The sequence below is a fragment of the Lonchura striata genome, chromosome 10 (assembly GCF_046129695.1).
Source record: "Lonchura striata isolate bLonStr1 chromosome 10, bLonStr1.mat, whole genome shotgun sequence".
Classification (NCBI taxonomy): Eukaryota; Metazoa; Chordata; class Aves; order Passeriformes; family Estrildidae; genus Lonchura; species Lonchura striata.
The window spans coordinates 8493774-8565862 of NC_134612.1; the positions used below are offsets into that span (position 1 = coordinate 8493774).

The 72089-nt window shown below is 39.3% G+C and overlaps 2 long non-coding RNA genes across 2 annotated transcripts in view; both read right to left on the bottom strand.

The window, feature by feature from the left end:
- Positions 1 to 2196: 2196 nt before the first annotated feature.
- Positions 2197 to 23533, bottom strand: LOC144246785 (uncharacterized). Its single transcript, XR_013340488.1, has 3 exons — positions 23487 to 23533; positions 17427 to 17562; positions 2197 to 2227 (listed from the first exon to the last, which is right to left on the bottom strand). It is a non-coding gene; the product is annotated as an uncharacterized LOC144246785 (long non-coding RNA).
- Positions 23534 to 60668: 37135 nt separating this feature from the next.
- LOC110483646 (uncharacterized) overlaps positions 60669 to 72089 on the bottom strand; it is a 13475-nt gene continuing 2054 nt past the window's right edge. Inside the window, exons 2-3 of the long non-coding RNA XR_002467611.2 lie at positions 71170 to 71302; positions 60669 to 60860 (exon numbers count right to left, since the gene is read on the bottom strand). This is a non-coding gene — a long non-coding RNA (uncharacterized LOC110483646). The remainder of the gene's footprint in view (positions 60861 to 71169; positions 71303 to 72089) is intronic.

A 72089-nucleotide genomic window follows, 5' to 3' on the forward strand; every position in this document is an offset into this window, starting at 1 on the left:
TGCCCTGCAAACTCACTAACCTGATCAAGAATCTCAGCCTTTCCTTCTGCTGAGAGAGGTTCTTGCTTTGACCCTACAAAATGCTCTGGGTGGATTCCTGTGCCCACACCAAATTTGCAACCAATGTTTGCCTCATCCTTTTGGATTTTTGGGATGTCCTGCTCCCCAAAGCTTCTGGACATTTTCAGAATGACAGCAGGGAGAACCTGACACACTTGTGTGGGATTAGAGAGGGGAGCACATCCATGTGCTGGATCTGCAGAGCCAGACACAAGCTCTGGGTGCCCGCTGCCTCTCAGTCCGTAAGCACAGGGCAGCTTTGGGTATCCAGCTCCTGAGAGAGGCACTGCTCAAAAATGGGAAAAGCTGTGTTCAAGGCCCTGTGCATTCTGAACACCAACTACCAGCCAGCAGAGCAACCAGCCTCCTTCACACTTGGCTTAGCATGCTGCTTGGGTGACTCAGAGAGAATGAAGAGAGCCTTCTTCACCCACAGAATGGCGTAGCTTGCTGATCAGGTCACTTTGTGTGGTCTGGAGTTCAAATCCCTCAGGCAGACGAGGAAATTGAATTCAGGTTTCCCACACACTGACAGGATATATTAATCACAGCATTATTATATTAAATGAGGGCATTAGCTCCTCCATGGCAGTTCTGCTTTGAAAGACAAGGTTTAGAAATCCAGCCCCAGAAGCTGGAATGGAAACTCCAACTGTCTCCTCCAGACATCCTCGTAGCATCTGAACATGAAGTCCTGATGAAGTATAACATTTAGCACACACATTTGTTCTTGTTAAATCATCAAATGCAAAGGTAGCTGCCTGCTTGCTTGTTTTGTTTCTTATTCCTCTCTTTCAAACATACACATGCATCCCTCAGGGAGCCTCTTTGGGAAGTTGCTCCTTCCAGAAGATGGACAGATAGTGTAGATATCACTACAGATAGTGATCAAGCACTTGGTCTTCAGGTTTCAACTCCTTCAGGCTTCTTTCCAACTCTATTCTAGATTATTTCATGCCAAAAATTCAAGGAGGTGAAAAAATTTCAAAACTTTTACAAAATCCCCAAATTTTCTTATTTAATTGCAAAATACAATTGATACATGGAGACAGTAGGCTGCCACTTGGAGACTATTTTTAAACACTTTTGTATGAGAAAAGTTCATCTATTAAAATAATGATAAGGAATTTTTATAGATCTTTTTACTGCAGAATGCAGACATATGAAACTACAAAGCACAGCCAAACAGATCCCCCCAGAAGTCATGTTTCATGTACTTTGTGGGAAATGGTGTACATGAAAAGCTTTTATTTCTGTTACTTTTGAGTCACAGACATGCTGTGACTGAAAGAGCAGGTACAAATACTATATTTGTTATATATACTCTTTGCTCCTGAGAAGAAAAATTAAAAAATAAAAACGTCTGCCTCCATGCACAAAACCAGAACACACCACATAAAACATCCCTCTGTTAAATGGAGATTCCTGGGAAAACAACCCCCATAAAAATAACGTATAAAAAATAACAGTGTTCCACTAATGTCTAATTAAAAAGGTTCTCCACCTCTTTGAAAGAAACACATTTTACTTGCCCTCATTAAGTGACCTAACCACTGTGCTTCACCCTTCCCTGCCTGCACGATGTAATCAACAGAATCCCTGAAAACAGCAAACAAGAGGCAAAGAATCTCCTTCCTCCCACTGAGCTTTAACTGCCTAATCAACATTAAGCATATACCTCAATTAATGATTCAAAAGACATCCTGTTGACCCTGTATCATCTAACTCTACAGTATGTACAGAAGTTCAGAACTGGATCTGCCTTGAAAGGCACTTCCACAGAATCTTCACTAACAATTTTCCTTGCTATTCACACTCACTCAAAGCAAACATTTACCTTACTATTTTTAACTTTGACCTGGATGCACTCTCTGCTGTTAGAATGAAACCTCTCACTCAGAACTACAAGCTGGCAATTCTGGCAATTACTCTTGCTTGCATTAATTACCTTTCCCAATTAATTCTATTTCTTTACCTTTTTCTCCACTGTTTGTGTCTCAGGATGTGGTTTGCTCGCACTGAAGCTGTAGAAGCCAGGTCAGAGAAACTGAGGGAGGCTGAAGCTGCATTAACACAGGAGCACCCAGAGCCCAGCTCACAGCTGCTCCTGTGCCCAGCTGTGGAGGATCCCATCACCAAAGCTGTGCCACAACACCTTGGAGAAAACCTGGAGTTGGTACAAAAGGGGAGAAGTGTGAGCAGGTCAAGGAATGCTTTTGCTGGAATACTCACTGGACAGTAGTGGGAGAAGAGACATGACAAAAACCAGTGTGAGACAGGACTGAAATCTCTTGATTTATGGCTGTTGAAGCTGTATAAAGGAATGGGAACTTCAGAAAATAAATAAATATTCTAAAGAATTCACAGCTTTACTTTACTAAAAAGAAAAAAGAAAAAGGGGAGTAAAAAGTAAAATTGAAATCTAAAATTGAGATGGAGATGCAATGAAGCCTTACTAGTCTGAAACTCAGTGCCCTGTGTCAAAAAAATGGAAATATGCAGAAAGAAATGAAGAAGACAATCCTAAAATGCTGCAAATTTTTTATTAAAATGCATAAAGAAATATTTTTCTATTATAGACTGCAAAAAAGTCCTATTTTGAAATTTCCAGAGTTTGGTATTTTACGCACTGGCTTGCCAATCTCAAGGCACACCTGAAAAAATAAAGTGGGAAAGAAGTAAAAACATTCATAAGGGGAGCATTTCCATGCAGAAAGAGTGAAAGGAGCCAGATCACAAAAAAACCTACTAAAGCAATCGAGATTTCCATTTGTGATGAAGCTTGTCATCCTTTAGGAAAAGAATCTGACAATGGCTAGGAATAACTTTCTCAGCTCACAATTCTGAGCAGTTTATGCCAACATTTCTTTTCTTGTAATCCTCAGGGTAATACATTTTTTTTCTCCTACAAGAGGTATCAGCTCTGGTCAAAATGTAGTAGGTGCAAAATTTGTACATTACAGCATTATTGATATGTTGCTGGTACTATCTCCTACATTTTAATTAGCTGCACAGCGAAGAGAAGGAGCTGCTGTTTTGCTTTGCCTGACTTCTGGAATGAAGAATTCCACAAAATGAGCAAGGATCTGGAGGGGTGGAGCTCAGGGTGCCCTGCATGTGCAGGGCCAGGACGTGAAATGCTTCTACATTTCAATGTGTCACTATTGTTTTGGCTCTCAAGTGCCCTCTGCTTTTTTCCAAAGCCACTGGAGAGCAAGCAGGAGTCAGGAGGCAAGGCACTTGCTGAGCAGGACTGCACAGTCCCATGCTTGGGCTGACAAGCTCACAGTGGATATCTTTAATTCAGTACATCTCTGGAAATTGCTGAAAAAAATGTCTGGGAAGCCTTGGTAATGAATATATCAACTTTTACCCTGCCCTGTAAAAACAGCTATAAGGAAATTATTTCTAAGCTACAGAGGGGGTACACAGGCTAAAAAGAAAACACAACACTTGCCAGAAAAATAAATGCCCTGCTCCATCAGAGAGATGAGAGAGAAAGATAAAGAGTTTTGTTTGTGCTACGCCATCGCATTGGGTCTGCAGGGCAGGGGTGGGGAACAGGGGAGCCACAGGGGTGACTTCTCTCAGGAGGTGCCAGAAGCTTCCCCTGTGTCCAAAAGAACACAAGGCAGACCCACTGCTGGCCAGGGCTGAGCTCCTCAGCAACAGTGGCAGCACCTCTGGGATAATGTGTTAAGGAAGGGGAAAACCTGCCCAGCTGCACCTGGGGAGAGGAGTGAGGGATGTGGGAGAGCTGAAGTCCTGCAGGATCCCAGGCCAGGGCAGAAGGAGGGGCAGGAGCTTGGCCAGGCAGAGGAGCTGGGATTGCCAGGCAGTGCAGCTGGGATTCCCTGGCAGTATATCTGGGATTCCCTTGCAGAAGAGCTGGGATTCCCTGGCAGAGGAGCTGGGATTCCCTGGCAGTATATCTGGGATTCCCTGCAGCCGTGGTGCAGCCCGTGGGGAGGCCCTGCAGCCTCCGCAGGTCCATGGGGAGCAGAGGTCCACCTGCAGCCTATGGACAGCCCCACACTGGAGCAGGAGGGGCACTAGCAGGCTGTGAGGCCATGAGGTGACCACTCTGGATCTGTTTTGCTGGCAGGACCTGTGACCCTGTGGGGGACCCACAGTGGAGCAGTCTGTTCCAAAGGACTGTATCCTATGGAAGGGACCTACATTGGAGCAGCTCATGAAGAGCTGCAGCCTCTAGAATGGACTTTTGTTGGAGAAGTTCTTGGAGAACTCTCCCCATAGGAGAGACCCCACACTGGAGCAGTAGAAGAGTGTGAGCAGTCCTCTTCCTGAGGAGGAAGCAGTGGAAGAAACAATGTGTGATAAACTGACCAAAACCTCCATTCCCATCCCCTGTGTCACTGCCAAGGAGGAGGCAATAAAAATGGGAAGTTAAGTTTGGAAGGAAGGAGGGTTGAGAGAAGGTGTTATAAGATTTGGGGTTTTTTCTATTATCCTACACTGCTCTGATTGGTAAAATTTTCCCCTGAGTCGAGTCTGTTTTGCCCATGTGATAAGTGGTGAGGGAACTCTCCCAGTCCTTATCTCAGTCCAGGAGAATTCTGTTGTGTTTTCTCTCTCCTGTCCAGCTCAGGAGGGAAGTTACAGAGCAGCTTGCTGGGTACCTGGTTCCCATCTGAGCTGAAGCAGATTAAAAACCCTTCCCCTCATTACCAGGGGCCAAATATCAACTCAGACACATACAGCTCCTATCTTCCATGTGATGCTGCTTGCTACCTAAGTGAAAACTGACTGAGGAAGTTCTTTCACTTAGGAAGAAAAGCTGAGGGAAACAAGTGAAAAAAATAGCAAACCACCTGTCATCTGATCTATTGTCACAGTTATAATCTTAATTTGCAAAATGCAGCATACAAAAGCTCCCTGATTCTGGTTAGTGCTTTCATCCAACAGCAGCAAAACAGAAGTGTCTGAACAGACTGTGGTCCCCACCTTGCTTATCCTTTGTCAGGTGCCAATTAAATCTTTGCAACTTTTGTGCTGCACTCTGCTGTTTCCAGAGTCTGATGGAACTGGCAATGGGTATTGTTGGGATAACTCAGAAACAGCAGGAGTTTTGTGCATTTCACTCTCTGGATTCTTGAATGTCTCTGCTTAAGTCCAGTTTTCAACTAGCCACAGCTGAGCTAGGAGCAAAAATAACCACATGATTTGAGTTTTGATTGAAACAGCTTTCTGATTTATGAGCCTCAGATAGAATCCTTGTGCAGATCCATGCAACAGAAATAGCTGCAGTGTCTGAGATGGGGAATTGCGTGTCCTGTCCACCAGCCGAGCGGGATGGGCTGCTCCATTGTACATATTTATGGAGCTCAGCTGAACCCTCGGGGTAAAAGTGAACAAAGAATAGACTGTTTTTCTCCTGAAGCATCTGGGTGTAAGTCTTATTTTGCCAGCAACCGTGGTGTTTATGGGCATGTTTTACTGGAAACCTGCTGCTTCTCACAACGTTTCCTGAGTGACTGTCTTAGTAAAACTGCATCTGGAAATGACAAGCACACAGCTGTAAATCTGAAAAGCAGTGTGCAGCCCTAATAGCTAGCAGCTACAGCACAGCTGTCCTGCTGAACATTGGAAAGATTTACAAAGACAAAGCAGAGCAATGAATACGTTTCTGTGATCACATTACACCTCTTCCTCTTCCAAGATTTTTTTTGTTGCACACATAGAAGGGACTCTCACTGCTCTTTGAGTGAATGCCTCAGGCAGGTAACTATTACTGCTTACCTGCCTAAGGCACCCAGAATTTCTGCCCTGTACCTATCTTCCAAAGCAATGGCTAATGTTGTATTATGTAATTTTTCATTTTCACCTGAGCTGGATTCATGACAAGAGCAAGGCCAGGAAAATGAGCCAACTTAAAAAAATTACATACTGCTACATCGGTGTGCTGCATTTTGAGCAATGCAGGGAGTGTTCATGCAGTGGCATCATCATCATAAAAGAGACATGCAAGAGGAAGACATGAAGGAGATTTGTGGTTTTCATTATCATGTGCCCTGAGCTGTGGAATCCCATAACCACTGTGGATCTCCTGAAGCTCTGAATGTGAGGAAGCAGTGGCAGGAGGTGCACAGAGGAAACGACCAACACACCTTGCAGAAATACTGGCTTGGCTGACAGGAGGGATTATTGCCCTACTGGACCAGTCTTTGCCAGGGAGGACTGGAGCCAAGGTGTTGGAGTATGGAACAACATGGCAAATTGCCCAGAATTGTAAAGAAATGTAGTTACTCTCTTCTGTATAAAAATCTAGGCAATAAAGTACTCATTAAAAAAAAACCCACCCTGATATTTGACTAATAATTATAAAATTAGTAAAAAATAAAAAAGGAGTTTTTTCTATTCCTAAAGCAAGAAGTTCTAATTTTCTAATTCAAAATATCTTTTCTTTCAAATGCAATGCCCAGAAGTATTGTTAAAAAGTAGAATACCTAAAAACACTGGAATCCTTAAACAAATCATCTCACTTGACCTGAAATTCCTGGAGAAATTCACACTTAAACGTATTAATATGTAGAGGTGTATTTGTGAAAAACCAGGTGTTACTGATTTTAAACTGGGTTGTTTACTTAAAACTAGTGTTAATTTTATACATACACACACACACACACACAAGTACTTACAAGTACTTACATCCATGCTTGGGTTTGGATTTGCAATGGCAGAAAAGGAATTATTCACTAAGTCTCTTTCTGAAGATGATGCCACTGGATATATACTTAAACCTGAGCACCTGAGAATAAGCCTTGAGTTTGCCAATTTTGCATCCGCTTATTAATTCATGCCTACTGCAGATTTTAGAGAAGGCTGAATACAAATTTCAGAAATTCATCAAGCCCCTCTTTCTGTGAGCCCAGATCTCTAGATTTTTGATAGTTTTACCTGAAGACCTGTCAATAGCTTCATTAAATCAAATAAGCCTCCAGCCAGGATTCATCTTTTATTTAGAAACAACTACATTGTTCCTTTATAGGTTATACATTGCCCTCCTATGTCCCTGTTCACTCCTGTATCTGATCTCAGTTTCTGGCATTTTTCCCATTTTACAGTACTGTGTTTTGCCTACTTAAGCCACCTCAGGGTATTCCATGGAAGGAATCCCATGGTAGAGCAGGCAGCTGAAGGTGCCCAGCTCAACATGCTTTGTTCCCTTTTAAAGTAATGTAGATGGGGATAAATGGGGCCCTTGAGAACCACAGCTCTGGGGAGAAGGAAGAGAAATGTCTCTCCTCCTTGACAGTTTATACATCTCCTATAATAGGAAATGGGTTTTCAAGCCCATAGAATCATACGAATCATACCTTTTCCTTTTTTTTTTTTTTTTTTTTTTTTTTACTTTCCCCCTCCCTCTTGTAACCTTGATTTTACCTTTAAAAATTAAAATATTAGCTATTTAGGATTTGGGAAGAGTCAGCAGCTACCCTAAAATACCCATCAGCATTAAATCTACTAAAAACCTTTCCTCTTAATGAGGCACAAAGCAGCTGGGTGGAGGTGTTGGTTTGTGTTTCTCTGCAGTGCCATTTCCTTGCTCTGCCCCCAGTTAAACAGCAAAGATAATGCTCCTCACTCAGCTTGTTTGAAGATTAAATTAGCTGCTATTAGTTCAGCTCTTTGAAGATGTACTCAAAGTGGTAAGTGCTAAGTGTTATTAAATGAATTTTAGTCATTAGATCCTGGAAAAGTTTTGTTTCTTTGGGTTAGAGTTTGAGTCATGGTGAATTCTGGTGCAGAGGAGCACCCCTTGGTCCCCTTGGTTCAGCACTGCCAGGTGCCACACAAGAATTTCTGTCCTTAAACACTGTCCCCTTAAAGGCATTTAAAGGACCAGGCTGCAAACTGACTTTAAAGAGTAATCCTGGTCTTCACAACTGAGAAAAGCTTTCATTTCCCAAGGGCTATCTCAGAAAATTTCTGTCTCCTTTTTAACAGAACTTTAAACAAGCAAATCACCTACGTGATTTATTAAGCTGAACTTCAATTTAATTTAAAATAAAAATAAAACTATCATCCCGTCTTTCAAATTTAAAGGAAAATGGGCAACTACAATTTCCATTTAATTACTCCAGACTGTAAAAGGTGTAACAAAGGTAAGATTTGGGTCCTTATTCAAGCCCTCTAGTGGTAGTTGTCCTGTTTGTAAACATGGGAAATCGACACATTACTAAACTAAAGATTTGGAATCTCTAACAGGAAATTAGAAGCGTGTGCCCTTAGAAGCACGGAGAAGAAAAAAAAGGAAATGTTAGTAGAAAGGTAAGTATTTCTATGCAGAAATAATTGTGATTTAAATGTGCGGAGTAGTAGAAATTCTAAATACCAAGACAAGTAAAGAGAAAAGGCAGAAAGTGCCACTCTAAGCAGATGACAAGGCCTGTCCTCCAGGGACTGACAGGTGGCATGGGCTGAAAATGCTTCTGCAAAGTCAAAGCTGACCCAGTTCTGCTACAGACAGCTCAGCGTGTCTAAAACTCCAGATCCGAGTGCTCGGGTGCTGAGGAGGAGCAGTCAGTGAATGTGCTGCACTGGCTGCACAGCTAAACAGCTCCTTCCATTCCTCTAGGCTACATTTCTGCCAATAGTCTCAGCCACTAGATTGCCATTGCAGTGTTTCTTAGATTTTCTTTCCTCTGCTAAGTTCTCTTTCAAAACCAATTTACAAATGGCCCAGTCCAAGGCAGCAGAGACAACACAGAAGCATTTCAGTGAAAATATTGCTGAAATTAGGGAAAAAAATAAAGGCTCACTATTAGGTAAAAAAACATGGCAATAAAATCAGTATAGGTAGTACTACTTCTATTGTAATGTGTATTATATGATGGCTGCCTTTTGCAGAGAGAATCTGTAAAAAAATAATGTTACATTTAAGCTTAAGCAAATTTTTATAAATGCAAGACAACATTAGTTTGTTTCTAGAAGCAATTTTGGGATTTTAACAATAAAACTGACCTGTGCAGAGCCTGTCAAATAACCAGCCTGCCTGTCTCAGCCCCCAGGTTAATGGACTATCTGTATATTCTGCACAGGACTGTACCTGAAGCTATTTTACTTGTTAAACGGCTAAAGAGTAGCTGATGTGCCTGGCAGAGCATTCAGTGTTTCTCAAGAATAACTCTCCAGAATTTTCTGGCAGATAAAAGCTTTACTCTGATGGTTCTGAGTGTTTCTTCAGCATCTCCTCTTAACCATCTAGAGGATTTTCTGCAGTGCTTACATGAATAGAGGTGCTTGTTAGAAGTACTCATTTCAAGGAAGTGTTTTGTGAGTGAAACAAGAATTATAATAGACAGTCAAGAGATCCTTTGGGGAAATGGGTTTGGTGGGAACAGACAGAACATGCTTGCTGAATAAAACATTTCTTCAAGGAATGTCACAACTAAGTATAACAAGAGATCTCTTCCAGAAAGGGATGGTCTTCACCCTGGATACTCTCCCATTATTTTCTCATGTTCCATGAGAGTTCCAAAGTGTCTGAATAATTTTTGGACTATCTCAGAAAAGCATTTAAGACATTTATTTTTATTCTAAGCATTTTATAAAGTAATTTTTAAAAACACAAAATAATAGAATGGCCCTGATTACTACAGTCCTGAAAATTAGAACAATAAAGTGTATGCTGGTTTGCTTGCAGTTACAGTATTACACAAATAAGACAAAAGAAATATGCATATAAGGCTCTCTGAAAACTATCCTTTGTGAGAAGGATGATCACTAGGTAATGTATAGGCCATGTCCAATAAAAATGTACAATAAACACACTGTGTAGCAAAGTTTAATTTCCTGGCTCTTGTGGAACTTAAATCTCAGCTTTAATAAGACTGTGCTGTTGCACAAAAGGCACCACAAAGCAGTGTGGCTACAGTGCAAGCTGAGTGCACAGACCTGTGTTCTTTTCATGGATCTACCATTGGCTTCCAAAATAATTTTGTACATGTCACTTCTACAACTCAATTTCCTCCTTGATAAAAATGGGACTAACAATGGTTTCTCACCTTTGACACTCCTGGATGAAAAGTGCTTAGTATTATTAATTCATGAATTTATCAACCTCAAGCAGAGTTGTGACCTTGAAAATGGAGAAGAGTTCCAGAGTCTGCAGGGGCTTCTGGGGAGGTCATTAGAGCTGTTTATCTCACCAGGCAAGCATGTGGCTGTTAAAGTGATGTTGCAGGGCTGAGGAGGAGAGGCAGTGTCACACATCAGATAATGGGCTGGTTTTCATGCCCAGACAGACGGAACTATGGAAACACAGTACTGAGCAAAGGTTGGAATAAGCCCATCACATCCAAGTGGAAGGGCTGCTCTCCTCCTGGGAGACAGAACAAAGTTTTGAAAAACTCTCCATGCTTCAGTCCTATATTTTATGGATTAGTTACAGCAATCAGTCACAACTATTGATTAGCGTGGCAGTACACAGGGACTCACAGTAAAACCTCCTTCTCAGTAGAGATCCCTTGGGAACATTTTTCTTTCTTAAGGTATTAAAATGATCAAGAAAACTGAGATTGTGTTTTGTAAATCTTTACCAAAGAATGGAAATCCAAGACAATTCATCATTTGAGTTCCAAAAATTTTCTCAAAGAACATTTTTCATATGGAAGTCAACCTTAGTCCATTGATATTTCATAGGTCTATATAAAAATAGCCCAATAGTTTGCCTTACCAAAATATTTAGTTCTTTATTAACTTGCCTTTTTGCCTTATTGCAAAGAGAATTGGAAAGCCCTGAGTGAGTTACAGCTAAGGGTTCTACAGGTTTCACTCTGCTCCACAATTTCCTTTGTGCTCTTTTAGCCTGTGTTAATTGTGCAGCCCTGCTGTCATTGGAGCATGTGTCCCCTGCTGGACTGAATCACCAGAGAGCTCTTCCAGTCCATCTGTGACAGCTCCAAGTGCACAGGAAACACTCTTTGTGCATATGCTGATTCAATGTGGCAGGGGATAAGTGGGCTGGCAGCAGTGGCTTTGTACATTTTAATAACTGACAAAAAAAAGAGATGGGAATGACATTCAGGAAGTGAAACAGAGAATGTAAATTTTCTCTTCACAACTGACCCAACATGCCTGTGCTCAAGTTGCATTTTAAAGGACTAGAAATTTAGCTGGGGCGATGAAAACTGCATCTCTTATAAAATACTTATATTACACCTCAAAGTAACTTGTATAACAGAGGATACACATTTTACCATATAAAATATACCAATGTGCTTCAAAAGATTTGTTTAGGGCTTTCTTGTTGCTGTTGTTTTGTCTTACTCTTAACAGGGATTAGTGACACAGTGTATCATATAATTATACAGTGTGTAAATATGGCATACTGAGATTAATGCATGACACATATCTTCATACAGTCTTAGATCCTATTCCTGAAACTGGAAAGAAATTTTTGATATAAAGAGAAAAAAATACAGAAAATAATTTATTTTCTTCTCTAAAATCTTTGAGCCTTTCATACAGATCAAGACTGATATTTCAGCAACTTTCCTCACAAAAGTCAACAAATGCATCACAATAATTATCTGGAACAGATACCATTGGGACTCCCAGTTAACATTCTGCTTCATAGGGAAAATCGTGACTCTATGGATTTTTCAATTACAATGAAATTATTACTTAGTGAATCCTAAAATACCCTTGTGCCCTGTGCTGCTGTTAAGTATGTATGTTCCATTTTGAGCTACTGACCAGCTCCACATGGAGGTGATCAAGCTTCTGTAGGAGCTAAGGGTTGCCTTAGCTATTTATTTTTGCTTAGTCTCCTTGACATGAAGGAGTTTAGGACACTTTGAACAGAAAAATAGGAAGTGTGAGACAACATTTTCTTTTGGGGAAGTAAAAAAAGTTGAAGAGAGATAAAATATTTTTTTCAACTTTTTCCAAATCACATATTTAGTTGCCTTAAAAAAAACCAACAAACTATCACTTTCCCAGCAAATGAAAGAAAAAAGAAAAGCATGGTTCTTCATAAACCATGTCAAAACTCTTCCTGATTTTTTAAAATTTGATTGGCAACGTTTGACCAGCTGTAAAGATAGTGTGTGTTCCATAATCTTCAGTCTTTCAGTCTGAACTCATTGTAAAAGACTCACTTTAATTTAAAACATTAACAAATCTCTTATCTATCTTGCCTATTTTGGAACATCAGTGCAAACATAACTTAATAACTAAGATAGCAATAAAACTTCTGCAAGGAGAAATTTATAGTACATTAATCTTTAGATTCTGTATTTAGACAAGAAATTATTAGATGATAATGGAGTAAATGCTTTGCTAAGTGAATACAAACTTAAATACTATATATATCAAATGTGGACATGCTGAATAATAAATCTGCATTACAGATTAATTAATTTACAGAAAGGACTTTCTTAAATGAAAGCTTCTGAAATAATAAGTCCAGAGAAGTGAGTAGGCCATCATTACAGGGCAGGAAGTAAATTCAATGTGAATCTATTAAATGAGAGACAGCAAAGTTGTCTATTGAAACAGTGAAAAAATAGCTACAGCCATCAAAGTTTCCTTCCCCCAGGCAGGAATCAACTTTTTATGTAGCATGGAGGTGCTGCCAAACTTATTAATTAAAATTGTCTTAATTGCGGTTGCCTGAACACAGAAGAGTGCAGATTCTGTAGAAATATTCCTTCCACAAGGAGAAGAGTGCATATAAATGTACATCCCAAGATGTTCACTCACTACCCACCACTTTAAAGTCAAACTCTGCGTCAGGTTAATTTGTCATGCATCCTTCATCTTTTTTTGTAAGAAAATCTATGCAACTCTACTACCAAATGTGGCTCTGCATGTGAAGTCCTAGCAAGCAGCTGAATGCAAACAGAGATCATCAGAAGTAAGAAGAAATTTAATCTTTGCCATATGGTTTGCTCTAAGGCAGTACCAGAGCTGAACCATGGCCATTTGTGTAACTGCAAATCAGCTGTGACCCTCAGAATCTTATGGATAGCTTGGGTAAGAAAGCCAAAAACATATATCTTGTGCTATCTCTTTAGTTATTTCTTTCCTTTCTTCTCAAAGCTCTTCTATGCTAATTGAACAGGAGGAAAAAAAAAAAGGTAATTCACCTTCTTCCATTTCAGTGATTTTCAGTTAAAATTAAATCTGGTTAACCTGCAGCAAATATCTGCTCTCTAGGACTGAAAGAGGGGAAAATAGGTTATTTTAAAATGAGAATTGATGGTGGCACATGTTTGAGATGCCATGGTGGATGGGGTTGCATGGCACGGTTTTGGTAGTGGGGGAGCTACAGGAGTGGTTTCTCTGAGAAGGTGCCAGAAGCTTCCCCTGTGTCCAGCAGAACCAATGGCAGTTTATAGGATAGAGCTTCCTTCCAACGTTTTAAAGGGCATATTAAAGAGATAGGCTCTAGCATTTCAATGGAATAAACATTGCTTCACTCATTGCCCAAACTCTCATTCAGAAAATTGAGCTGCGCCATTTATGTCAGCTCAGCTGCGCAACACCAGGTACAGGCTCCTGCTTTTGTCCAAGTTCATCTTCCTGACTAATGTCCCTCTATCACAACGAAGTGCTCACTTCCACTGATAAGGGTATTGCAGGAAGAAAAACAGCAGGGTGTTTGTTGGCAAATAATGTTTCCCAATTTGAGGAAACAGCTGAGGAAGACGATTGTCAGACGGGTTTAAGAAGCACAGAACAGACAGGAGTAACAAGAAAGGTGAGGAAACATGAACTCAACTCCACCCAAACCACAGGCCACCCACATTAATTTTCTGAAATTTACAGATGAAATAGGAGTTAACTCTTCCCAGCCTCTTTCTGTTTTCCTGCCTGCCCTAAAGCTGTGACCTATGGCTGCAGCTTCTGCAAAGGCTCATTAAATCCCAGCCAAACCCTCTGCATCTCTCTTACCCAAACCTTGAACTCTCCCAGGGCACGCCAGTTGAGCTGCAAGGAATGGCCATGCCCATACTTGGGCACATTGGGAATAGAAGTCCAAGGAATGAAAAGGTGATAGTAAAATAAAAGCATGAAGATGGAAAAGGGCAAAGAGGAAGAATGTTAGAAATTAAGAATAAAGATAGATAGTGGAAAAAAAACCCTCTCCCTCAGCCTGTCAAGAAAACTTGGGATATTTAACTTCAAAAAAAAATCTTAATAAGGATACAAAACTTCAGATGATGAGTTGAAAAGTGTTCTTATAATCTTGAATTAGTTTTTCAATAGAGAAGTGAAAACCTGAGAGAGCAGTGTTAATTAACATTCTAATGTCATGTGAATGCTAGTATACATATGAATTACTGCCACAACCCCTAGATCTAGAAGTGTGCTGTTATCTCTCTGATAGCACTCACATATTTCTTTCCTGATTTTTTTTGACAATGTTAAGAAAGTTATCATCCTATGTAATCACAAAAGAGAGCTGAACATGGTCAAGTCAACACAGAGCTATTCTGTAGGTAAATTCATAAATTATGTATGCCTACAGGACACAGGACAGACAGAACACCTTACTTATTTACAGTTTTCCTCTCAGTTACTTTTCTTTCTATTTTCTTTCTCCCTCTCAATCTACTTCCAACAGGTAAATCCTTTGGAAAAAAAAATTTCAGTGTTGCAATTTGTGTGTATTTGCACTTTTAGAACTGATTCCTGATATTCTGTGCTCATGTGGGAGGAAATGAGTGATGGGGATATTAAGTGCCAGGGATATTAGGGCTCTTCAAGGTATCCAAGTAATTCTGAAAAAGCACAACTGGTTGACAAGGACTTAGCACCCTTGTAGCTCATCTTACAGACTCTTTGAAATGATCCTCCATCCCTTTGAAGTCACAAGGTCTCCATTCATTTAAGCTGTGCAGGATCAATCCCATGAGGCTAAAGCACATGCCAAAAAACTGTCAGAAGCTAATAGCCAGGACATGTGACAGCAACACTTAATTCCCTGGCTGAATATGGGGGTTCACCTGGCATGAATAAGAATTATGACTTCAGAGAGGGCTTTTCTGAAAAAACCTCTGATCTGTATCAACTACAATCAGTGTGACTTTTAGTTCTAAGCAGCAGATTTCCAGGCACACTTGCTATCCCATGCAATGCCAATATCGTGTTCTATCCAAATTGCATTTCATAAATTAAGGTGGGGCTAATTTAGCAAACTGTCCATCGAAAGGCGTTTAAGATTAAGGAAAAATTTTCCATAAAGTGATTTTTCAGACATGCCTTCATAAAAAAAAAGTCAGCAAAAAATATTTTAAGGGGCCATGTTTGTGGAAAAAAAAAAAAAAAAGAACATTTTTAATGGCACATGGTGGCCAACAGCAACAGTGGCTGAGGCTGGGATACTGCTACAGAGCAGAGGCTGCTGCTCCTCTAACAACTCTTAGTCTATGATGAACACACATTTAAGTGAGGAATTTGAGACTATTATTAGCTTTCATCAGTTTCTCTGTGGCTTATTCATGGAATCTGGACAGATCCCAGAAGCATGGTTTCTCAGCCTTCATTAGGCTCTGCAAAATGAGCCTCCCCTACTTGGAAATACCTACTTGGCACCGATTCTCTCATGTCTCTCTTCTTTCAGTGGGTGTTTTGTTGCAATATTCAGGGTTCACATTGAGACAGATCCTTTTCCAGAGGAAGAGCTGAGCCACGCTCGCAGCCTCGCCTGTAACAGTGAAGGGAAGGCTGCACATGTCATTATTTGCTACAGCTGCACACATAACACAACTGAAAATGTCTGCCTAAACCAAGTTCACACTCCAACACCATGAAAAACTCCAGCAGCACTACCTTTGTCACTGCATGCCCTCTATTTCTTGGATACCCACTCTGCACCAGACTTGCTCTCGTGCAAACACACAGAGTCAGTGACCTGTGAAAATGGCCCTGATCTTTCAAACATGAGCTCTGCTCTGCCAGCCCCTAATCAAATAGAAAGATCATTTATGTAATGAACCATCCACAAAAGGCTTTTATTTAGAACACACAAACACATGTATCACTTTCTGCTCATAATACCCAACATACCAGCATAAAAGAAATTCACATGGATGAAGTGGCAAAAGAATAGTTTTAGAAGGTTAGTGCAATGCTAAAATCACTTGAATTAGCCAGAAGGAGCTAAGTTTGGGATGCCCTGTCTTCTGGCTGAAAAGCTTAGCTGTAGGTCAGCCAGAGATGGCTTGGGTTAACAATCCAGCATCCAAAAATAATTGTTTTGTCTGCTAGGAAAACAAGCCCGCTGAAGTCAGGAATGCTTTCTCTTTTGAAGAATGGGCAGCAGTAGTGCCAGATGACAATCCTCTTTTGGCTGGATGCTGGCTTCTTGCTTTCAAGTGTTTCATAGAGCTTTAAAGTAATTCTCAATTTTTCTAACTCTTAACATTTAATTTTCCCAAATTCTTCAACTTCAGGGGGATATTTGATATTTATACTCACTAAAAGTGCAAGGTATTTTCAATACCAAGAGTTCTATTTTACTCTTCATCCTTCTCTGACAATTTCTATCACCAATTCCACCATGATTACACCCTTTCCTTCAGTTAGACTCATTAAAGCAATATCTACTACTCATAGTAGTAGCTTTTTTGCCTAAAGTAATGACAGAAAAGTGAAAAAACAGATCAGTTAATTGATATTACTGACAGGAACTCTGATCTGTAAAGACTAATATATGAGGGTTTCGTGAGAGATTTTTTTCATGCAGCAATTTTTTTAATTCCCTCCAGATTTTAAATGAGTTGGTTACCAAAAATTTGAGCTTTCTAAGTGGCTTTTGGTGTATTTTTATGTGCATAAAGGACAGAAAAACAAAAACACTGATGTTAATCAGTGGGGATTCAGCTGGCATTGATTACAACCACAACCAAGGTTTAGAGTTCTGCCTCGTGGATGTCTTACAAAACAAGCAAAGCTTTCCAAATGTTTCATAGAAAATTTAAAAAAATAAAGCCATAACATGTCGTAAGTGTACATTTTTTTTGTTCTTTGAAAACCCAGTAATAATGTATTCAGTTAGCATCTTTAAAAACATACAATTAGGGTTTATTTTCAGTAGTATTCTGTTCAATATTGCAAAAATAAAAATGAATCATGAAAAGTGGACTTGAAGGACTATAAATATTACTGTTAATTCTGGGATATTCCACTTTTCTGGTGGCAAGGATTAAGAGTTTGCTATGTCTCAATGGAAAGTTTGATATTAAAGAGTTATCGTTAGGCAGCACCAAGAAAACCGCTTGTTCTCAACAGATTTTCCTTTCCATAAACCAGGGAGCCAGAACTTTTCCATAGAAGAAGGAAGAGGAAATAAATGGATTTCATATAAAACCACTGAACATTTTTGGTCAGACCTCAGTTGTTTTCAAAAGCTTCATGGGGTGGTAGTGGTTCTGTTTCAAATTAGGGCGACGTCCAGGAGGCACACAGGGATTGGGATGTGCCTTCCTCAGAACAAGAGACGCTGCTATCCCAGGCAGATTCACTTCACTGTGCAAATAGAAAGCACACACAAAAGTTTAACATGAATATAACCAAGGAATGCAAGTGTTGGTTTCGTCTGCACTGTTTTCCTAGACAATATCTAATTTACCTGTTTCAAAACCACTGACTGGAAAAGGTTGGCTTGTCCAGGCAGAGTTTCTTCTTTCCCTATGAAGCCTAGATTTTATACAACATATCTAAAATCAGCTACTTCCCAGTGTTTAAACTTGCTGCTATTCCCAGAAAAAATATATTGCTCATTATTCTGTGTTGCTGAATAGCTGGTTTACTGCTGAACTCATTCATCAATCTACCTTAGATTTTAATAGGAGGAACCTAGCTGTGCTGCTACCAAAATTCAGGGCACAACTCTCAATGATGGGCACTGCTGGTTACCAAGGAATACAGTGTGCTTATAGCAGATGCCTTCAGAATCATTAGGAGCTTTGTACACATACATTTATATAATGTATAGCATTAATTTATTGGCAGTGGTAGACATGAGCCTAAATATTGCCATTCCAAAGCCACAGTAATCAATAATAATGATAAATGAATTATTAGCATAGAACTTAATTCAGGAGGCATTGCTTGAGGAATTTTCACAAGGTGGCTGTGAATTATTCAAACACACACTCGTACATGGAAAACGTGTTTGTAGCATTGTTCAAATACCCAGAATTCAGGCTGTCTTTTGTTTTGGCCAAATCAATCCCATGGTTCCCTATGGAATGAGTGTGCTAAAGCCTTTCCGGTAAATCTTCCACAGGCAAACATAATCATGGAATCACAGAATCATTTAGGTTGGAAAATACTTTTAAGGTCATGAAGTCCAACCATTGACCCAACACTGCTAAGTCCATCACTAAATTATAACCCTAAGCACCATATCCATAGATGCTTTAAACACTTCCAGAGATGGTGACTCCAGCATTGCCCTGGAAAACCTGTTCCAAGGTTTGATAACCCTTCCTGTGAAGAAATGTTTCCAAATATCCAAACTAAATTTCCTCTGGTGCAACTTGAGGCCATTTCCTCTCGTCCTGTCTTGTTACCTGGGAGAAGAGACCAACCCCACCTGGCTACACCCTTCTTTTAGCTATTAATGGTAATGATTAGCTAAGAGAATTATTAGCTCCCCTCTGAGTTTTCTTCTCTCCAGGCTCAACACCCCAGCTCCTTCAGCTGCCCTTGTGCTCGAGAGCCTTCCCCAGCTCCACTCCCTTCTCTGGGCTCACTCCAGCCCCTCAGTGTTTTTCTTGCAATGAAATTCCAAAAAACTGAATAAAGTATTCAAGGTGCAGCTTCACCAGTGCTTATTACTGGATTTAATTCCCTTTTCCTCTGAATCTGGCTACAACTTTTAGAACTTTCCTCTTGCAGACTGGGTTTTTTCTTGGACAGACTTTATTTAAAGTTACTGTAGTCCAAAATTTTCTCTTACCTGACTGCATGACTCATGACAGGAGAAGGATGGAGGTACCCCAAAATTGGCATTCTTCCTTGTTTTCCCTCCTTTGTTTCCTCACCAGTTTTGTAATCCACAATGAAACCCCTATTGAGAACCTTTCTTGTGCAGTTCACAAGTCCACCTCTGAAGCTTGAAGCTCTGGCTCAAACAGCTAATTAGAGAACTTACCTTCTATAGTCTCCTCTACCCTGGAGCTTGCTAACCCTAAGCAGCTTTGCCCATTTTAATGCTTCCCCACATCCTGCATTCTAACTAAGTTGACATTTTGTCAGGCTGAGCAGATTCTTACCTTCCTTTCAGTTAAACTTGATAATTTGAACACATAGTCAAGGTACAATTACTCTGCAGGCAGGAACTGAAAGCTTTCCACAATTTACTTTGTCCAAAAATACCAGTATTTGAAAAACTTTTTGGAAGGGGTGAGATTTTCATATAATTTAAAAGAGAAGGGCAAGAAAATATTTAAGAAACCAACTATAAAATTCTTGTTCTGAACCCATTTTTGGCTCATATACCATCTCAATTTGTTAATATTACTCTTTCATCAAAGAGTAATCCAGCTCTAAAAAGGAATACAGCTCTAAAATTTGTCTGTGAGACTCCTTATTTCCATACACTTCCTTTTAGAGGCAGACTGTTTCAATAAGAATCATACAGCAGAGGAAAAAATACTAAAGATATCAGCACAATTTATTAGCCAAGTTTAGTTTTATCTATTGATTTTTAGTATGAAATAATTTTTCTTGGCTTTTTTTGAATTTTTAAAGATTAGCAACTCCCTTGCTTGCCTAAAATAGCCTCTAGAATCTCAGAAAATCTGAGATAAAAATTTAGAGTCCTTGATTTGCATAATTTCTGCAGAGGAATGTGAGGACTGAGACATTCACTAACCTTCATTTGCCAGACAAGGACAGAGCTATCAGACAATTGACTTCATCTCTGCAGATTCCTGACAAAGGATGTTAAAAGGTCACTCCAAAAGGTGTCCCTTCAGGCCATGTGGGCTTGAGTGCTCCTGTCCACAACTTATTTGCTATAGTCCACTGCCTTTAGGTCCATATGAAAAGAGCTTTGTGCAAAGCTCATATTAACACATCTCTGCATGACCTTCCTTTACTTTTTGCAAAGATTCTGGACAGACCTCATCTATGTGGCAAAGGTCAAATGGGAAACATCTTGAAAAGAGCTACTGAAGCAACAAGGGAATGTGAATCTTTTGCTCTTCTGCTCTCAGCCATTTAGCTACTGTACCTTATGAGTAAGCTAATGGTTCTTTGTTCCTTTGAGACTATTTATTAAAAAATAAGCCTTTGAAAGCCCTCTTTATTTTCAGTTTGTATCATATAATTAAGGGGAGGAGGTGGAAGCACACTTAAAATGTTTTCACTGGAGTCACCTTTGTGAGCTGAGGGGAAGGATCTGTATTTATAAGAGATAAAATACAGGTCTGTGAAACATAATCACAGAGAATGTATTGGCATTTGAAAATGAAAGCTGTACTGAAAAACTTCATCTTGAGGTACATTTTATTACAGAAATCTGACAGTTCAGAAGGCTTGATCACTTGTGAGGCTTTTCATACTACATTTCTAGTCTCGTTTAGCATCCAAGACAAATGGAAAGAGGCAAATCATTCCAAGTCTGCTCAGATTCACAGGTTTTAGTAGAATATTGCCTTATTTTTCATAGTTTGAGATCTTACTGATTTCCTTGATATGTCCTCATATCAATTCTTTTTCAGAGCAATCAGTTTTCCTGTTACGAGACCTGCTACAATTTTGCTCTCAATTTCAGAAGAAACTTCCTGAACCTCTTGGAGATAAGCAAGCAATAATATGTCGCACCCAAAGAAATCATAGGAAATGTGCTGTTATTAAAGATATCCAGAAAGGGTCAGCTATGAAGACAAGAATAAAAGCAGAATTTCCATCCCTGTCCTGCCTCAAATGTTGAAGAGAGGGATGTTAAACACTTCACTAAGCAGGAAAAATGCTGCCCCAGGCTGAGGGCACCTTGCAGTCCATGAGGGATGTGCCCATGGGCCACACAGAGGAGGCCATGGAACAGATTTTGGGTGACAGGCTCCGTCCTGCCCTGGCCAAGCACCACCAGCCTGGTTACCACTAGGGCTTAAACTGAAGTTTTAAATAGAACCTTGTTGTGCCAAGTAATGAATATGTTTAGAAACACCTGTATTAAAGGGACAGATTTCTTTTGAGATCACATTTCTGTACCTTTCAAACAAATTCATGGTGTCAGGTGAAGAGCAGTGTGCCATTTGAAAAACAGGGATAGGCCTTTTTGTAATTTGCATAATATACAGTGGTATTCGGGATTTCTATTTTGTAACTCACACTGAGAATATTTACTTGATATAATGTTAAATGTGAGCTCTGTGAAATATTGCAATTCCAGAATTGTGTCAAGAAAATGCATTCATCTCAAAAATCAAGCTGAAAACCCATGATCTGGCTTTTAAGAATCTGTCTGTGCCAATAACTCAAATTCTTTTTCCAGTATAAAAAGCGAGATGTGCCTATTTAACATGACCATAATGTTATCCAACAGAAGCCCACAGAAAACATGAAACATTTGTCTTACAGTCCCTAGGTGAGCACATTATCATTTTCTCCTTGTCACTCAACACTGAGCATGTTAGATAACAACCTATAACAGAATTTAATATAATGTTTTCTCCAGTCGATACTGGGATGAAGATTGAGATTTTTCTAATGGGATCTGAGTATCCAAGTCCCCTGGGCAGCATGGATCATCCCATCAGCCTTAAAATTCAGTCGAGCAAAAAAATAGTGTCAACATCGTCTTAATATTGGAAAACAGTTGTTGCCTGCACTGCCTTAAAATGAAAATCCACAGAGGGAAATATGTATTTAATAGAAGATTTTTGAGAGAAACATTCTTTCCTCAAAGAGTTTTTCTTAAAGAAATGTCTTCTCCATTTACAGAATAGCTCTTCAATATTTTGCATCTGCCTTCCTATTTCTATCATGCTAATAAAAATAAAATGGCAAAGAAACAGAACAAAAATAAGTCTGAAATCAAATACTTATTTTGACTTTTTTCTTTTATCTCATTTAATTGGGAAGAGGAAGGGAGACTTTCTTAGTGGCAGGTTGGAAAGGTGCTTTGCTGGCTGATTCTGTGCCTATCTCACAACATTTCTGGGCTCATGAAGCAGCACTGAACACCAAGGCAGATGAACCCTGACAGCTTCTCATGAGCCCCACCTTCTAAACCCAAAACAAGTACAAAAATAGCCCCACCAAGGGTTTTCTTAATGGGAAAAGGAATAGAGCTTTTCTGTTACAATTTACAGTGTGAGTCTGCCCGGGGCTGTAGCAGCAGTGCTCAGGGAGCAAATCCAATGTGCAATTAGTTACTAAAAGATTGGAGAGCCAGGCTTTGACTTCAGGCATCCGTGAGGAACCAAACATCCTCTTTGCCTCTTTGATCCTGTCCCTAAAAATAAGCAGGTGATGATAGTACAGTCCCACCTATTGTTGCCTTTCCTTACACAACAATCAGTCACTCTAACAGAATTCAATCTGATAAGCCAACTTTTATCCTCAACTTTTCTGGTTCAATTAACTTGTAATAACTAAAATTCTCAAGGCAGCTGAAAACCAGTCAGGAATGATCTTTCATGTACACTAACATCTGATTCCTGGGAAATGAACTGTAATTATTAAAAATAGCTTTCCAGTTGAATCCCTATACTGAAAGGAGGCAAATATACATTAAGAAGTTAATTTAAAAGGACCAGGGACATGGAACCATAAGTATAAATTGACTTATGTGAATTTAAATGTCCTTCTGCACATTATAGCTTGCTTTTACTGGTATGTGTGTAAAAACATCTTACTATCAATATTTTAATAATGCAAAAATGTAATCAAAGTTGTGCCACTTGAAAATTTGGAATTATTCATATCAGTTATTGAGAAAATAAGCATCACACAAAAATGTCTATGGATTTTTATTTACTTGTCACGCATGATATAGAAACAATAGTGTTTCCATTATATTATAATGAATAAATATATTCTATAATATATAACTCTCTACATATATGTATTTTTATTGACACCCTGCTTTCAGACTGGAAAAATACCAACACCTAGTTGTAAAAATGATGTCCTCAGTAAGACCTTACAGTATAAATAGACAATAAAAACAGGGAATGGAAAAGAAAAAAGAAAGTCATGTTATGAACACTTTATGATCTTAGGTACTGAGGGAGTAAAAGATTTTCCCCACCACACCATAAGAAGCTTCTGACAGAAATAAGAATCAAACCAGAACTCTTAAAATGCAATCTTGTGCTCTAACCACAGGGCCAAAAGAGTCTTTAAAATGTTAAAGGTTTAGTAGGAAATGATGCTATGAATTAACATGGAGAGTTGCTAATACAATAATTGAGTTTATTTTGCATATTTACCTTCTGAACTTCTGGGCATAGCAAAACTCTTCAGGGAGTGGGTGACTATGCCAACAAAAAGAGTATGCAAGTGTATTTCAGAGACATCTTTTAAATCACATGGTTTATTTATTTTCTTTTTCCTGCTGACCTTCCTGAAGGTAACATAGTGCTGACATGCTATTGTTGAATGGTTTTTCTATGAGAAAGAGAACAAAATAGGATCTGGATTAATGAAAAAATAATTTGCTTGAAGACTGTGCACCACAGGAAATAAGACTGCCATTTAGCAATTTGAAAGAGATTTGAATCTGGAGAAAAACAAGAATAAAAGAGAAGGGTTCTGGAAGGTAGGAGTACCCCACAACTGTCAGTTCTAGCACACTCTGGGCTAAAACACTAATAGACACCGTTGTGACTAACATTGCAAATTAAATGCAGCTGCTAACACATTTCCTGGCTAATCTTTGGGTATGTTACATTTGACCCACATTACTGAAATGGTATCCAAACTGAGTCGTGTCTTGTGGACACCTTACAGAAAAGTTCAAGCAAAAAGCATCACTAAAACCCTTGGTGAGTTGTACTGAAATAAGTCAATGGAATCAGCTCCTTCCCCCTCTTTGTCACATACAGACACACAACAGCTGGATAAAGGCCACTGCTGCAATGAGCTCCCTGTGGCTCCCTGTTGGACCATTCATCCTCTGGGCACAGGGGCTGGAGCCAGCCACACCTGGGCAAAGCCCCTGCCCAGCTTCCTCCTGACACATCAGCCCCTTTGCTCCTCAGGCTTCTCCTGGCTCTGGCTGCATACTCCTTGAATTCCCCTCTATGGACCCCAAAACCAGAACAAAATTTTATTAGAATTAAATGGAAAGAAAATATTATAGGAAGTATTACAAGCTGGGAGTAATCAAACTCCAAATAATATTTTTTTCCTGTTTGATTATTGTGCTGGTAGAGTGCATTACTGTGCCTTCTGAGTATGATGCTGAGAGTATGATAAAAGTCCCCAAAATTATACAATGGAAGTGCAGAAGAAGGAGGAATGGAAACCAGACGTTGAAAAAAGGTACAATTAAAAGTATAATTTGTGATACCATACAGTTATCCTCAAGCCTCACTTGCCTCACCAGGTCAGTGTAACGCGATTGTCAACTATAAAAATCACAATCATCTCGATTCCTCCAGGTCGTAGCTCTTTTCAGCCAAAATTACTTCTCTCACAGCATACCACATCAGGGATGGACTCCACCTACATGCACCACTACCATCCCCAGATATTTGATGTTCAGTTTAATTTACAGAATTCTTGGAACAGAATAACACTAAAAGCAAGCAGGTTTTAGTGTTTGTAGTACGTTTGTCTGTGTACAAAAAATGTAATCTTAAAGGGCCATATTTCCCCAGCCTTTTATGCAGGCCTGAAAGGGTTTCAACTCCTCTTTACTCCCACTTTTTCACAGAAGAATCACAGTCCTGTAAGTTACCCACAAATTGCTGCTTGTAGAGAGCATAAAGCATCATACTCCAAGAGTAAATTAATCTGAGTAACATCTTTAAGCCTATATGTTGGGAAATATTTTAGCAAGTTATTTTCAAGCATTCCTCAGCTTATTATTTTTAAGTTCCTCAGTAAAGCCTCCCATCTTACAAATGAGAGAGGTTTTCATTGGGGATAGGTTTAGTGCTATCCCCTGCTTTTGGTGCTTAACTGAAAGATTCATTTGTGGAATAATTTTGAGGAATTTAAGGAGAACTCAACACAGAAATAGATATGTTTCTGAGGAGTCCAGAAGTAGCATCTGTAAATCATTGTAGGACACAATTCTGCAATAGTGGCTGATGGCCACCAAGCCCTTACAATGAGCAAGAAAAGAAGGAAATCTGTTTTTCTCTTCAAGTTCAGCAGATAATTAAACCATCAGAGCTAAGAAAAGTGGTACCTATAATCGAAAAAAATGAATCTGTCTCAATCTTCTCTCATGTTCAAAAGTAGGTATAAAATACATATAGATACTTGCCAATTAACACATGTAACCTATCCTCATATGTCCTATGCATTTTCATAATTAACTAGAATTCCTAATACAAGCATACAATGCTAAAGAATGCATACAGCATACTTTAATCAAAGCCTGATGCAGGCTGATAATAGTCCTTAATTTTACAAGCAGTCTTAAGACATTTAGTAAAACCTCTTATTCTTTCCTCCAGCAGTAACCATAGCTTAATAGCAAAAATTATTAAATTTATTGTAGAACCATTCAGTAGATTTAGCACCTTAGCTTCTTTTCCATGTAAACTCACCCCAGAAGAAGAAAAAAATGTGATTTTACATTATTATTGCACCAGCCTTCTCCAACTTTCTCCTTGTCTTTCACAAAAGTAACAGATTTTGTCATTTTTCTGCCTATCTTCTTTTTCCAGATCAGGTCTAGTCCTAGCACAAAACTTTGTGATTTCCATTATAAAAGTTCACCTTTTATCCTTAATACTCATATTTTTTGCCTCACACAGTCTTTTGATGAATTACTGCACTTTAACTTCCTCACTTCTCTTTTTCTCCAGTCTCTTATGATTATACCTCTCTAAAGGCTTTTGAAATGTAAACAAGTTATAGAGCCAGAATGCCTTCTTTCCACTGCTGCATGGATTCCTTCCACCTACACTAACAAATAGTGCAGCATGATATTCCTTAGCTGAACTTGTGGTAGTACATCAAGTTTAAGAACATAATTTTGAAAAATCTCAGTTCATAAGCATGGCAGGTTTTGATTACATAGGAGACATGCACTAATCTGGGGTTAATTTCTGTATATGATAAAAATCTCATTAAAATATAGAAATTAAAACCTCCTAAATGGATGGAATTTCCACTTAGTGTCACTCATAGGGATGTAGATATCTGCATGTGTATGTAGAAGTATATCACATTTTGATCAGCCATGGCTCCTCCTGCAAAATGAGAATTTATTACAGGGAAATACATGCCCTCAGACTGACCATCAATCTTTAACTAATGTCATAAGTTACTGCTGCTTCTTTGGTAGAAGAAAGGAAAGTTGCTCTTGGCATTTGTTCTTAATTCTTGTTTTATGGAGGTCCAGTATCCAAAAATGCAAAGACTTTTCTTCTTCCTCCTTTGATTGTAGAGTAAACTCTATTACATCCGTATTTGCATCTTCTCCCCTATCCCATATAAAATGTTACAGCTCAAACACATCCCTGACAGAGATCTGGTCTCTCAGTCTTCTAAAGTGAATTATTAGTCAACTATTCTTTTGTAGAAGGTGGGGTTTTTTGTTATTTGACATCTGGCAGTCATTTAAAGCACTAGCAACTCCTCATTCAGAACACTACACATATCTGATTTGCTTTCAATATTTTCTTAGTCTAAATGCCACCCTATTGCTTTTCTTGGCAAAACCAAAATTTAAAAATTCTGTTGGGTGGAGCTAGATTTCCACTGCTAGATTTTCACTTTACTTCATACTCTAACAGATCCTTTAGAACTACCTAATGTGCAAAATCTGTTGTTTATACAGATCTGCAGCTGGCTTTGTCCCAGTTGCTCGAGAGTGATATCTAAACATAAAATAATCTCTGTATAAACTGTAGCTTTGTAAAATATGTAAGCGCTCTGTGTTTGTTCAGCCTAGGTCACTTGCTGAAAATGAAGGTTATTCCTGGGTGATAATCATCAGATGCTGGTTCAGAAGGGAATCCAAATTTTTCCAAAGTTTTGTTATGCTCAAGTCACAAGGACACGAGATGGGAACAGGTTGGGTAGAATTTTAAAGCAAGCCATCAACACATGTAAAAACTTACCCACAGTAACTGCACTTCCTTGAATTCTGTAACCTGAAGTCAAGTAAAGTAAACAACATTTAAAGACATACCTAATTATGAGATTGCACCCTCGGAGTCATTAGAGCTGCAATCAGGAACAATGCCTCTTTTCTGCTCACACAGAGCAGGGATCCTGCTCTAATGATCCTGCTCTGATGATTAACTCCTGAAGGGGAGCACAAGGGAAGGTCAGAGCAGTTTCAGGCAGTGAAGTACCTGTGACTCTTGAACAACACAGTTTATCACATGAAGGGTCCTGTCTTGCAAAAAGTAAGGTAAACTGTAGTTATTTTAGTTTTGGTACACGGTAATTTCACCTATCAGCTACAAAATCTCACTCTGACATTGTGTTTGAGGTTTGAGGAGTTAATCTTAGGACAGCAGATGCTTATTATTTACATCAAGGTTTAGAAAAGCATCTTTTTATATTAGAAGAGACTACCATGTGAAAGCTAAGCAAAACATTACCTGGAAAAAATTACATATATGGTCTAGTTTTAAGGCCTGATTTATAGGAAAACCAACTGGTAAGGTCATTTTTGGTAAAATTATTAGTTTAAGCTTTTCAATGCTTTTAATCAGATATAATTAAATATACCACCACTACTTCAGCTACATAGATTACCACTCATTACAGCTCACAGATCAAAAATAGCACATACAGCTTGGCAAAATTAATAATTTCTTTTCTAATCCCTTCCCATAATCTTCTGCAAACTCCAGTGACCAGAACCTTATGACCAAACCTCTTATGGAGGTGCCACTGTCTAAAATACAGGGGCCCATTTCCTTAGGACATCCAGCAGTGGTATAACTCCACATGCTGAGCTCTGATATGGAATTTGTCTTTTTTCCAAGTTGGACTGGGACCTTTTCCTCAAAGCCTTTCCCTCTGGAACCCCTCCTGCCACAGAGTGTGTCCTACACCAATTAAAATACTTGGGTGGCATCGAGTCATCAGCATAATCTTGTGGAAGTTTAGCATATTCGTTCATATAATAAACCCCCAAGATTCCTGGAAATTTCTCATTCTTTAAATATTTAAATAATCTTTCCTTTTGCCTAGTTGAATATTGGAAAATCAGAGCATAGACCTAAGTCTAATAAAGAACTTCCACTTTTGTGCCAATCTTCTCTTCCAAGTTCCACCACTTCAATCCTCTTAGTGTCCTTTCTGAACTCAAATTTTTGTACGCTAAATTATTACAAAAATATTCTGTGTAATCATTTGGAATACAGGTGATTTAACCAAAACCTTGGACCACATTGGCTCAGTGACCTGAAGGTTCAGATGTGTGTTCAGGCTTTGTTTCCCTGTGTGCCAGAGCTGGGAGCAGGACAGAGATGTGCTCTCCACAGCAGGCGTGGCACGGGTAATGTGCTGCTGAACCCCTGCAGTTCTCTTAGCCAGCCCTTCTCCTGTCTCTAGTAAGTTTTTTGGCAAGGCAGTGCATTGCTTGTCTTTCCACAGCAATCATAAATAGTATTTGTTGCCTTTACTATTGAAGCTAGTTTCCTACACTCCATTTTTTAACTTTCCACAAAACAATATCCACAGGGTGCAACGGCTTCATTCCAACAGTTCATCTGCATCTATATTTGCAAACCTTTGGGATAAGATATTGATCTCTCTTCCACGTTCTCAGTACCTGCTGGAGTGATTTGCTCTTGAGGAAGCTGACCCAAATTTTGCTTCTATTTCCTAGTTAGGTTCAGAGTCAAGGTTACTTGACTGACAATAACTATCATTTTTACCATGTCAAAAGTGCAACAATTTTGGGGGTTTTTCCTAGAAGGTACTCAAGTTTGCTTTTATAGGATTTGAAATTCTACAGCATTTCTCTAAGGATTCATTCAGGGGGTAGAAAAGGCTGAGGCAATCAATAAATTGTTTGAAAAGAAAAAAAGGAGGAGAAGACTATGTTTCCTTTAACCTAGGGAATCTGGGATCAGATAGTTTCTTAGTGAATAAAAGTCAATATTACAGTTGAGTTACCTCTTTGAGAATTTCTAGTATTCTCAGGTGGCTGTAGTTAATTCTGTGGGTTTAGTTCATCTCTTCAGCCAGCAGCTGGCACAATTTCGAACAACAGAAATACACAACTCTCAAACAAAAATACAAGATTGACCATGATAATCAACACATAGCAAATATAATTAGAGTTCATTGCTTGGCTCAGAGAGAGAGCAGCATCCTGACATGGCACATGTGCCTGCAGGGACAGCTGCTGCACCTGACAGCCTGTCCTTTGCCAGCTCCTGTCCCCGCAGCCCCCCAGCCCCTCTTGCTGGCCTTGGAACGGTGAGCTGTGCCTGCTGAGAGGGGGCCAGGCCATCTGCACCAGTTCTGCAGGCTGCCTCTGCACAAGTGCTCAGCCCTCACAATGGAGTCCTGATTTTGCAGAGGCTCTGGCACCCATTCAGCCATCTTACTGCAGCATCCCAGCATTTTCAGGAGTGCTTGGCCATGAGCAGTTCCTGTTGACACGAAGCATGTCTGTGTGCTTATCTACAGCTGTCACCTCTTCTGCAGGTCCTTTAAGCACCTCCTCTGCTGGTGGCTGTGTCAGCACAATGACCTATCCCACTGTCAGGCACATCTTTGGGATGTGAGGTCCCACATGGCTGAGAAATCCCAGCCCCAGCAGCTGGTGGGGTCTGCTCTGCCTCGCTGGGGTCCTGCCAGCAAATGTGGCCCAGCCCCAGCTGCAGGGCAGTCCCAGGGACCCCTCTCAGAGCCCTGGAGTTATGGATGGAAGCTTCCAGGACTCTCCTCCCAGTGCTCTCAAATGAGCCAGCCAGATCTCAGGATAGCAGGGGAGAAGAATGCCAGAACAACATGTGTGATTCACAGGCTCAGCATTCCACATGTACAAGTGGTCTGTAAGCAGCAGAGACAGGAGCAGTTCAACACTGACTGCCTCCAACCAGTTGCACCTTTGCTCTTTGTAGGAAGACTTGATGGCATTTTGGAAACGTTGTTAACCTTGAGATGAGATTCACAACAAATTGTCCACATTTATCCTCTCTTTGCAGTGCTCCACACAGATTTTCTTCAAGCTTTTACCATGGATGTAGCACACAGGACTCTCCCCAGATTTCTGAACATTGCTCAGAAAAAGGCAGCTTCTCCAGAAGCTAATCTGGATGGAAATATTCCTGGTTTGTAAACATTTTCCCTGTATTTGTTCAGACTGAGATTGCCACCTACCTAAACAGAAGCACAAGGAAGTAAAACCAAATTCCCAATTCCTTACAGGTAGAATGGGCATAGGCCACTACATTATTGTTTAGAGAAAATATTTTCCTTACAAATGTGTCTCTCCTAATGTCTCTTCCCTTTGCACTGCAATTAGCATTGGTGTGATACATCAGGTATAATATGATTTGCTTTCATGCCTTTTCACCATGCACTGTGTTTGGAAAATGCCAGACTAACTCACAAGAAACAGACAATGCATGGATCCACTCAGAAAAGAGGACCAGGGAAGAGAATATGCAGGTAAATCTATTGTAACATCCCCCTACAATAACTGAGCCAGGGTGCAGGACACAAAGTCTGCTGAGGAGCAGAAATACTAAAGTATGAGACATAAACAACAACAGATCACCAAGTCAGCTGAAAAAATCTAAACCAAATTTGTCCTCTAACAAGCTGTTTACTTGCCTTCATGTTTGCATTTTCAAAGGTCATCCTTTTTTACAATAAGTAAAAGAAACCTTTTTAAAGTTATTAATCTGACAGTGTCAGTTTTAGCTTTCACAACATCCCATGCTGTTATGACAAACAGTGCACAATTAAAATGAAAGGAATGTTTCTATCAAAGTATTCCACACAAGAATTCAGAGCCCAGCATGGAATAACTAATGGCCCAAACTACAGCAGTAGTGGGTTTTTTTAAGGTTCTTCAACCCCAGATGCATTCAGGTTTATCAAGCTGTGATACAAATCTTTTCTATGCATACAGTGTCCCTCTGTCTGACTTAATATTTGATTTTTTCTAAGCATATCACATAGCAACACAGAGGTGGGTTTTTCTTAAGGGCTGCTCATTCAGCACCATCAAAATATGGCTTCAGAAATGTCTTTATTTGTAGCATGTATATGCTGATGATTGTTCAAATGGGCTACTAAGAAAAGGGTGCAGATTGAAAAGCAATTATAGGGGATGGTACTTTCAGGATGCTCTGCTTGCAAATAGCCCTCAGTTTGAAGGAATTCTGAGGGGCAGTCAGGGTATCTATCTATCTTCCAGGGTAGATTATAAAGGATGGGAGGCAGGAGCCTGAGCAAGGAGGCTCTTCATGCAAGGAATTGCTGGGTCAGGTCATGCAGGTCCCCACCATCTCAGGCTGTCCTGCCAAAACCAGCTCTACAAATTCAATTTATTTCAGTACAAACATAATGTAATTTTGTCATGTAAGGCCTTAAAATTTGAAAACCACTCCTTGATTTTTGACCTAAGCTTGTTTTCAGACCATGTAGATAGTAGGTTAAATGCCAGAGCTTCACACTTGGCTCCAGTGCCACATTGCTAATGTGCTCAGCTACTTAGCTGAAGAAAAAGGAAGCAATGATCACCACTATGAAATAACATGCAGTGCTCTTCCTTGAAATATCTTGATTCTTTTTCCCATTACATGCTCATTTTCTATCTGTTCAGTTCAGAAGGTTTTATCCAAATCCCAGTGAAATCAGTCAATTCCATTTCATCTCAGGGCCTATTTCTACCCTGACTAGCAGCACGTCAATAGAAAAAATTAGAGATTCCCAGCACTGCAACTTGTCAAATTAGGCTCTATATTTTTAGCTGTTCAATCATAGCATGTTTTCAGCATTAAAAAGAGCAAAAGGAGTAATAAAGTTTTGCTAAAACTAATACAAGAGAAAGGGGACTTAAAGAAAATGGGTTTAGTTATTGGTTATGAACACATACAATGCCAATACTTTTCTTCCTTACTTGTTTTTATAACCACTTCCACAAAAACAGAATCAGGAAATGAAGTTATGGATTCCAAAAGAGCAAGTGGCAAATAGACTCAAGCTGCAGATAATTTCTTCCCTGCATTATTTTTCCTCACTTCCCCTCTCCCAGACAGCCAGGGTTTTTTGCACTGGAAATAATTCCAAAACAGGTCAAAGAGATCACACACTACTGCACTATGACTTAAAAAAATAAGGAAATGTTCATTGCTTTATTAACATGTTATTGCCAGAAATGTATTTCCACTACAGCATTAAATCAATAATTATCAGAATTGTTTTCTTCTTGTCCTGATGCTCAGGTAGAGAGTGTTTTAGCTGGCCAATAGATAAGTCCTTTTAATGAAAGCTGCAGTGGTGCCCTACCAACATTTTATTCCAGACCTACAGCACCACTGCACTACTGGAAAGTATTCCAGAAGTTTTGTGTTTTAGGCCACAAGGAATCTAACCATGCAAAAGTAATCCCTTGCCTGTGGTTTTAAAGACATTTAATTTCAGACAAAATGAGTGAATGTAAGGCTGACTGATGACTGCAGAACTTGCACAGGCTGAGGAGCACAGGTGAGCTCAGGTGAGGTTTGGGGGTAAGGATGGACTGAGGAGGTGCAGAGGCCAGTCAGAAATTACTTGAGACCACGAGAGGGTACAGGCTCTTGCCACATGTTCCAGGCAAAGCCATAGAGTGATTTTCAGCTGGAATCTCCTCCCCAAATCAGTCTACCAGCATTTATAGTTGCCCTTCCCCAGTTCAATGCACCCTCTATTCTTTCCACTGCAGGAAATAAATGAAATTTACCCCTGTGCCAGCATATGAAAGGATGTGTATTTTCTTTCACAAGTAGTGAAGCCTTGGGAAGGAAGGCTGGATATTCAGGATCCTGGAAGCAGTCCAGAAGCAGGACATCTCCAGAGGCTAATGCAATTATGATTCCATTTTGGCTGGCTGTACAAGAAGGGATCAGCTAACACCCAGGAATACCAGGCAAAGGTTACAGTCCTGAGTCTGTACAACACTGGGCAAGTCAGAGACTGATTTTGTTAGCCAGTGAATTTGTGTAGGAATAGTTAAAAAAGAGGGGTAGCCCTGACACTGATGAATCTGCCATCAGGGTGAGGGCTGGGAGTTCAAACACACAGAGACCAGCTGCATGGGGACATACCTCTGCATTTCTGCAGAGCAGCTTGCTGAATCAAAGCTGAGCTAGTTTATTTCATGGATTATACATGTATTTAATTAAATTTCTAGATAAATATTTGTAGCAATAAGTTTTTGAAGTACTGCAAAGTTACATTGTATTAAACATTTATTGCAATCTTATGAAATATTCCTTGTGTTAAATATTTACTGTTATTTTCAAGATATTGGAATAGAGCTTATTATAAACACAGCACAAATGCAAAGCCATCTTTCTCAGAGCAATATACTTCCTGAGTTGCTTTTAGACTTATTTCCTGATGGATATTTGCCATTAATGTACTATGACTTTTTCCTTTATGAAAAAAGACCTTAGCTCAAGCTAAGAGAAAGTTGTAATTTAAAAGATAGTTTCCAAAATGCTCAGCATTCTCACAATAATAACAGTTTGTCCTTTTTCTTATGCAGCTACTTATTAAATATTTATATTTATGTTTATTTTGTAAACAAAGAAACTGAATTAGGCTAACATAGGAAGAGCCCATGATGTGTTTTAATATCTATATTTGTTTTATGACTATTTGTTGTGGTCTTTTATGCAATTGATTCAAAGGATGGTGTTAAATAAGAAGTAACATTCTTTAAACCATACAAAAATATTTTTATTTGCTAAAGATCAATTTTTTAAAAAAAATAAAATCTATGATTACATACTGTGGAGAATATCTAGTCTCTATTTTATATTCAGTAAAAGTAATGAAACTATTAGTAAGTATTTGGTTTTCTTGAAGACAGTATGATTAACACTGTGTCCTTTGGAATTTGACCTAAAAACCTCCACACGTTATCCTTGAGAAAGCAAAAGGCTTTTGGTCTGACATTTTTTGTGACATTTTCCTCTTGATCAATAATTGAACAGTCCAGCCAACTTGAAGGTGCTACATGTAGGACAAACACTCGCATTTATTTAGTTCATTATGTTTCTGAGGTTATCTTGGGGTTTCTAGGAAGTTTGTTTCCTATAAACTCTCCTGCTGCTTGCAGCTGCAGGAAACAGCGTGTCCTGGTTAGGGAGGAGCATCCACCTGACCAGACTTCCAGCCCTGGGACTGGTACACATCACTTTCTCTGGCATCTGTAGCACAGCAGGGTTTTACCTTGGCAGGGGTAACTGCTCTGCATCCCTCTGACATCACTGTTAACACAGCCACCACTTCACAGGGCCTTATAAAATGCCTGCCCATTCTTAATCCACAGAGCACTTAGAAGGTGTCTTGCTGCCAGTTTTCTCAGTCAACCCTCCAGTGCAGGTCGAAAGGTTGTGGTTTTTTTCCTGATTATCTGAGGAATCTGACACTAAAAAGGCAAAGGAAATAAAAAATCGACCAAGAAACGCAATAAGGACAAAATGAGGAACTGAAGCATTTATTATTCTTCAGATAAGGTCAGTAAAGACTATCAATGCACCAACTGTTATCAGAGAAAAGGTGCTTGTGTTTTCCTGTCTAGTTAAAGCTGTCAGAGCTCAGGACATAATGCACATTCCTCAAGCTCAGTTATCAACACAACTCAGGCTTGTATATTTTTATGTTCCTCCTTTAGCATCATAGTGGTCTGTTGCTGTACATTCTTCAGATTTTACACACATCTATTGGAAGTGTCAAACATTAGTTTAATGTTCTTAGATCTGTGCTCTTTCTCTTTTCAATCTGATGCTTAGTGAAGTATCAAAACAACTGCAGTTACATGTTTCTCCAAAGCTGACTTGAAAGAGGAAAATTAAACTTTAAAGATGTACCAAACCTGGGATGAAATAAATTGCTCTAGAATTAGCATACACCATTTCTCAGGGTCTGAGATAAAAACAGTCCTTGTGTACATTGTTACCTGTATGCCTACAAAACTCTTACATAAATGCTTTCAGAAACAAGAACAAAATTTTTATTCAGTGAGCAGTAAGAGATGTAAAATGTTTCTTTTTGGGAAATCAGAATAATGTTTGCCTGAAAATCCTGCATGTCTAGAGAAGCAGTCTCAAAGTTCTTACATGCCACTTGGCACAAAATTCAAATAATTTAAAGGGGTATTTCAGTGAGCATTCTCAGAATCATTGTGTGCCATATTTATGCACATTCAACTACATGGTGTAGTTTCTAATTAATTCATAATTAATTATCCCTTGTTGTAAAATGTTGTTTGAATTCCCCAAGTACTTGTTGATGGCAGTTGGTTCATCTTGCTCAGTGTTGTCTTTTAGGCCATTTTGCTGAATTCCACTAAACTAAATGAAGATCCATTTTTATAGATGCCAATCATAAGGGCTTTATGCACCATCCAGTGAAAGAGCATCATAATCTTCTAAAACAAGAATAATGGATTTGGTTTATGGTGCTTTATGTGTTTTTGATCCCCAGCTAATCTTTGGGAAGACCCAAAGTCCTACTTCTACCTTCAAGCACTCTTTTGCTTCTGTCCCAGTTTGCCAAAGAAATGATTGTTCTTTTAAAAGAACCTTTAGACTAAACCAGAAACCTGTCCACCAAGAGTTAGCAGGCACCACTTGCTTTGTATAAAACATGAAGACAGAGGATATTCCTCAGCTGAATGAATGCTACAGAAAAATACACAAACAAGATCATAGGCATTGAGAAGGTGAGGAACAGCACACTGACAAGCTGATGAATTTTTATTTGTACAATGTTTTATAGACCATATTAAAATAAGAATCATTCATTTCCATTGACTATCAAACAAGATTTTTTTAGTAAGCTGTAATCTTTAGTCATTCAAAAATAGCCATTGCTTCTGAAGCAAAGCCAGTTTTATTATGGAAAAAAAGTGCCAGCTTAGTTCTTAAATGTACCTCTCAGATTTCAATAACATCATTTTGTTAATAAAGGTATCCTTCCTGGTCCCACAGACTTAATTCACCAAGGAATGAAACAAGCCTTATAATGTTGAATTAATCAGTTAGTTTCAAGGTCTGATCAGGAAAAAAAAAAAAACATTGCTAAAACTAACATGAACTGGACTATAAACAAGGAATTCTGATCCTGCTCTAAGCTCAAAACATTTGGAAAAAAACCACTTAGGCTTGAAACTAGTCTCTGTCCACTGACCAAGGACTTCTGGGTAATTCCTTTGTGTTTTAAGTTCAACAACAGCCTCACTGACTAGCCTGGCATGTTAGGAGCAGTATCAGTGGTTTGCTTTAGTTACACTTTATTCTCATCATTTTCATGTGAAACAGCCCAGGACCACCCAAAAATGCTTCAATGTATATAGTGCATGAATGTTATAGCAATCCACAGTATAAACTGAAATATCAACCTGTGATCCCAATCTTTATGCATGAATTCCATTGACTGACAAGTTTAGGGTTGTTTTAGTATTTTGTTATTCATGTAAAACCACAAAGTTCCCATATGTCCTAATTATTCACCTATTAGAAAAAAAACAACATGATTATTGAAATAAAAATGTCATACTACAATATTTCCATCAAAATCTAATTCATGAGGTAAAAAATAAGAAATGTGTTGGTGAGGTTCTTACCTTGCAGAGCACATGCTTCAGACTCTTTCCAGTCCCAAGGATACACACTCAGCCTACCAGAGAACAAAGGGCATGGCAGGAGCTCGGATCTTTTCTATAGCTGTTACAGCACATGTCACAGTTGAGATGGCCACGATACACAGAGCATCACCATACAATTTCAGAAAGCCATAGAGAGTAACATCATTCCACTTCAGAATGCTGCAATTATCTCCCCTTCTTGTTCTTTAGCCCAACCTTTTATCCCCTCACGTTGATGCAGTGCCCCTGTGTGCCCTCTGCTCCCTTTGGTGGTTGCTCAGTGCCCCTGGGCACTCCATGGCTCATTGTGTCAGTGCTGCTCACCTGCTGCTCACAGCTGAGCCACTGGGGATGAGGATCCTCCAGCCCCATCCCAGTCACCACAGACTGTGTGCCTACATATAATTAGAGACAAACTTGAGAAAACAGTCCAGAAGAACTGGACACTGACGTACAAGTAACTGACTCCATTTGGAGTGACAGAATCCTGGGGGATTTGGGACCTAGAAGAAGATATGTAAGCCCCAATCATCACACTAATTTGTCTTTACTAGTCTAAGTCCTCGAACTTTTCACTACAAAAATCTTAATTAATGGATTTATATCATCAAATATTTAACTTTTAAATAACATTTTTATCTTTAACATTGTTTTGTCTTGATGCATGAAAATATAGACTTTTTGGTAGTTCTGCTTTCTTGGATGCATTGGCACAATTATTAAGGTCAATTATGAATCTTCTGTTGGTTAATTCCTGGACAAGGATCTTTCCACCCTGAACAGAGAAGTTTCTCAATAGAGAAGACACAGCCCCTTCTCAAGCAGCCCATTATCCATATCCTATTTATATAGGAAATAAAGTAGCATGTTAAATAAAATAAAAATGCTGTAAATTGTCTTCAAACCGATTCATAAAATATATTTAAAGATAAAAGGGCTCATACTTTGTCTTGCTGTATTCAGAGCATATCAAGAATGAATGGGATGACAGGATTTATGCAGATAAGTATTTTTACATATATTTGTTTTAAACTTTACATGCTTAATTCTCCTGGCTCATTCTACAGTGAATTGCAGAAGTCAACTGCAGTGATAAATTGCATAAGATACAATGAAGAGTATTCACTCCAAAAATGCTAATAGAGAAACCACCATGTTCCAAACACTTCTGTAACTAAGCCTCAAGGAAACAGCTCTTACTGAACAATGTTGTTATTCAGCATCAGACTCAGCATCAGAAACACTGGCAGTCAGGCAGTTCCTGCAGTGCTGATGTGCTGATAAAGTCATTCTTGCTTTTGGCTGGGCCAGGCCCCTAAAATAACATCACTGGCACTCAGAAGCAAACTCATGACTTTGAAGGTAAAAGATAACACTGTACCTACTATATCAAAATTTTCAACACAAGTCACTTTATGTACTCAAAGTTCAGCTTCCCCATGGAGGAGCCAAGAGGCAGAGTGCTGCTCTGGATTCACTGATTGCTTCCCAGTGGGTCCCAAAGAAGTATGACACACTCCTATTGTCTTTCCCCTTAATCACGAATCCTGTCTCTTTCCTGCAAAAGCACAAGGAAATAATGCATTGCCAGGTAGCTTTGCCTGATCCTAACAATGCTTTAGGAATAAATTTGTTTGTCCACTCTAGACAACATATACTACTGGCAGTCTTACAATGGCTTGTGATATGAAAAACTTAATCACGAGAAACACAGCTAACAGTGAAATTACATTAGCTTGAACAATGTTTTACATAATCCTCAACTGCCTGATCTGACATATTAGGCTTCTTTAGACTCCAATTTTCAGAAAATACCAGCTGTAGCCTTTTCCCCCAAACTAATTGCTGGTATCTCTTTTGAGATCCATCAGAATTCACCTAGCACATGTCAGTTTAGAACTGAGACACCAGTACTAGTGTGAAAACTGTGGTGCTCCTTTTCTGAAAATAAGTATAATAAGGCATAGAAAAGAAAAATTCACAGCTTAAGAGAGCTTATTAATACAGAAAAATAATGCAGTTCAGGTGTCCTGGTATTTTCCCATAAATTTTCCTTGCTCTGATAGTGATGAGATACTAAGAACTGCTTAGTTCAGAGTATCTGAGATGACTATGAAATGTGATGCTGTCTAGAGTCTTTCCAGAAGCTGACTGGACAACCAACCTCTCAAAATACTTAGAAGAAAGGTAACTGATAGCAACACTTCCCAAGTTTTCTTTCTTAACTGAATAATGTCTAAAAGAAATATGTGTCATACACATAGAAATAAAATCAGAAACAGAAAATAAAGGTGAAGAGTGAGATAAAGAATTTCCTAAAACTTTTTGTCAAGATGCTTTACTCTGATTTTCCTGTTGTATTCAGTCCATGGTTCTGCATCTTGAAATATGGCACTTTTCAAAACACTAACTTAAAATGATAATTGTAATTAAAATACATTATCTCAGTAAAATGGGATTTCTTATATTTTGCTTTCATTGTGTCCTGAAATAACCAGTAAACTAAAAAGAAAATTTTCTGCGCTCTCTGCCCAGAAAAATGTTTTCTGTTAGCACAGCTCAGGAGAGATAACTGTGCACTTGACTGAGCATTTAATATCAGGGAAGTTTTTAAAGTTTTCTGTTGCAGAGAAGAGATTGCTCAGAAAGTTTCATCATTGCAAAGATGCATAACTACATGAATTACTTGCCAGCAACAAAAAAGGGGGAAAAGTTGGGTAAAATTGAATGAGATAGAGCAATAGAGGAGGAAAAGGAAGATGCTGGGAGATAAACAAGCATTTAAAAAGTCTGTTTGGCTCACACAGGGCTTCAGAGCCAACTCCTGCAATACTGGCAGCACCATAACAAAATCCTGCCTGTGAACAAGTGTGGAGGAAAGACTGTGCACTACACTGGAGCCCAGGCTCAGCCAGAGCTACCCACCTTGATTCCAAACTTTTCAACATTCAAAAAATTATAAAAGATCATCTTGGACATATAAAAGAAAAATATTTATATTCTCAGCTGAGTTTAGGGAGCTCTGTATTGAAATGGGTAGAGAAGGCAGAGAGAATTTTCTGGCTGGCACGGGCTGGGATTTTGGGGCTGCTGCAGGTGGTTCCTGGCTGCTGCTGGGTGCAGAGCACACACCTGGCTCCTCCACGGGCCCTTGATGCTGCCCAGGAGCCCTGTGAGCACCGCAGTGTTTCCCATAAAGGCAGAAAACACACCAAAGCAGGTGCTGGGGCATGAGTTGATGCTCCGTATCTCAGGATTGCTCTTAATAAGAACAGACAAGGCGGGGGAAGAAGGGGGGCAGGCTGTGAAGGAAAAATCACACAGCTAATTGAGGAAAAGATTTTCTTTTAATGCTAAACAACCTTGAAGAAACACGGTGCTAGTTTAGCTGATGATAACACAAAATGCTGGTTAAGGGGAGGGAAAATAGTTGTAAATACAAAGTGAGAGCAATGAAGTTCAGGCAACTTGAGTAGATCAGGAGCACACAGTTTTAAGCAACTGCAGTTCCAAGATAAAAGCAGCAATGTAGTGACACAAGAAAAGAAATTCAAAATTGTCCTCTGTTGCAAATCACTAAGTACGAAAAGGCCCTTAGCCTGTTCAGGAATAAGTCTTCTTCATGCCTTCCACATGGAGCTCGGTGGCAGAAAAACCTCATCTAGCATAAGCTGAACAAAAGATGAATGCAAAAACAGACTCAGGGGAGTAAGTCCAATTCTATAAAAACGCATGAAGATTCATTCAAAGTGAAATAAGAAATACCAGTGAGAACATAATTTCTCTTATGATGAACAGTAGTAATAACAGGACTGTTAAGGGGAAATGTATGTATTTGGGAGAAGTAAATAATGGAGTACATAAATGGTAATGTTTAAGGGAGGTGGGAAAAGCTACTTATGTGTCCAAACACATATAAATGTTTCTATATAAGCACAAAGCAGACCTTCAGACCTCAAGTGACATTTCTGTTAATTACAAAAGACATGTTGAATTTGATGGATAAATCTAATCATTTGTCCAGCTCCCTGAAATTTATCAGTGCATAAACTGAAATACTGTACCTAACATAAATTAATGTGACACTAAAATATTACACATATTAATATTTTGCTATGAGGGGTAAGCAAATCTACAGTTTCAATGAAATGGATTGTTTTCCATTAGCTTTACTTTTTCTTAGCAAATGAATAAAGGCAGTAGAAAACTGCAAGCTCAGACACTTTAAGACTTTATTAACCACACAATTACTTATGGTATTTGTGAAGAAACGAGAAGAGACATCCATAGAAAATGCCAAATAACCTTAAATTATTCCAACACTTACCTATATAGTCCATCTCTCTCCAACACCACATTTAGTTAGATTTATACCTGCAGTACGGTAATACCAAAAGCTTTTAATTTCATTGTGTTGCATAAAATTAGTTGCAGTGCTTTTCATCATCTCATATTATGAATGATGGAAGGGGACAGACACAGTATTTAAAATGCTGACTGAATAAACCCCATGAGTTATTACAGTCACATATTGCAGGCAGAAAAGAAAAGTAGGGCTAAGACTGAGAGACCTTATTCAGACTTAATTTTGGAGCCTGTAATGCCACATGTCTTATTTGCAGCTGTACAGAAAGGCAAGATATATATCTTCCAAACTTGGCATCTGACACACTGGTCAAATCCCTAGAGATGAGCAAAGGGATTTTTTGGAATGAGATTATCAACATATTTAATGTCCTGAATCTGTATACATCATAAGAATAAACTTTAGCATTTTGGGGATTATTTAAAACATCTGGTCTCTCCTTTGGTTTTGAGAGCCCAGTTTGCCTTCCAGCTGCTGATGACAAGCACCAGGAGAGATGTGGGAGCTCCAAAGCCCCGTGCCCAGGGCAGCTCTGCCCACGCTGGGCTGCCTGGGGGCAGGGACAGAGCCAATCTTGGCTGACCAAACATTGCAAGAGACATGAAAGACAGTGGGGGCTGGGTGGAGGAGGAAAGTGCTCCAAAATAGCTATTTCTGTAAAATATATGGTGTTCCTACTGATTCAGAATTAACACATTTAACTGTCTTTTTCCTATGGAATTTTAGTTATTACACTTTTACAAGCTCTTATGACTCATAAGCAGCATTACTACATATAGGCCATATCATACTACTAAGTCAAGTAGTTAGGATGTTCCACATTAAATCATTAAAAATAAATGCAGCTGCTCTTTCTTGCTGCTTGATACAACTCATCAAGTATCCTTTTTATGTGTGGGAACAAACTACTATCAGATTTAGATTTCAGAAATACAAAATAAAGAATTTATATATATAAATATAAATGAATATATATATATTCTTCCACAGACAGCAGAATATATCTATATATATATATTATTTTTCTTATTGCTAGTGAGGGGGGAAAAGAAAACAAATAAGGCTTTAAATCAAAAATTTTTAGGTTTAGTCATAATATTCATTCAGGATGACGTCGATTCTGTTCATTAGACACTGGGAAAGAGCTGGTGAATCCAAGCATCATTAGACTTAGCAATAATATCCTACACAGTAACCCTTTAAAAATTATTATAATAGTAAAAGCAGAAATAAAACCAGCAGCCCTGTTTGCTTCATCCCAATCTACCAAAAAAAAACACCAATCTGTCTCAAGAATGTGAATATATAATCTGTCAAGATACAAAAGATCATGTCCAAAGTATTGGTTTTGATTAATTTCCTTCTGCAGCAAGAAATCTACAAGTTGTATACATTGACCAAGTCCCACAGGTCATTCATATTTACAATTGTTTTTTCTTAAGTAATGTCTCATGTACCATCATGCACAAGTGATAAACGGCGCTTGTCAAACACCCAATTGGCAATTCCATTTTTGACTTTAGGGGTCACACTGCAAGCACCTGGAGTTAAATTCCTCAGAAAACTCCGCCAGCCCTCTATCCCATCTTCAGTTACATTGGTGTAATTCAGACAAGGAGAAATCTAAATCTGTTCTGAGCTGTATGAAAATGATACTACTGTGAAACACCCACGTGCACCAAGCTCTATTTAACAATCCGTGCTTTATTTCAGGGATTCATGGTGGGAAAAGTAATAGGGAGGGTGTCATCAGTTCTGAAGGTAATTTAAAAGTTATATACATGCCACAGACGAAGACCTGGCAGCGGTATAACGCAGAGACTTATGCTAAATCTTTAAAAAAAGAAAAATGCCAAATCTGGCATAAGCTGCATGTTGGTGGAAGGTTGTCACTAACCTCATTATAAAGGCTGATACCTGCAAAGCCTGAACTTTCCTTGATAAAAGGAAACTATGGAGCTTAAATTGTGACCTTTGGGGGCATTTTTCTTATAAAGGTCACTATTTTGTGACAACACTGCAGAATCGATTGGTTCATCTGGTCCCTTGAAATGCATTACAACTGAAGCCACATGGGCCAGGGCAGGACACCTTTGTCAAATGTTGTTAAAGTCCCACTGTTTTCTAGGAGCCATAATTGATGAAGTGTGAAAGAACCAGCTCCCTCAATTCTGATTTCTCATTAACTTATTTCTTTGGCTGATTGGCAACTGCCCAGTTCAGCAGTGGTTGTGTTATCATGCAAAGTCAAAACCTAGGGGCTGAGCTTGCCAAGAAAGGTTTGAATAAGGAGGTGGGAGAATGGGTAGAAAGGGCCTTTGTTCTACACCAAAATTAAATTAAACTTAACACCATTGTCCCCTGAAAGTAAATTTTTATCCTCATGCCTTTCTCATAGAAATCTTCAATATTTGTGAAACACAACTTGGAACACAGGCCTTGCATGAGATGATTACTTTTCTAAATTGAAAAACATTTTTTTATCTTTGTTTTTTCATTTTCTAATATTATTTCTAGCAGTAGTTCAACATGACAGATTGGGTATGCAAACTGAAGGGGAATTACAGATTTTCTCACTCCTGAAAAGATGTAAAACAAGTATTTCATGTAAAGAGTAACACTCATGAGGGCATAAATATCAGTTCTGTGAAGATGCACAGACAATATATTCAGGGAATTTGCTGTGTTACTAAGAAACCTCTTCATTAAAGGGACACATTTGTTTGGATTAGACTCTGCCAGCTGAACACAAAGTCTTCCTGAGAAATCCCCTTCATTTCCTGACATTGGTAAAGTACTACAAAATGCTAATTGGTCTCATCAGCAAACAATTAACATTCTGTTCAGTTTTATTCTCTATGCAAAAATTATAATAGGAAATAAAATGTCATACAGCAAAGGGATAGCTGAACACTATAACAAGACAATCATATCTTCTTTTGGAGGTTCAGTTTACCTGCATATGACCAGGTAAACCATCCTTCCAGCTATCCACAGCCTTAGCAGCCAAAAACAATAAACATTCCTGCTTCTGACAAGTTGACTCTGGCCAGCGAAGTCTGCTGCTGAAAGAAACAAAAATTATTATTCTAATAAAAAATCTGTCTTTGATCAGTTTTCTTTGACCTCTGTGTTCATATAATTTCATGTTAACCCACAAAGACGCCTCAGCTGATCACCAGTTTGCTTCTTTGCCTCAAATTTTGCTTCCTCTTGCATTAATAAGCCAGGCCTATCCTTTCCTCTCTCCACCACCAAACCTTGGAAAGAGAAGCCTGTCTGCTCTACTGTGTTTTAGTACAAGATGCCTTTCATAGCTCTGCTAGGCTAAATGCTGCAGAGTTCAAGCACAACATGGTATTTGAATTAAACTAACAAGTAAAAACATTTCTGGATAAAAAATACTTTACTGCCACCAATTTAAAACCATAAACATACTTTGAATCCAATTCAATATATTTCTTATTTGTCCCTGATTCTGTCTTGTTATTATTATTAGAAGGCATAAATTTCCAGCAAGGCTTGTGCTTGACAAGGCTCCATTATTTGCACATGACAAGGTTTATCAAAAACAGTTGGATTTTTATGAGGAGTCTTTTATGTTTCCTTCATAAAATATAAATAAATGAAAAGGATTAGATGGAGGAAGCAGAGTATAATTCATCACCAATGTGAAGCAGAAGGAGCGGGCTGCAGATGGATGAACTGAAGAACAACATGGTGACTGGAAATCCTTCTCTCTCAAATGTCGGGGAGCAAAGAGCAGAAGAAAGGAACATTGACTTTTCTTGCCATTTCAAGGTGTTCCTAAAAGTACAAAGTACAGACTCTTCTTGAAATGCTAACTCACACACAAAACAGAAGCAGAGTTCGTGACTTTTTTGGCTGATATTACTTTCATGGTTACCAAATAAATTAAAAGACCAGAAACTTAAAATTAAATTTGCTCCCTGTAGTTAAAGACCAATTAGGAGCAAAAACACCTTTTAAGGTGGCAGTATCTTACTTTGTTCACCATTACCCTCGTGTCAGTCAGAAACAAATCTATTAAATTGCCTTGTATTCCCATAAAAAGTGGTGGTGGAGACAACAGCCCACATTTTTACCCAACCAAACCAAAAAAGGCATCCTTCAATCCTAAAGCAAGCCCATGGGCTTACTTCTGCTTACCACATATGCTGTGACACATGAAGAAACCCAAGGAATAAGGCTGTTCTCTTACACAAGGTAATGGGAAATACAAATTAGGTACATGGTAATTGTGTTTATTTTAAAAGAATTTACAGAACAAGCCACAAAAGTCTGATAAGCAAAGTGGTCACAAGCATCAAGTATTGAATGACTCCAAAATCTATCTTTTCAAGCCCAGTCCCTTCTTTCTAACACAACTAAATTTCTGTTTCTCTTGAAACTCTAAAACTTGGGTGTTTACTTTTTTGTACAATTTAGAATGAAAATAAATAGAATGAAAATGTGGTAAAAATGCTAATGTTTGGTTTCAGTAAGGTGAACACAAAAGCCAAAACACACACAAAATATATCAATATAGCAAAATGTCAAGATACCTTATTGTCAAAAAAGAGTAAAAATATATTTATAACCATCTATTCATGCACATTTTCCTGCTGAATTTCATCAAAGACATTATACTCTCTTGGATCATTTCTCTTTTTGGTGAAATTTCAAGGAAAAACTTCTCAAAGTGGTACAGTTGGAAGAAGGCATTTCCAAGAACTTTCCTAAAATAAAAGCTGATGGTCATCATAGTTATTTAGGGTGGAAAGCATGCAGTTCTTTAATGCAAGTGCTATGCAAATTCCTTTGCAGATGAATTATGAAAATACCATTTTACATTAAACCATTGCAGGGTTCTATGTATTTTTTCCAAAACAAATAAAAAGACCCTCCCCTAAGCTGATCTCTTACTACCCTATAACCTTACCTATAAAAACTTCTGGGTTTTATCTATATGAGGTGTGTCTTTCTTCCCACACCTACACAGGACTCTGCCTGTCAGTACTAAATCTGTTTGCAGCAACAAAGGAGTCGAGGGAGAATATCCTTAGAGACAGAGTGAATTATCCAGAATAACTATGAAAGCTTAAGTTAAAATAATGGCTTACAGAATGATGGGTACAAGATCGAAAGAGACTGTCTCAAGGAGATAAATTTTGCTAACAGTTTTTCCACACTGAAAAGACATATATTATATTTAAACAACCCTCTGATTCAATTGTGTGAGAGCTGCAGTAGAAATCCAATAGAGAAACATTTTCTGGCACTTTTACATCACCTGCTCAAAGCAGGAGTTAAACCACAAGTGTTAATGTGCAAGCTAAAGAAAAACTTAAACATTTACTTGCTATATTTTAGAATTAGCTCAGAAAGAACTAATGTTTTCTTTTTCCTTCATTTTAATATAGTAATTTTAGACCTGCATCCTACAAGTTTTGTATATGTGATTTGACAAACAAGCAAAGCTGAGATTGCATTAGGGTTTGCATGATCTCTGCCTTACATTACAAGTTCTTCATGCACTTTTCCACCAGTGCTAAAGAGAGAAATAATTAATGGGACATGGGAAATTCAGGTGCCATTTAAGGTAAGCTCATTCCCAGGAATTTCTTTTGATGCAGGCTATGCAGCATTGCACTGCATTGCCTAACTAAATATCTGCATTAATCAAGTCTATCTTTTATTCATAGTCTGAACGCTTTCATTGTTGGAAATGAATTGTGACCTCCTGGTACCTCTCCCTCTACCAGACCCTGTATTAAATGTGTTGGATATGCCCTGATTTAATCAAGTTCCACAAATCTGACTCAGATGATGATAGAATCTGACCTTATTATTTGTTTTGGATTGCTGACTAAATCTTTGGCACACCCCGTACTGGATTATAGCATGGATCAAAACAGGGTAAAAAAATGGTGCTATGGAATGATATTTCAATATATGGGAGAGCATCTACATCTGATCTGAAGACATGCTGGTTATAAACACATGGCAAAACCCAACTCTAGGCAGTATGGGAAGGCTTTCCTATATGCCATACACAAAGGCATCAGCATTACATTTATTCTTTTTTCTCCTTCTGATCATTCAAAACAACATGATGCTGCTACCACTTAGCCCCTCTTGTTTCAGGATGTAGAGCAATGATTTTCATGAAATCAAAATTAATGAACTCATAGAATACTGATATTTAAAGCAACACTCAATGAAGACATATTAGAGGTATTAATGGCTGTAATCTGGGACTCCTTTCCATTCAAATGAAGCAACTAATTAATTGAAAGTAGTCAGCAGACAGAATCCAGCAAAAAATAATTGCCATTCTACAGGTGACTAGAGCTGTCCTTGTGACTCCTTAATAAGAGAGAGACCTTAGTCACCATCTCTAGTTTCAGCCTCTGCTGACATTCTGTATGTCAAGAAAGTGCCATATGTGATGTCTCTGGAACATCTGGGATCCCTGGGGCAGGGAGTGAAATGCAGAAGTGACAAGGGAGAGCTGATTTATGCACTTACTCTCTCTCCTGCATTAGACATTAGCAGATTGTGCCCACACCTCACCTTGTACCAGAGACAAATACAACCACTGAACCACCAAAACAGTGAACTGAGAAGTTAAGCAAGAGCAAGCTCAAGGCTCCTCTGTGCTCTGCACCAAGATTTGTCACAGCAAGAAGGTGTTAGGTAAAAAGACAGGTGTTACAGCATGGGCAGAGCATGTTTGAAACACAGTGGAACAGAGGAAAGGTCAGGCAGAATTAAGTGGACAAAAGAAGCACAAAGAGACAAAGGGACAACTACTTCTGTCTTCTGTCACCAAAAAGGGCTCAAGGGATCAGTTCTGAGGAGCTACAGTTAAACCAGTTGGTTTTTAATGCTGGAATTCAGCTGAAGTGGTTTTCCAGAGCCAGCTCAGTACGTTGCACAAGGTGAGCGTTACAATTCCAGGACACGGAGGACAGGGGCTGATCCGGTTTGTGCAAGTTCTCCTCAGCCATAGGGACTCATTGCCCAACAGGACCAACCAGATACACAGGAAGCAGGTGCTACTCACACCATCATCACCTATTGCAGAAAACATCTCCTATCTCTGAATATCACAGTTCATGTCCAACTATTGGGCCATGTCCCCTCCTGCGCCCATCCTGACGCACTGGTGAGAAGGTCACCTAACAACAAGCAGGACACAGAGCAGGAAATCTGAAAGCTTCATAAAAGTGATTGCCCTGTGAGCTGAGTTCCTCATGCCTCAGTCTGCCACAAGAGCACAGGAAGAATCTGGAACGACTCCCGTGCATTTCTTCAGAATCCTCATCACATCAATGGCTTTATTACACACCAGTGAGCCACCTCCTAGACTGCCTCTCTGTTTGTGGCTGTGATTTGTCACTGCTTTCATTCCTAATAACAGGTTCACAGATTCAATCAGGGAATACTGAAAAATATCTCATGCCATCTGTTTAGAAGGTATATTTCACACCCTAGGGCTGATTCAAGAGCTTGTAAAGAGGTGACAGCTTTAGTCTAGCTCTTAAGATCTTCCTGCATGGCTTTAATGGTAACTAAAAGCAGCCTTTAGCTCCAAGATTTTACCACAGTCTGAAACACAGAGGTGACCGTCACATATTAGGGCTCAAATTCTTTCCCACTAATTACACAAGATATCAGTTCATTCCTTCCATAGTCTGTTATTTAAAGGGGATTCCTTATCAACTGATGCATTGTCATGGGCAGGATGGAAATCCTACACACTCTAAAACAAATCCATTTGTATGTACTTAAAAGGAAATGCATCTGAAGATATTACTAATTATTACTATTATCATAATCATTACCATCATCCTACTGTTATGTTTTTAAGAAACATAAAATAACATATTCCATTTTTTATAAATACCAAATCATTAAACCCAAAGAAATAAGTAAGAACAAGGAACTTGTTTAAAAAAAATTCTGTAAGATAATTGATCAGAACATCACTATTTTCTGTCCAGAAAAATTGCTTTTCCTCTCTAAAAATGGATTAACATTTTGCAAATTCTGTACAGAGCTGTATTTGGTCTGTGTACACATTTCCATGACCTGAAAGTGTGTTTTTAAATAAATGAACTGTGGTTGTTTTCATGAACAGTCTGCTAAACTGGGAGCATTTGCCAGAATAACAAGAAAATATTTGATTTAGGACAGCGATTGTTCACCTTGGAAACAGAGTTGTGTGCTAAAGACATCCAGTCATGGCAAAGTCATCTGTCCCAACAAGACAGCTTGCTTTGCATATTGGTCCTACTCTAAATGTGCCAAAGGCACTTTGAACAAGCCAACCAGAGTCCAAGAAGCTCTGTTCTACTGAGAGCCATGGCAATGCTCAGCTTCAAATGAGGGCAAATTTGATTTATTGATGCTCTGTCTGCCAGACAGAAGCTGTGCAAGAGATAATCAACATACAAAGCTTTGTAAAATGTTCTTAAAAGCAAGTTTCCAGGAAGGAAGTAAAAAAGGGGGGAAAAACCCTATAATAATCATTGTTCAATTAAAAATCCATCCAGGTAACACTTTGCAATCCACTGAGGAGCTGCTCCACAGTGCCTTGGAAAGTTGCCATTGAAATTTGCCCACCCCTAAAAACCTCTTCTACACAGGCAAACTTAAAGGAAAGTGCAATTGCTTCAAAGTATGTTCTAGTTTGGTTTGGAATTTGACAGTTAGACATCATCACTGCAAGCCTGTTGAACAGAGTGCTGCTTTCATTGCCTCCTTTTGTTCTGAAACCTGAATCAGGACAACCCCAAAATAAAGTTACCCCAATCTGACCGCAGCAGTATCGCCCTGCTGTTCATTTACACAACTTTGCATAGGCTTGCTTGGAAGGCTGTGTTCATATATCAAGCCTGGAGAGACTTGGCTTAAGAAGACACATAAATAAATGGCATGTGGCCCCCCAACTTTTGGCTGGAGGGAAACCATCAAGCGCTTTGAAGTTTCTTTTAAAATGTAGAAAGCGGCACCTGATTCAAAGTGAAAATATGCAGATTAGAATTCCTCAGGTATTTAGCTCTTCTGGCTCACAAATTGTTTGTGTTTGAATGCAGTCTAAAGGAAAGGAAAATAAAAAGAGCTGTACCATAACACTTTTTATGACACAATTTTGGAAACCGTTCAAAATTCCTGGGTTTTTCACCTCATAAGCAGTCCTTTTAGCATATGTTGGAAGCTGTTTCTTGATATCAGTAGATTTTATGCTAATTTTCTGCAAAGAACAAACTATGTAGTCATAATTTTTACAAGAATTTTAATTACCTGTCAAATTATTTTGTGTTTCACCTAGGGCAGGTGTAAGGGTATTTTTACCTCACTTTTGGTGCTGTTCACAAATTTTGGTTGCCACCATTTAAGAAATGTTAATGATGCTACTGACACTCAGACACCAAACTTGCCTAAATTATTACAGCTCAGTTGATTTCTGCACTTCTACTGTTTTACAGTTACTGAGGACCTTAAGATCCTGGCATTGCAATTTATTAATCTTGGCTATAGCTTTTATTCCATACATTCAGCTGTTTAGAAACACTTGCAGGTTCAAGCGAAAATGCAGGTTGATGCGGTGAATGTCAGTCAATAAGAAAAAAACGCTTCTCACATTCATTTGCATTCATGGCTAAATAATTTTGACCATAGTTTTTTGTGGGGGCTTTGGGGTTATTTTCTATTTTTAATATGAACACACACACAAAGGTAAAGCTCATAAAGTCTGCAACAAAAGAATGAACAGGGCATTACACATGCCTTCAACTGCAAGCTCCAAAATCACTGTCTTTGCTTTGCACACCACTACACCTGGAGTATCAGACCAGTCAGTAATTTAGTATAAAATCATCATACAATAAGCTGATAACTGAGGCAATATATTAAAAAATAGAGTAGATAAACTCTTTGGAACAACATAAATGTCATTATATTTTAGCAGAAGTGCATTGAGTTTCATCCTCGTTCCTAGTTTCATCCCGGTTCCCGGTTTCATCCTGTGTGACTCATCCAAAGCTGTGGGGTCACCCTCATGCAGGACATCCGTGCCACGGGTGTTGGGTCATGATTGCAGTCCCCAGGTCAAAGCCCACTGCACTGACCAGAGTGACCACAGCCTCTGCTCCCTGTGTCTGCTGATCTCACTTGAAAGGAGAGCTCTCCAGGGCAGGGCCACCAAGCCTTCCTAAATGAGTCTGAGTTTTAATGGCAGGTCTGGGCCACCTGCATGACACAATTACCTATGAGAAATTTCCTCTTTATTTGCTCTTCAGCAGGAACTGGAAGAGCAACACAGAACTCTGCTAAGCAAAACAGTGAGTCATCTGAAAAAATCAAGCAGACACATAGAGACTGTTGGCTAATAATTCTGCATGAGACCCAGGCTTTCCTGAAATGGTCATCTAAAATCATCACAAGATAAATCAGTATAGCCTACAGAATATTAGCTCTTCTAGGATCAAAAACAAATCAGAGATTTTACCATCAGGGGAAAAGTTTAAAACAATTCCCCTGAAATTCTCATAAGAATGGGACAAAATATAAAATGGTAATGGTGACTTCCCTTTTACATCAGGATAGACTCAAAATGATTGTGAATTTTCTCTCTCACTCTCATCAAATAATGAAAGAGTTCAACCAGAAAAGAAAATAAGCCATTCAACGTGAGGTGCTGTAAAGTCATTGATTTGAGTCTGGCAGAAGAAGGATTTGAATATAGGAACCTGACAAGTAAGACAAATGTTTTACTTGAGAGGTTAAGAAGGAATAGTGTACAAGCTCACTCACAAATTTATTTCTGGAAAAAAGAAAGCACAGTTTTGATGAAAATATTTGAACAAAAATTTATCAAGATATAAACAGTTTCTAATCAAAAGAAACACCCATCTGACCCTTAAGCCCCACATACTTCTGCACTTTTCATTATTCTTGAGAAATGTCCAACTGACCCTAGTTCTAAAACACCAGAGCACCCAGGTACAGCCCTTTCCAGTGAATTACCTCCTGCTGACCTGAAAGCTCAGGTGTCAGTGCTCCTGTGTGAAAACACCTATTGCTGAAGGCAGACTAGACAAAGAATTTGGGTCTTTGAGTCTTCTAGTTTGGAGCCTTTTACTTGTGTGTCTGTCACAAGATCTTTCCTACCCTGTAAATGTGCAGGAGATCATCAAAGACTGTAGGAAGATTCAGGTAGGGAGGAACCAGCCACTGGTGCTGCCCTGCATATGGACAGTGGGTCTGTGAGGCTTCTGCCTCCCCTCCTGCCTTAGCAGAATGTCACTGCATTATTGGCTTGTGTCAGAAAAGGCAGTTAAGGTAGAATTCACTTTTATCATAACAATTAGCTTTTCTAAAGAATATTTAAAGTTCTATTTAGTGTTTTAAGTCCTCAGATGAAAGATGGAGGAATCAATTATTTGTCATGCCCTTTTTGTTGATTTCAATTTCTTTATCCCCAGCTTAGGAATAATAGCCTGCAGTAGGCTGTGGTGATATAAAATGCATTGGTTCCCCCAGTGGAAGAATATTTTTTTTTTTTAAAAAGAGCAGTAATACCAAGAAGAATGTGCTCAGCAAAGAAACAATGACTCTGGGTGAATGTGTTGGTGGTTTTAAGCAGGGCTTGACATAACCTGGTGCTAAAGATACACACAATATGTTGTGAGTGGGATTTCATAACACAACTTCAAGATCAATGAAGGCAATTACCCCTTTTTCTGAAGGCATCAAAAATCCTGGAGAAGAAAACATTTTTAATGTAAGAAAATGGGTTATAGAAAGGATCAGACAAAGATCAGATGGATTCCTAAAGTATTTTTTTCAAGAGAATTATCAGTATTAGTTCAGAATTATATTAAAATAAGCTTAAAAGCTGAACAGTAATAAACTTCACTTTTTAGAATTAGATCATTTCAAGGGGACCCTGGTTAGTAAAATGTAAAGAGCCTTGAAAAACTTCTTTCACAGCTTTTAGAATCTGGGAACATAATTTTGTGAGAGATGCCCCATATCTTCCTCTGTGACAAGCCCTGCAGGCTGTGTACTCTGGCACCAACTCTGCATCTTGTAAACAAACTATTGTACCTAACAGGTATCTGGACATTTGTTGCTATCCCTAACCAGGATACATATGAATTTGGAATATGTATTTTAAACCAGCTTCTTTCTCCCCTCCCCCAGGGAAGGCACAAATCTGCATTTTGCACTCTCTGCCCAGGGAAGCAGCCCTGAGATGTGGATATCTGTGGATTCTTCTATTACTGTTGTCAGAGCCATGAACAGTTTTTTACTCTTCTCTTCAGTTTTCTCACCCTACAGGTGAGATGAAAGGCAGGCCTTTTTTTTCCTGTCTCCCCCAGAGCATGCAACACAAGAGCTGTGATGGCAGTTTATTTTACCTTTAGTCCTTAATCTGCATAAATGCGACCAAACAGTGGAAATGCACATTGTCTTCTGAAACCCATGACAATCTGCTCTTCTTTTATTTCTATCTCGTTTAGATGAATAACACATTAGTCAGACTTCCATGCCTCCCACTGTCATTCACACCTTGCCCTCCCAGAGCTCTTGCTGTGAGGCAGCATGGCACAAGGAAATTTAGGTATACTCACACATCATGTCATCACAGTACAATAGTACAAAATTAAAGCAAAAAACATGTCATTTGAAACTAAACTAATTTAGACAAAAATAGCTGGCAGCATGATTTAAAGATAAAAACAGACTGAAGCATAAGACAGTTTGAGCTGTATCTGACTATGGATGCTCAGTGAAAGGTAGCAAGGAGAGAGCAGACACTACTTAAGCCTTCCCTAATACACCTCCAGCCTATTGCAGTTGTTGAATATATTCTACCAGTAATAATCTCTTCAAATTAAATGCTGTTCTACATTTAGAGAGACCAGGACAATGTAGCAATAGCTGTTTGACCCTAATTATTTCAAGGAAACCCCAAGAGTAGATCTTTGCCATATGACACGATGTCAAATATGCACAGGAGGAATCCAGGGAAGGAAGATGGGGAAAGATTAACTTCTTTGGGCACAGCTGACACAACTGGGTAGCTTTTGGACCAAGCCCATCAGTCAGCTCAGAACAAGGGCACACTGAAGATGTGTGTGTCCGTCCCCAGCATTGTATATCTGTCTTTAAAACTGCACTCAATCCTTCCATTTACCTTTGCAGACAAACCACTCAATTTTCTCACACTGAGGAAGAAACACATGCTGTGCTGCCTCTGCCTGTCTCCCTTCCCATCCATGCTCAGAGGCAAAAGGAATCTCAGCTAACCCTAAAACATGGTCATGCATGGAGCAACCTATAGTCAAAGGTTGAATTCAGTGATGGAAATAGCAGGATGTTTTACTCTTCCTTCTAGTCAGGACATTGTAGCCATAATTATTACACATTACCTTTCCAATACAAATCACTGCCTACCCATGTTGCCCAGGGGAAAATCTTGGCTAGAGAATCTCCAATAGATCTGCCTGTACTCACTGCCATTACAAAGTTCACGGTGAGAGGAGGAGGCCAGAGCACCTCTGAGGGCTCTCAGGGCTGGTTGCACAAACGCTAATGAAATCCCATTAATCACAGCCCCAGCAATCGCAGACTTGTCAGCACAGGAGGTTGCAGACTACCCACAGCAGGTAGAGAGGTTAGAAAAACATGTCACAAGAAGGTACGTGTATGACCTTTCCTGAGTCTGCAGTGTTGGTCAAAATATTTTTCTGCTGTGGCTAAACTGGAGATGGGAGGAAAACGCCATGAGGAGAACATCTGCAAAACTTAAAATTACACATTCCAGGGAATTTCTATGGTTCTACTCTCCACCTTTCAAAGACTTGAATGGGAAGTATTTCTCCATCCACTTTGCCAGGCAGGTAATTATTTGTACTCCTTAGTACCCATATTAACTGCACCTGCAAAGGAATGCTGTTTTTTAGTATTTTGCATGCAAAGTGAGGCAGAGACAGAACAATTTCTCACCACCAGCATTAAAGCCCAGGTAAAAGTCTTATAAGCAGGAACTACAATAGCATGATGAGCAATATCTTTACTATTTGTCATGGTCTGCTCTGAAGTGCCTGTCACAGCTGTGGCAGGCACTCAGCAATCCTACACCTGCCCAGGAGATCTGGCACCTGATGAGGTTTCACTGCTCACTCATGGCTCAGTTCACTCAGGTACACTGCTGTGGATTTGCCCAGTCAGCAGATACTCCAGCCCAGTCTCAACCAAAGCACTCTCCTGGCCTCTTGTTACTATTCTGGACACCTCATTATCATGAAGGAATTTAGTATCTCTGGAGCAGATCTGGTAAAGAAGGGAAGCTTTTACTGTTCTCCTGTGCCAGATAAAGTGTCCTGGAACCTGCTCACAGATGCAGACTCAATCAGATAGAAGCTGCACCCCTGTCCCAGGTTTCCCCTGACAAACACAAACAGATGTAGATGACTGTTTGGAAGTGTAATTTAATATGAGGTCTCCTTCCTTATGTTCCCATAACAATATCTGAGGGCCAGTCTAGAAGTCATGGAGCATACACTTGTGAAGTCACACAAAGGCTATTTTGTGAGCCTGAAAGAGGCTTGATTTGTCTGCATAACAAGTCAGCATAGCCATTTTACACCAAATATGAATGTCTGGGTTTGTATCTCAATATATGACAATGTTGGCTTATTTTCTTTTTCTATCAGAATGGCCTGTGGTTTTCTTCCGTCCCCAGGCAGCCGTTTTCTGAAAACCTACAGAAAGAGTTATGCACATTTCCTCCCATGTATATTTACAGTGGGAAAAGAGTATAGTGAGTGAAATCTAAGATCATGAGGAAAATATATTTCTATAAACCATGTTTCTAAGTTGTTTGGGGGACTTTGTTAACATGAGAAAGTGCTCAGTCATGTCTTTTATATGTTTAAATTTATTGTGATACAACTTCTTTTGGTTAAAAAGGCCAAATACACAGATTTATTTTTTTTAACAAACTTTCAAGTGATCATTCAATAACGTTTTAGAAAAGAAACAGAAAGGCTGCATTCAAAAAACATGCACAAGTGAATTCAGTATTTCATATGGGATGCAAAGAGAAATTTGTAAACTGTGAGATAAAAAACGATATCAAGGGAAGAGCAATTGCCTTATATAACAGACTTTGATTGTAAATAAAATGTCTGGGCAGGATGTTTAACTGTAATAAATTGCCTGTTTGGGTCTTTGCTGACATATCTTTTTAGCCTTATTGACATTAGCTATTTTTGTATGGAACTTTATTGTATGGGAAAGAGTTTCTCATTTGGAATTTGAAAAACTAACAGTACAAGCATCTTGAAAGTACAGAAGATGCTGTTGGAGAGAGACTGAGAAGGCAAGAAGACAAGAGCTGAGTCTCTTGTATGCAAGAAAATCACAGAGAACACGGGTGATGGAATGTGGATATATTTAATTGCATTTCGAGCAGGATCAGCATTTTGCTAGATTTCTTTTACTGGCCATTTGTAATGCAGGAAGAAAAGGAGGAGGGAGAATGAACCCTCTCAGTATTGAATTATTGTAATCTGAGTCACCAGTGAAACCAAAGGATTAGGCTTCAACTTTAGCTGGGAATGACATTCCTTCCATCCAGCCCCAGCACTTACTGCCAAATGAACAGCTCTGCCCTCAAATTCCAGGAACATGGAAGCAGTTTATCAACCAGGCTCTGGAACAAGCCTAAATGCTACATAAAAGACTGAAATAACCTTCCATTCTGTTCCATTCGGGTCTTCAAACAAATTTAGTATTTTCATATTCTTTTCCTTCTTGGCTATTCCTAATTGAAATATCCTGCCCTGTCATGTTGAATTCTTCTATTTTCACCTAACAAGGTTCAAGAACCTACCCAATGCTCAGACTTTTGGGAGATGTGGCCCTTCCAGTGAACCTCCCAAGGCCCTGGGGATGTGTGTGTGCCCAGAGGGGAGAGCAGGTGGGAGCAGGGAGGCTGCACAGTGTTGTCCTTTCCAGGACAGACCCCAGTTCAGCAGAGAGGCATCACTGCACTGGCCAAGGCACTTCTCCCATCCCATTCCTATTCTCCTGTGGTTGAGGAGCTTTCCCACAGCACAGGTGTGGTGGAAGAACCAGCCCTTTTCACTCTGAATTTCACACCACAGGGCTTTCACTTGAAAATCTGCCATTGGAGAATGGAAAAGTCTGTCCATTTAGGGAAGAGGTTTATGTTTGGCATATGGCTGGTGACACCTTTCTCCAACCAGGCTGACACAAGGCAATCAATCATACATCCCTACTCTTCAGGAGGTGTGATCTCACTTGGACCACGCCTGACTATTGACTATTCCATATTCAGAGTTCCTCCCTGTCCAGAATTTTAGGTATCATCTCAGTTTAGAGATGATAACTCTCATGTCAAGACTAAAGAAACAATGGGAAAATCTCAACACCCCAAAGCATAAAAGAGAATACACATCAAACACATCTGGAAAGAGATCAGTGCTACTTCAGTGGGTCCTGTGTCATAGTAGCTTCAGTTTCTAAAATGGAATATTAGGGGCCTGAGAAGACTAGAAAAGACTTATGGGAGGAAAAGGTTCAAATGACTAGACTTGCTACCTTTTTTTTTCTTTCAAAACTCACACTTTCCTTGCAAGCAGGATGGCTAGAAATTTATCCCCAAATGTAGTAAGCACATGAAATGCATAGCCTTTAATGTGCAAATTCTACACTGCACAAGGGAATAACTAATGAGCCACTATTTTAATGAATCAAGTTAAAATGGCAAGGTGACATATCTCATTTAGGGGAATGAATTCTTAATGTCACTGTAAGATGATCCCCTCCTTCCCCTCTGAAGGGAAGACAGTACTGGTTCGGGTTAAAGTCCTGCCTTTTTTGTGTTTTGTTGGATTTTCCACGGTCCTTGGGAGCTCTCCATGGATCGTACACTTCTGGAAAACAATGACAGCTGTTGATCAGGGAAGCTATTTAGGCATACCCAAGAACTACACAGCAAACAAAGATGAGCAGAACAAGCCCTGCCCTGGGTGCCCAGTACCCTAATGGAGCAGGGTGGGCACAGGCAGCTGCCTGGCACAGCCTGGGGACATCTCTGCAGCCAGCAGGGCAGCATCAGCCTGCTGCCCTCCAGAGAACAAACCTCCTTCATGGGCTCTGCACCTCCCATTCCTGCTACCAAACATTTCCTAGTACAAAACATCTTCACATGCCCCCTGCCACGAGCTGCTCCTCACAGGACTGTTCCTGGCCCACAGACATTCCCAGAAGCAGGGCTTTGCTCCCCAGAATGGTACCCTATGCCTGATCTTCTTAGTTCAAAGAGAATCTTTAAATCCATGGCAAAAAGAAATCATCACCCTAATCCTTACCATCTCTTTCCACATTTTTAAGTTGCATTAGGAGAGGGTGATGGGGAGCTGGCAGCAGGGCTGTGGGACTGCCTGGCCCTCAAGGGATTTGGTGCTGCCCATGAGAAAAGGCAGTGAGGACAGGGTGGAACTCTGCCTGGCAGCCAAGGAAAATGTGGGAGAAATTTACTTCTGTCTGACCCTGAGCATTACTCAAGACAATGATCTGCCCAGTTAATTAACCCAGAAATCTGAAAGGATCTGCACTAAATTCCTGCACACTGCTGCTCAGGCTCTCGTAAATTCTTGATTCACATTGGCAGGTCTGATCCAAATCCCAGTAAAGTCAATACGAATCCTTCAATCAACTTCCCTGTATTTTCTGAGTCATTTCAAAGCTCCACTGACCACATAACTTTTCTAAAAGCAATATTTAAAAAAAAGTGCATTTGTACCATTATTCTTTCAATCTCCTACCCCCAGTAACTACATAAGATTATCACAAAAACCTATGCCATGCAGTTGCTATCATGAGCTGCTATCAGACTATAATTTGCTTGCAGACAATATAGCAAGAAACAAGAATTGATTCAGTAAATTTTAATATTTCTCTTTTAGTCCTGGCTGTTTGGCACAACTCTGAGCAGCCAGTAATGAACAGGATTTCCAGTGCCCAGCAGGCACATGTGACTGTCACTGACTGAAGGATAAGAATCCCTCAGGATTGTGTAAACAGTGTTCAAACTGCAAGGTACTATGGACAAGGATTTAAGTAATCTCTGCGGCTGGGAAGCAGTGAAAGAGGCTGGAATCATCTGTCTATGAAAAAGGAGCAGGGAAGAGCATTTTGATTTTTGATTTACTGAGTGGGATGGACTCTGCAGCAGATAGCTGATAACCTCTTTATGCAAAGTCCACAAGCTACAAAGATTGAAGAAGGGAAGAAGCGCTGCACTGGAAATAGGAAAATAATTTATTTATAACCAATTGTCTATTACTGTTCACAAAGAAATTGTCAGAGTCCTAGACTCCTAAATGTATTCATTATTTCAAATTGTTCCATTTATTTCTTCAGCAAATAAGCTATGTATTCTGAAGGCACTGAAGTTATGAAATGTACAATTGACTATTCCATTCACAATCTGCATTGGCTTGGATAGCTGAATTATTTGCATCGTTTAATTACATAACACAGGGCATGAAAATTGAGCCTTTAATCACCATGAGTAATGCTTACTCAAGGAAGAAGTCCTACTGAAGTCCAAAGACTAAAGACTTTTCAACATTAGTAAATGAGTCAGAATCTGGCCTTGTTCATATTTTGTGCTCTGAGGTAGTTTTCCTCCTTGCTTTTCAAATATGTACCTACCATACACAGTGTTGCCAGGAAGCAGCAATAGATGTCTCTTGACTTGCTTAGTCAGCCAGCATAGGACCAATCCAAAGCTGAAATGCTGAGAAGGATGTGAAGTTCAACAACTCAGGTCAAGGAAGGACAAGAGGGAAATACCTGTTTCCCCAGAGCCTCTATGGTCATGAAGTACAAACACTTCTGTTTAAGGAAAAAAAAGAAAGAAAACACAAGAAACCACAAAACAACCAATATTCAAGCCTCTTTTGAAATTTAAATATTGGTAGGTTAAAACAAAGCCTAAAATACCATACAGCAAATGAAAAATAAGACAGAAGTGCACATGATTAGCTTTTAGAACCACCAAAGAAAATTATGAGCTGTTCTGTCATCATTTCTGGAGGTCTTTAGGAGAGATCTAAATTGCTATTGTGGGAAGAGCACTAATAGAAAAAACTACAAACATGTGCTAACTTGCAGCGGTTTGTTTGCCAATTAACAACAAACCAACACTCCCCAACTAATTAGACAAAGTCAACAAGCAATGTTCTTTATTGAGACAAGTGCTGTAAAGGAGACATTGGCACAAAGAGCTGACAGATCCCCCCTATGTCCTACCAACAGTGTCAGCACAGATCTGAGGTGAAGCTACAGTGTAAGTGCTGAGCAGCAGAGACAGCACAAAGGGCAGCTGGGTCAGTGGGAGCCTGTAACATACACGTGCACCTGTAAAAAAGAAGGTTATGGGAGGACTGAAAAAGAAGAATCTTCAAAATCAAGTTTTTCTATAAGTTTTTTTCTTTTTACTTAAAGGCCACATTTTGCTAAAACGGTGATTTCAGCAACAAGAAATTTGAACTGAGTCAGAATTAGTTTTATCAGCCATTCCTGATAGCTGTCTCCAGCTTTCCTTGAGAAAAGGTGAAGTAAAGGTTCAAGCCTACCTTGTTCTATTTAGAGATTGAGCCAAAGCAACACTAAAAGCTGGTCTAGCCAGTAATTTGAATGTCGAGCTATTTACCTAGCTTCATTAGTATTTCAGTTTGTACTTGCTTAGTAGAGTTTTGCCCACATCTGATGTGCTTGGTTCATTACAAGAGCTTGCTAATAAATAAACTGGTTTAGTAATAGATGCTGATGCCTTAAGTTTTAGCTTTCATATTTTCCAGATTCTGTACTGCATCACTATATAACTCTGAATTTCATATAAAGTGTTAGCATGATCTCCTCACAGTTCAGTCAGGCAAAATAATCCTTTTCCAGCCCAAGAACCAAGGACACTGTTGCAGCTTCAGGCCCAAAAACTACAAACAGCAACAAATTGAACAGAGCAATCTGGGAGGATGGGACCTCACAACCTGAAGCTGTAATTGGACAATTGGCCCCAATATGTAAATAGACCAAAACTCACAAAAGTGTGAAAACCTGTGATAGGCGTGGGTCCATCCTGGGTGTAGCCTCAGGAGGGCTCTTGCACTGCCCAAGGTGTATCCTTTGAAAGCCTTTTAATAAATCCCTACTTTATTCCTTTGACACTGTCTAGCCTCTGTTCTAGGTATCAAGGCATCAACACTACAACAAAGTTATCACTTATACCTTTGGCCTTTTATCCTCCTTTTATGAGGAAGAGGGAAGTTACTTTTGTAGAGGATTTCACAATTTATTTTGTTTTCCTTGGGAAGAAACACTGTGAATTTTCAAACTTCTCTAGATATTGAAAAAAATTGTTCAGGATCAAAATGCTTCAGTATTGATGGATTCAATGGAGGATGTTATGCAATAGGAGACAACAGAGAAGAGGCAAAATCATTGTCAACTGCTCAGATTCAGACACTACTCACTCCAAAGCAATAAGGGAATGTGGGCTTTCTGGCGGCAGCAGTGGTTTGAGTTTTGTTTTTGTTTTAACATATTGTATCTCTTAGATTAAGCATTAGACTTCAGGTCTCTGAATCCTTCAAGTAGGCTTATGCAAAAGTACCCACACTTTTTATGCTCTTCCCCTTCCCTCCTCCTCTTTCATTTTCTCTTCCTGCTTCCCCATCCTTGCAGTGAAGCCTCTCAGACTTGGCAGGAGCAGCTGGCTGCAGCCAGCTGCTACTTCACACTCAGGTGGTGCTTTCAAGGCACAGTCCTGCAGCAGGGTGGGGTTGGATTGCAGGCTGCAAACCAAAGCCAAATCACGATGCCCCGGAGAGCACAACACACAGGTGCTGCTGCTGCTGCAGGAGGGAGCCTCTGCACAGTCACCACCCACACAGGTGTGTGAGGACACCAAGCCAGGTCAGACACCTTAACAGCAGTGTTAACACCACCCTGTGCCAAAGTGAACACATCCCCTTTGTCTCAAGCCCACTGGACCAATGCCTTTTCCACCAAAATCAAGCTAGGGCTCCTTCTGTTTATTTACAGGTCTCAAATAATGGTTGTATAGTTCAGTTCCTCAGTACTCCACCCCATTTAGCTTGTTAGCTTTTCACCAAGGTCTAAAGGAATAAACCTAGCTACAGGGAACAGAAGTCATTCCCTTTCCTTGGGTCTTCATCTGGCAGTGTTAAACCTAAAAGCACCAGAGTCACAAGTCCTCTGCTCTCATGGGCATATTGCTTACATGAAAAAGGAATGATCAGATTTGATGGGGACAAATAACAAGTCTGCATTAAGTTCAGTCAAGGAAATCAAACCTATTTCTTAGCAACTCAATTACATGATATCATCTACCCTCTTCTTTAAGACAACCAGAATTAGGCGCAGCAGAAAGCCTGGTGGACAGAGGTGTCCCCACAGAAATGGTGACACCCAAGCCTGATGGAAATCTTCAGCAGTGACTGGTTTCTGCCACACCTCCTGCCAGCTGGCATGCTAAAGAGACAGCCAAGTTTCTAGGACTTCAGTGGAGGAATTAAAGCACCTGCTCTACAAGGGGATACATGAGATCAGCTTTACCCTTTCAGTGGTGCAGAATGAAAGAGTTAAAAGAAGTTCCTGCTGTACACATTCTACACAAACTTATATGCCCAAAGGCACTGCATTTGCGTTCCTGTAACTTATGTTTTCCCTTTTACTTATCCCTAGTGGTTCATTATTGCAGGCCTTCTGACTTGTGAGAACAAGACTCACGATTCCCTCTGGGAGTTTTGCCGCTGCCCTCTTGCTCCCCATTCCTCCCTTTTTTGTTTATTGTCTTCCAACTACCTCTCCCATTCAGGTTGGGAAAGGAGGCAAGAGGCAAAATTTATATCATGATTTCTCCCTCCTCCACAGTCTCATTTCATAATAATTTTTCACTTAACAAGAGAAACACCATCATAACGTGAAGACATTCTGGTGTCTCAAGCCAGACAGGTTTATTCAGAAAGCAGAGAGAAAGAAACCACAGCCCAAGTTAACAGCAGGGATCCAGAGCACCCTCTGAAATGTTGGCTGTAACCCTCCTGAATCTCTCCCTCCTTGTGAATAAGTCTGTAATTTAAACAAATCAGGCCTCAAATACTTCTTGCTTTCAAGTCTCCTACACTTGCTTGCAAGATTCAAATGCTTGCAAGAGTCAGAGGCTGCTTTTGTACAGTGTTTGTAGGTGTTGGCAAAAGTGCTGTTGCACCAAAAAGAAACCCTCTTTTCTACTACCATCAATCAGATATTACAGCAAAGACTATTGTATGTCTATTTGCTATTTGCTGATTTATTTCTTTAGCACAGTTTTTCACCCTGCCAGTCTTTTTGCCTGTCTTCCTAGTTGAAGAACCCAATATGTGAATGTAGCAGCTGCCTCTGTGATCGCTGAAAAAAATTTTAATATTTCAGACCTTATTTTTTCTTTTTAGGGTAACAGGAGCATCTTCCAGTTTAAACAGGAAGCTATGACACAAGGTGAAGTTGCATCCTTGTCTCTTTTGTCCAGCCACCTTTAACTTCCACATGGGACAGAACATCTGAAAGAACATGGGAAGCTGAGCTCAGGAAAGATGAAAGTGGTTGAAGGAAAAAGGTAAAAAATATAAAGATAATTTACTGCAGGATTTTTCTAAATATATCAATTTTTCTTGTGGATGCAATAGCGTGTGCTGCACATGTTTTCTTTTCTAAGAATAAATAATTTGCAGGTGCGTGGAGCTCTGCTACAACAAATATTTCAAACTGAAGCTACGTTTTCTTCATATGATTAATATGTTACATTACAGCTTGCTTATAAATTAAAGGAGCAGAAAATGATGTACTGCAAAGGATTTGTATATTTCCCCTGCTAAGCTACAGTGACTGTAAATCATTTTCATCATAGTTCATTTTTAATTTGAATTCATAAAAGGTTGTACATTTATTTGTGGCTTTAAATGAAAAAAGATTAAAGGCTGTAAACTTAAGTGTTTATTAAAGGAAAAAATATGCTGATCTGAAACTTCAGGAATTAAAATATAAGTAAAATATAAGAAAGGAGAACAAGTAAGATTTCTAGTTAAGCCCTGGGAATTCAATATGAACTTTAAGGTCTTCTACTATAAAGGAATCTGTATTTGGTCAAGTGAGGATGGTAGGGGAAGACAAGGATGAGGAAATGGAAGGACAGGAGTTTACCCAGCTCTACCCAGAACAGGGATTTGTGAAGTCAGTTCCCATGGTAGATAATTGTTGAAGAAGTGGAGCCTACAAACACAAAAATAAGTAAGAACCACTTCCCACATTATGCCAAACCTCATTCCTGCCCTTCTGTAGGCATAGGGCACCACATGGGCTGGCCAAGCTGGACTTTGAGATGATATCATAAGGCCAGATCCCAAGTGAACCTTCAGATCTCATTTTTGGCAGCCACAAGGCTATGCCTCCAGAGTAAAGGCTCTGAGGCAGCCTCAGTGATGATCTTTGGTAAAGTATCAGGGTTACTGTACACATCATGATTTTGTTGAGTGGGGACTCTCTACTGGCATTTTGCTTATCAGTCCTCTCATCTAGTTTAAGGAGAGATCACCATAATTAAAATGATGACCAGCAGGGGGAAGTCATTTTAATCACTTTAGCAGCAAAGAAAGCAACATGGCATCAGACTAAAATTTTATGAGCACAGTAAACTAGATTACAACTGTTTTTAATGCCTCTTTGAAGAAACTCTTTTGCCCATCAGTAGCAATCTCACAGGTCTACTATTAATGGAAACAATTGCCCTGATTCTACACATACAAATTCATAATTCCATAAAAAGTAGCAGCCTTCCCGCTTCACCTCTCCATTGACTGATTTCAGTGGGAACATGTGTTTAAAAGAAATCATAGAGTATTTTTTATCATGTAGGAATGCAGGTAAGTATTTCAAGATCCTTTCTGTATCCCACATGCTTTAATATGAACACTAGTAGAACAAACTGGAAGGCCACATTTGAAATGGCAACCACATATTTCAAAGGGAAACACTCCCATTTCACACTGTAGCTGCTGGGACTTCTTAGAGAGTCCAAGAGCAGCAGGCAAGCCTCAGGACTGCCTCTTAGTGCAGTCTAAGAGCAACAGCCATGTGAAATAACCATAAAGTTTGAGGTTGGTGCTCTGTACGAGATGAGAATCAGCTCAGCCAGGATCCCTAACCCTGCACTCGGTGTCTGGAGAACGTGTAGGAAAACCCCAGCCAGCAGGACCCAACAGGCTGCTTGGAGAGCCAGGATCCTATCAGGTGCCTGAAGAATGTTGTTTTGCTCGGCATTTCCTGCTTGACTGGTTGTCTTCCTAACAACCAAACTTTCTTTGTCTTAATTTAAGATGTTTACTTTTGCTGTGATTACTGTAAAAGCCCATGGTCTTTCATAAGCCACAATTTGCAGAAAACAATGCAGGGCAGGAAATCAACTCCTAACAGTGTCCAACAAACTGAGCCTGTAACGTTTCTGCTAGGGACAGTGGCAAACTAATGAGCAATCTCCTAATTACTCAGAAGCTATTTAAGTAAGCACATTACCCCAGATGATGCTAAATTGACACCTCTTGCAGGCAAACTGCTCAGTCACAATTAACCCAAGTAGGAGCTGCAAGCATACATAGACTGTTCAGTCAATTAGCCTTTGTTGTTGATGAAAATAAGTTTATTCTTTTCATAGATTAAGTTTTTTTTTGTCTTATTTATAGCTCCACCCTGATGTAAATTCTTTTAGAGTCTGTTTTCCTAGACAGTTAAAGCCTTCTCTTGAAATCAGTGGGCTCTGCAAGAACAAAATCAGCTCCTAAACTGAGGTCCAGACCCAGCAATGAACTTTCACAGTAGTCCTCATTTGCTGCAGTTTTTATGCATTTATTTCTGAAGATCACATCTTCTGAATGGCAACACCCTCCCACGGCTCAGATCTCATTATCAAAGAATATTACTTTTCTGCACAGTTTCCAGGGAATATAGGATTTTTCTTGTCCTCTCTTCTTTCCTAAACTCAATGTAAGAAAAGCTTTTCCTGTCTACCATAAAAAAATTATTGTATTTAAAGGGAACTTGAATTATTTAAGACACATAACTGAATATATGCATTTTTAATACCAGCCACAAAATCAAATAATACAGATTATATAATGCCAGTTATAGTTTGGATGTTAAATTGAAAATCAGGTATTTTGAAATTAATATACTGACCTTCTCCATGTTCTACACTTAATATCTGCTGATAGATCCAGTGTAGAATGTTTTCTCATCAATTTCCATGAGCTCAGGACCAAGTCCCCAGCTCTCACTATCAAGCAGCAATCAGAAAACACTGAGTTCTTTACACACCAGCTGCTAATAAAGATGGGAGACACTCTAGACAGGAAACCCAGCCTGCACTCTAGAAATGGAAATGAGATCTATAAGTGATGACTGTTCTCCACAGAAACTGTGAAGTTCCAGCTGCCTTGTGCTCAGCTACACCCTGCTTGACAGGTAAGGAACGAGACAGGATATTGCCAAGGATGAAAATAATTTTGGGGATTATCCAACATACTCCATAATCCAAAAATATCTTTTCTTTTTTCAAAGTCAGCCAGAGTAGAACATAAGACTGAATAAATCTGCTCACATATACAAGACCATAATAATGAAAAGTTATAGATCCAGTATTAATTTCACATTTGCTTCCCTTGTGTTACAATTAGACATTATTTACTAATAATTCTATACCATAAACTCTAGCCCCTAAATGCAAATTAAAGTACATTTAATTGCACACTGTCTTGGGTAGTACTTTTTACTACTCTCCAAAAAGCCAATGTTCAAAGAAATTGTCTCCCTGAGATAGAGTGATTCACAGTATGACTCAGTGTTTTCTTTCATAAAAGGACTGCATTCCACTTGTTCCCTGTTTTAAGTTTTATAATAGGCTGTGATAGAGCTAAGATATGCACATTGTATAGTACCACTTTGCAAGCTGATTTACTACCACAGAAGCCATTTAGAGTTCTCCAAAGAAGCTTTGAAGGCTTTAATATCAAAATCTTTCTCCAAGGCCTGCTTTGGTACCAATACTTGATTAAATTAAAACCTAATTATAGTCTAAAATGAATGATGTGCATTTTCTCTCCATTAGACAGATCTATTTGCATTCCATGAAAGACCATTGACATGGCAGCGTGCCATTTGAGTCTGTTTAAATCAAAGATGTCCCAATGGAATTTTCTTTTTCCCTACCAGCTATATTTGTCTTTTCTAACGGGTGCCCAGGGCCTAAGGGTTTAGCCAGACCTCATTACCTGAGGTAGACAGTGCATGAAACCATTTAATTGGCAGTAGCCAGTCCACTGAGCCAGTCCTTTGCTTTGCTTCATGCCAGCCTCCACTGATGCTGTTTACCAGACATTTTGCTCAGGTTTTCTTTCCAAGTGAGAGAGGCATTTTTCAGTACCTGAAATCCACCATTAACTATCTTCCCCTTCAGGTGTTCTCTTACTTATTCCCAGGTATTTTGTTGAGCAGAAACCCACTAAAGCATAGCAGTCTTCATAACAATTAGTGAAATGTAATTACCTTCAACAAAGGAAGGCTGTTCTTAAGTTGCAACCAGAATAATTGTGATGTTTTAGCTGAAAACAACAGAATGGTATTTTGCTATTTATTGAAGGTACATTTTCAAGGGGCTTCTTGTTTTAAAGCATGAATCCCTACTGAGTTGGTATTGATACAGAAAATTTCATGTGTGGCATAAAAAGCAGCACTGTTGTCTGCTTTGACAGAAATAATTTTAATTTCAAAGAGAATGGAAGTGGCTTGGTCATTCATAATCACAAGAAAGCAAACAAAGACAGAAAAGCAAAGCCCCGATTACTCTATGAGCCTTCCACACTCAATCTTCGAATTTCTGAAAGCAGTATGAAGCACAGAACATAAATGAATATGAGATTTAAGAGTTCAAGAAAGTTTACAATTGTCATCAGGCATTTCTTGATTCCTTCCTTGCTCCTGGGGCAGAACAGTTCTGTCTCTTCTGTGCTTTGGACTTCTGCTTACCACTGCAGAAGAGACAACACAGCCTAGCCCTTCTCCAGACTTGGATCCAAAACTCCTGAACCCAGAGACAGTTCTTGAGATGTTCCCAGCACAAGTTTCCTTTAGGCTAGCTGAGATCCTTCTGGGTTCCTGCACATTTTTTACCATTTCTGAGAAACCACACCTTTTCAAACCACTTTGTCCTTTTTTCCTTGTGTATCCTCACAAAGTGCAAACAGTGGGGGTCTCCTCCCAGCCTCAGTGTATGATGCCATGTTAGACTGTAAATTTGGACCAAGCCTGATGCTTTCCCTATAAGCCACAATCTGAACATTTCTAAATTTTTTTCCTATTTTCCCTGTGGATTACGCCACCTGCAGAGTTTACTCAGAGGCCATTGCAAAGGCTGGTGACCCCCCTACTGCACCACATTTAACACAGTGATTTGCTGATGCATTTTGGTAATAAGTATTTAGATAGTAGTATTCCTTATCACCTCTCTCAATTGATGTTATAAGCAAACTTTACACTAAGTTATGCATTTCAAAATTAATATAATAGGAAACTACTTATTTGTCTCATTTCCTCCATGTAGGCCATAAAACTCATATAAAATCTATATTGAAAGACCAATCAGATTCTCAGCTAATGACTTTTTTCCTTTGTACAAATCACTGGAATTTTTTTGAATTGTACCTGCTTAGACTGTAATGGAAAACAGTTATTTGAGAGAATTAAATATTCTTCTTTTAAATTATACCTTTAAATCTCTATTTGTTCTGCTGCTATTCTGAAAGAAAATCTATTGTTAAGTCTTAGAATATAATGCAAATCTTCTTACTACCTGTTGCAATTCTACTTGTTGTGCATCCGAAGTGCTGCACACCATTTTCTTTCAGCAATTCTCTGATGCAGGAAAGCATTACTGTCCCCATTTTAGGTATGGAAAACCAAGGCCCAGAAAGGGCAGGTTAGATATCAGTTAGATTCAAGCTCATGCATTGTTCAGGAGCTAACAGAGTGGGAATCCCCCTAAAGCACTGCCTGCCACAGAACAGCTGATTTCCATTAACAGCTTCATGCCAATTATCTAATCAGCTGTCACACTTTTCTTCACTGTATTACAGCTTTCTCACATCAAGGAACAAAATTATTTGTAGGTTTCCAAGCTAATTTTGCTTTTTTTATAAATCTAAACTATGACTAAATTATCACAGGTCTTAGCTGGGATTGGGTGTGGAGCAGGGTGAGCACTTTGAGGTGTCACAAAGATACAGAAATTGAGTGAGAAGCTGGACATAGATCACTGCTGGCAGCAGAAAGCCATAAGGAGTGCTCCTGTCTGTGGATGGGTAAAGTCCACTTGGCAGGAGAGGACGTTTACACTTTTCTGAGGGCTGAGCTGCTGAGTGGAATGGGAGGGGAGAAAGGCAGATGTGAGCCCCTCACGGTGCTCTGCCACTTTGACTGCAGCAGACTTGATGTGGCCTTGATCCATCAGAGTGTGGGAATGTGTTTCCTGGGCACTGCTGAGACATCTGCTATGTCTGCAGTGTATCTAGAGCTCAGCTGAATATGTGACACCTCAGCAGAGAGGCAGGGATGTGTGACTGCTGTGTGAGATGCATGCCATGCCCTCTGTAACATCCCCTTCATTCATTTCCACTGTAATGGCTGACCTTTTGGGGATTAAAGAGCCCTGTTTTCTCTGTTCATCTCTCCTCCTGTCCTTTTTCCAAGGTTATCTATGGAAATGATTCTGCCTTCTTGCTTACACAACTTTTGCTGTAGTGTCCAGTCTTTCCTGAGCGTTGCCATGGCCAGACCCAGCTTCCACGGGTGAGCAGTCCTAACACACAAAGGACACTTTAAGCCTGCTTTGTCACTCAGGCTCTTTGCCTGGCTGCTGTTAGGATTAATATAAATATGCCCTTGAGAAGCTAGAAAATAGCCATGCCTGGTATGATTCAAAGAATACATAATTTTCTCTTATTCACTGGCCAGGGTTATGAACAAATGGCTGTATGTAGAGAAGGAATTATATTAAGCTCATTAAAAATAATTTCACAGGGAAGGGATGATCCACTTCTACCAAATTGGGCTATGAGTGAAATAATAAAACATACAGCCTATTCTTTATGTATTCAGTGTAATTTCTGTTATATTGCTGGAAGATTTTTGATACAGCACATGTATCTTGACAAAAACCTCTATCTTGCAAGCCTGCTCAGCATTTACTCATAACAAAGGAAGTAAAGGCAGCATTTTCCTCCAGTCTACACCTGGGCATGTTCCCCACAGGAATCACCCAATATGATTCTTTCACTAATTTAAACTACAATTGATATAAAAAACCCTGGACTACTAATTCTGAAGGTAGCATTTATTTAAACATTATCTGCCCAGAATGACCAGTTAGTCTTGACTTTTAAACTCTCATATTAAGCTTAAAGTATTGTATATTTAGTTATTTATCTGACTCATTAATCTCTCTTCCATTTTGATAGCTGATTTGATATTCAGTGTATCAGAGATAACTGTCTTGTTATAGCTAAATGAAATATGCATTCAGAAAAGTTCATTAATAACATTATCATTAATTGGCTCTTACCTGAATCTCAGTGCTACAGGGACTCTTGAAATTAAATGACAGATTGCAGCTATCTTTTTAAAAGTAGAATTTTCACAACCTCCCCACATTGCAAATGAAGTCTAATGGGCCAAATCCTGTTCTCCTACTGATCCTAGAAAAAAAAGAAAAAAAAGTTATATTGCTCAGTCTCAACTTACTTTACACCAAGATGTCAAGGTTCAGTGTCGGAACTCAAAATGTCCCTCAGACATTTTTGGATGTTCTGGATCCAGGTCAGAAGCACTTGAGACCCTGGCAGGCAGCTGGAAACAGCTGTGATTTTGGATTTGAACCATGGGACGATTTACCAACCTTATAGGAAGAACAAGAAGTCACAAAAGGTTAGATATAAGAGTAGAAGTAGTCACAAAGTAAAGGGAAGAATTTTTGAGTACTGTACAGGGGGGTTTTAGTTTTATATATGGGGGTCAGAGGTTTTAAGATGGAGGGATTTGGACCTGCCCTGTCCTCCCTCTTTCTCCTTCCTTACCTCCATGTTCTTGGTGATGTTGGCACTCACAGATTGGTTTAGAGTAGAAAAGCACCATTTAATATAGGTAATAGGCATTGGGGAAAAACTGTAACCAGGTAACACGTAACGTACCATATAAAAGATAGCAGCAGCCCAGGGCTGGGAGGGAAGAAGAAGACAGCAGAGAGGGTGTCAGGGTGTGTGTGTGCCTCTGCCTGAGCTGCTGAGCAAACTGCAGTAGCCTGAGAAGAAAATCTTTTAGATAACTTGCAATAAACAACCATGAGACCATGCAACAAGAGACTGCTGAGCCTTTCTTTGGAAGCACGGGTTGGAGGAGAGACTTTTCCACCACACGGAGCCACCCCTGACCCAGAGGTGAGCTCTGGCAGTTCAGAATTGATCCCAGTTTGCTTTTCAGCGTTTA